The following is a 71099-nucleotide window of genomic DNA, read 5'->3' on the forward strand; positions in this document are numbered from 1 at the left end:
GTACGTCACGAATATGTACGTTCACGTAGAGACTCGTGGGAAAACAGACAGGTGTACACAATCTGAAGTTATAGCTGAGTAAAAGCAAACGTAAAATTAAAAATAAAACTTCCTAATTTCTCCACCTCCAATGAGACAATCAAAAGTTGAAGTAACAAATAACTGAGTCAGAGGTATGGACTAGTAAAAGGAGGAAGTGGCGATAAACTAATTCTCAACTCATACTAACAAACTTAATACTACTTAAAATTTCGTGTTCGGAATCGTTACGAATATTGAAAAAGGCTTACGGTGTTTCAAAAACACAAGCCTGCGAGTGGTAAAAGCCTTCAAAGACAATTCCGAGATCGATGAAGACATACATACCTCGTTCTGAGCGACTTTCGATCTCTTCAACTAAAGAAAATAATAAAAAAAGGGAAGGAGATGGTGCTTGAAAATCATCAGACAAGTGCTAGAGAGATCGACATCTCCCGCGAGTCCGTTCGAATGATTTCGATGACTATTTTGGGTATGAAACTTGCTTTTCTTGATCTTCTCATCCTGATAAAACTGAGTTTTTTGAAGTTATTTTTTCAAAAAGAGTGATTGTTACCGAATTTAAAGCCAAAAAAGCAATGAATACCATGGATTAACCAAGGTATTCACCAGATTTGGCACCGTGTGATTTTTTCTTGTACCCCAAACTGAAATTGCCGCTCCGTGGAACCCGATTTCAGTCCACCGAAGAGATAAAACCAAATTTGTTGAAGGAACTGAAAGCCATCTCAAAAATTCCTTATGAAAAGTGTTTCGAGGGCTGGAAAAATCGTTAGCATATTGGTGTATTACATCTAGAACTCCAAGTTATGAATCAAAAAGACCTTCATGACAATGAAAATATGCCTTCAGCCTGTTACAAATTTATTGAGGTGGTTAATACTAATTCCAGCAAATTAGCCGGGTTCGTAGAAAGTATGATAACCTAAGTGATCTCAAGGCCTGTATAATAGCTCTTCCATGAGAGTGGATGCTTATCGCCCTAACAGAAGTCTGCTTAAAAAACTCTACTGTAGTCTGGCAGTCTGAAACAAGAGTTGATTGAGATCTCAAGACAGAAGATCCACCAGCCAAATACACCATAGAACCGTATTGGCTTAATTAAGATTTCGTAAAACCAAAATACAAATTTTGGTGAGACACACCATCGCTGCTCAAAAGCTCTTTTACATCGATATAAGTTAATCACTATGTTCATCACCCCCTCTATTCAACATTGGGCCTTGGGATAGAAAGCTATCAATTCTATCAAGAATAAGGTTCATGTACTTCTCCTTTTTGACAAGCTGAAATCGAGAGCGGGGGGTGCATGTGGGAGTTTAGAACTCCTGGTAAATAAAATCAGTTCGGTTTTATTTGGATTTACAGTTAATCCGCTTCTTTTCGTACAACTAGCTACTAACTTATGGCACCATTTTGTTAACTAGTAATGTAGGAATTTTCCTTGAACAAGTTAACAGCCAACAGCTTTCGAGTCGAGTTCTTTCATTAGGTCGTTTACCACTAATATCCAGAGTAACGAAGACAGAACTGGACCTTGCGGGATCGACCTTTCGTAATGCCCGGGCACTGCCCAACTTCGCCATGACAATCCTGTCGTAGTGAAGACACTATATGCTAGACACGCGTCTGCTTGTAGTGGTTTCGAAAAACCTTGTAGTTATTGATTTTTTTATTAAAACTTTCAACTAAATTAAAATGTTTCAATAGTCACAACAGAAGGGCATAGTGATGTATGTAGTCTATAAGAAAATGTTATACAACATAAACACTAAATCACCAAACCCCTATAGAGTTCGATACAGAAACCATTAGCAACTCAGTTAAATATTTGTAGTATTGTTCGGCATATGGTATAGAATTAAAAACATTTAGGCTCACAGCTTGCTGTCAATATCCGCTTGCATTCGAGAATTCGGAAACAAGCACTACAACGGAAACATGTTTCTACCCGAGTACGATGTTGTGTAAAGTTGATGTAGAAGTAGGAGGCAACATGTGCTGCCATTAGTTCACAAGAAACTTGTCTACTCACAGTCAATCGATGCAACCATAGGGTAAGGGTGCAATTTATTTACATAAATATTTACAGACATATAAAGTAACTGGAATAGACCTCGAAGTCAGTTTTATTTACAGAAATTACTCGAAATAAATCTTACATACAAAACAAACTTGCTGAGCAATGCTAACTATGTAGCTACAACCACTGACCTTTCTTAAGGTTCTCCAGCGCTTGCAAACATGTGATATTGTACTTAGCATTAAGGAACAAGGCATTTGTATAAACAGGGAAATTACACCAATATTTTGCAAATATTCTAATACACAAAAATATACATTTTCGGCATGCTAACAAAGCCATTAAGCCCTTAAGAGGCAACAAGCACAAGGTGCCTTTAAAACCTTCCGCAGTAAATCAAATGAAATTTGCAACAATATTAGAGAATTCAGTAGACTAAAAGTTAAACAAATTTTCGTTTGCAAATTTGTCGTGGCTACCCGGCCGGTTGGAAGGCCATGGCCCTGACATTGACGAAGGAAACTGTGGCACTAGAGAGACCTTGAACAAGTGTTTAATTGCCAGTTGAGTCAGCGTTGCGAATCGTTGCAATTATGCATTGTTAGTGACATCAAAATATGCCCACTTCCTGAATGTACCAAGTTCACACCAGCCACTTACGCATACACACACACTCCATGCATACATATATGCGCTTTCACACAACCACAAAGCGAGGCATAAAGGCGTACCTGGTGACATAGAATGCACCAAACGCCCCAAACATTGTATTGACAACTGAGAACTAAGCTTGCAACTATTTATTGCGTGTATTTATGTGTATGTGTGTGTATTGATTAACGAGCGTTTTGTTTGAGGAATATTCGTTGTTGCGCATATAACGATTTCCTCAGAGGGTCAAAGGCAAAGCGTCACTGACAAGCTAACATTGAGGGCTTAAGAGTTTATAGACTATGTACCTGCATGCAAAAATTTATATATACACAAACGTATATATGTACATATGTCATATGTACATGATGTGCACTTTCGTCATATGTAAACGCATACAGGTTGACTTACGTACATGCATCACTTTGAGTGCAGATAAAAACTGTCAGCTCTCTTGACACAAGAGACATCCTCGAAATGCAACTGAGCATACATTACGCCTTCTCTTGGCGACATCCATAACCACAACTAGGCACAAGTTTCAAAGGCTACTTGAAATGTGATGAAGATGTTTGTCGTGTATTGCAGGGGGCTTGTATCCGGAAATCAGCTAAGTCTCATAACTAACTAACTCAGACAAGTTGTTTACCCAATAAACTTTTTATTAGGTGATGGGAGAAGAGTTTCAGTGAGTGGTATGCAAATACTGTGGAAGATTTGACGATTAGAGAAAATATTTGTTGGTGTTTGGTTTTAATTAGGACTTAAATCATCGCTTTGCCGGGCTGCTAGTGAAGCAATCAATCCACTCGACCTCGGCAATCGCAAGACATCGCAAGGAAAATATATGCATACGTCATTAGACCTTAAGATCAGACCTCAGCAAGCTCTAGGTAGAGTTGAACACGGATTGGTCCAAACACTTTTTTTCTAGATGTGTTTAACTTCTATTTGTTTATGACGCCCACAGTTTGACTCATAATTTTTACCTTGGAAAAAAATTAACAACGAGTCCCTTTGAAATGTTATGTTTCTAATGAAATCATGGCTGCGGAGTCTTTGAAAATGTGACAGAAGTGTTTTGAGGAGTCTACTTTATCATTAACACAAGTATTTGAGTGACAAAAGCATTCAGTTACGATGGCGAACTCATTCACTATAGTCGCGAAATCAATTGAGTCGTCCTTCCATCTCTGTTAATAGAATAACATCGAAAAAGTTTAAAAATACTGCTTAAAAATCATCGTATTGACATCAGAAAAATAGCAGAGGTCCTCAAGATCTCTTATGGATCGACTCAACACATTTTGATTACTTTTTTGGATATGAAACGTGTCAAGGCTAATCTCGCATTAAAAGTTCTGAAACTTTTACTAAAACGACGTTGAGTAGAGGCCGGTTAACAATCGAAAGTGCGCAACAATCTACAAGTATCTCATGTATCTATCAGTACCATAAATCAGAGCAGAAAGCTCCCAACATACATATTTCTCTTTCTCTGGTATAGCCCGACAAAAGAGGCGATTTTTTAAGCTCAATTAACTGCAGTCTACTGTCCTAAAGAACGCCCTCAACCCAACCATTAATAAGCCTATGTAGGTATGTCTGCGCAGTCATTGAACTAATCCAATTATCAACCGTTTACTGCTTAGGCTGTTACAAAGAAACGTTGTGCGAACAATGTAAAAACAACTCTACTACCTAAACAAAATAATTAAGGCTTATTCATGCTTAAAATTAGACTATCAAATTAGTTTTGTTCAATTTTCGCATTAGTGTGTTTATGGGAAGAAGGGCTTAAATGAAGAATATTGGAACAGTGTTTCCGTTAACGTTATCATTAATAACTAATGGACAGAAATTTATACAATTCGATAAATATTAAGATTAGTTTAAAAACCAAAACCAAGATGACTTTAAAATAATCAAAAAAATTTTAAGTTTAAAATGTCATCGCTTATACAATACATATGTTTGATGGATTAGTAATAGTAAAATTAATAAAACAAATTACAACTTGGTTTTAAAAAGACAAATTTTAACCAGTTTCCGAACTTAGTTATTTTAAACAGAAACCAATTACTAGATCAGGCAACAAGAAGTGTAGCCATTTAATAAAAAGTGAAGTGACCTCACTCATTTCGAATTTTTTTTACATTTTTTGGAGTCACACTGGTGACTTCTGTGCTTTGAAAAAAGTTTTATATTTGGTTCAAAATAAACATGAAATTCAAAAAGGATTTTCTGTCATAAAAATGCTTGCTGGGTGCGTGTATATCTTATCCTACATGGCACACGTATTGTATTAGAATATACAAATTGTTTGTGTATATGTAGTAGATATACTAAATATACATATATAGTAAGATTTGTATCAAATTTTCCAAATACAATATCCTAGCTACTGAATGTATTGTACTTGAAAATATCTTTCAAGATTATAAGAGGAAAATCGCATCGTTAAGGGATTGCTCCGTTAATGGATTATCGCATAATGGAGCTATCAAGCATACAAGTACGAATTTTAAATGTTTGTGTAAGCTTCTTGTTCGTGGCATGACATTAACCGACAAATGGTAGGTCCAACAAGTTGTAATAAACTTCCAAACTAAATAATCCGGGTTCCACGGAGCGGCAAATTCAGTTTGGGGAACAAGAAAAAATCGCACGGATAGTATTCATTACGCTTTTGGCTTTAAATTCGGTCAAATCGTACTATTTAAAAAAAATCAGCTTCATCGGGACGAGTTGAGCATGAACACGTTTCATAACCGAAAAATCCCCAAAAATCATTCGAATGGACTCGCGAGAGATGTGGAGCTCTCTTGCCATCTCTCTAACACTTACGATTTTCAAGCACCACATCCCTCACGTTTTTAATATTTTCATCAGTTGAAGAGGTCGTTGAATGCTATTATGATTACTGAGTGCTTTTTTTTCTTAATGTATATCTCACTAGAAAACTGAGAAAAATCACAGGCCCAGCTTGTTGTCTATTGTCTAGTTATGTTAATGTTGATTTTGGGTAGAATAATCCATATATGCAATACATACAACATATCCAATGTAATTATAAGTATTCATAAATTAATAATTTCTTTGTCAACACTCACCTTTGATGGTCTGTCAATTTGCCCCAGAAAGAAGGTAAGCAGCGATATTATAATAAAATTAACACCACCGGCGAAATCCGTCAGCTTGTCCATTTGCAAAATGGAGTTAATCAGGAAAAATAAAATCTGCATGCTGACCGTGACAATCGCACTGATTGCGTAATGGTCATAATCTAATATATTGATGGCCATTTTTATGACAACAAAGTTTCATTAAAAAACTAAACACTATTTCTTGCATAACAACAACGTCGCTTCGTCCCTCTGATCACTTGTACTTTTCACTTGGCATTCATTTGTTGCAATGCTTCTCAGGTACGAATTTATTTTTAATTTTTGTACGATAGTGGTTACTCATCTCTTCATAAATATTACTTTACACTACTACATATTTACAGCGTGGCGTTGAATTTGGAAATAAAATTAAAAGTTGGTTAGTCTATATTTAATTTTACATGTTTGGTACTCGCTTGCAGCCGTTGATTTAATACATGCGATTAAAATTTAACAATTTTCGTATGTTCTGAAAATTATAAGTACATAAATATTTATATAATTAGTTTTGTTTGATATCAGAAAATTCAAAATCAGCATTTTTTCTTCAGAAATTTCTTTTTTCTTAAGAAAATATTCACCGAAAATTCATTTGAATAATGAAATTAACGATCAGTTAATCTGCTTCGATATGTTCCCTCAATAAGAGAAAGATGCCCAAGTGTGGCCCGATAGGCACTTATACTAAAAAAGAAAACTTAAAATTTTGGAATAATATAGATTTATTTCTCTCTTTATAACATCGATATACACGACCCAGTGATGTCCTAACTTCTTTAACCCGTCAGAAAAATACAAATTAGGCTTCTCATTACAAATGTTTGCCCGACGAGTGACTTTTTAAAGTTTGCAAATATAAAGAAGTTGCGACCGGCCAAATCATGAAAATAGAATAGTTCGTTGCTAAATTCAACAACATTGGCCGAGGCGACGGTGGAGATGTGAGTCGGTGCGTTGTCATGTTTAAAAATCACTTTATTCTTTGCCACATTGAACCATCTCCAGGTAATCGATGTAGATAACAACTTGTGAGTCACAGAAAACGGTAGCCATCCCCTTTCCGGCCGATAGGATAATCATACAAATACTTTTTTATACTCCGAAAGCATTCTAATGGATAATTTTTTCTGAATAAGTACACGACTGTCGAATAAGTAACTGATATCATGTGCTCAACGAAATAAAATATCGAATCGCGTAATCTGTAAATTGAACCCACACTGCGCTCGGAATTCTGTAAAATTAACAACAATGCCGAACTTGACTAGATATCCTATAACAAAATAACCTTTATTTATTTATTTTCTCTTTTTACCACACTTTTGTATCTATATTTATAAAATGCTTGTTCATGTTCTTCATTAATATTTAGTACAATGGTATTAAGCACTTTTCGTTCACAATGTTTCATTTTCCATAAAAAAAAAGGTTGTTGTTTACCGTCGTATTTGTTTTCGTGGCCACAACAAGTCAAGGCCACTATTAACTTCTTACAAAAGCCATTAGTGTGCTGTTATAAATCAGCGGAGTTATCGGAATACTATTCTATTTTTCGAAATAACATCACATACTTAGGCTAATATACAAACATGCCGTAGTGCCACTTTTGAGGTTAGCTTAAAAGCACACTTTGCTGACAGCTGACAAGTAATTAGATATGCGTGTCTGTGCATATGCTTGCGCTGTGGAATATTCTCAAAAGCAGCTTCCACGAATAGGAAATAAACACTTCTGCATGTGTATGCTATCATTTTTCACTCTCGCTAGTTTGGCTTGTACTCACATGTATATTTATGTACATATATATGTATGTATGGTATACGTTTGTGTGAACTCATGTCCGCATGCTAACTAATGTCAGTCATGTCAAACGATTCTGTTTATGGTTTGAAGAACATTCACACCGGACATGTTTTCGGAAAGTAATAACAAAAAAGGAAAATTTTTACGGGTGTGTATGAGGTGTTAGAAAAGTATTTGCGAAGAAAATATTGGATTATCTGCATAGAAGCAAGTACATATGTGCAAAAAAGCAAAATATAAGCTTAAAATTATACTGCTTTGATAATAAAGTAGATTCATACGAGCAAAAGCTTTCACACAAATCTAAGATGCGAATTTCTTCACTTAAAAAAAGATTTGAGTTTTACGGCATAAATTTTAAGACGATTGTACATATAAATGAAATTGTAAAGCTGATGATTTAACAAGCAAAGGCACCCTAGAACCACTATCGGTAGAATTGGAGCGGGTCGGTGGATATTTTGTGTTCTACTACTATATAGCAGGACTTCGCTGTAGCTGGGCCTTCATCGATACATGCGCTGTCGCAATAGCCTTTTGGTCCAAGGTCGTTCGCAAGAGTAAGGCTCAGTAAGGCTAGCTTTCTCCCTAGTTTTAGAGCTTTTAACGGGCTATTGCATTATTGGCGTCGACGCAGTAAGGCTGGAAATCGTACCAGACCCTATCTGCCGCCCGAGATAGCGGGAATGGAAATTAAGCACTTGTGCAAATTTGTATTCGCTACTAATTTATAAATTCGAACACAGGAGTTCTTTTTTTCTATGGCATCACAAAGGACTACATATACTCGTAGTAGTGCGATCCGTCATTAGCCATCTCACCTAATCTAATCTACATATAAGGCATATGTACTAACTTCATTTTTGGATTTCATTTTTTAATTCTATACAAAAACTATAATTATTATATTCAAATTTGTATTTTGTTGTAACAAATCGAGAGTAATGCATGCAAATCGAGCATATACTGTATTTTACGGCTTCAAATCTTCTTTCGAAACCCATTCAAGATGTGATATACCTGCAAGATCTGTGCGCCTGTAGCTGACTCTGAACAAAATCAGCAGCTCAATCGGATTTTGGATTAACTGTCCTAAATCGTTTGGCTTTAGACAAGATCTCGGACGAGGCTACTCATTATCGTTTAATTTTTTCAACCTAATATTGAATATAATATTCGTGCAGCGAAACTTATCACTACGAACAGTATTTAGTTAGTATTTGCACGGCTGGAAAATGGTGATAAAACAGATATTTCTGATCTAAGCTGCACTCTGGGAGTTCCAACTTGCTTCGAGAAAAGTCATTCTTGATCATGCTGAAGCATACCATACGTGAAATTAACTAATCTGGAATGCGAAGCTAGCATCTGGTAAAAATTTTGCCTAGTTTTCAAGGATCAAGGGAATACAAAATTTTTAAAAATAAATCGCCGATTATTAAAGTAGCTTAGATTCTGTAAAAGTACATTATTCTTATTTACAAATTAATTAAAGTGCACATTCAAAAATCCGTTTTTTTACTTGCACGTGAAAACAACCCATACCGAGTCTAATATTTATTCGATTTATTCACTATGGAAAGTTGAAGATGACATTGACGGTACAAAAATCAGTGAAGAATAAAACAGATATTGCTCAAAAAAAGGATTGCATCTAACTAAAATGCCTATGAATTCCATTCTGGTTGGAAAGCCAGCAATGCTTTATATGCGTGTAGGCAGATGCTCGGCAGAACCTGCGGGCTTTCTTCCTCTCTCATTTACTGGTGCTACACAGGTATAGTTAAACCAATTGTGATCTACGGTCCAGTAGTATGGTGAACAGGCGTACGGAAATCCACCTACCGGAAGCCAATGGAAAGGGTTCAGAGGCTCGCTGCGCTAGGCATATCGGAAACTATAAGAACAACTCCAACGGCGGATCTTGAAGTGGCACTAAACCTGCCACCTATAGACCTATTCGCTGAAAATTGCGCAGCAAAATCGGGGTAACGTCTACTGGCTGCAGGAGAATTTACATATAGAACCTTCGGGCATAGCTCGGTGGGTAATGGCGGTTGGACCCCACTTTTCAACTGAGAAAGAAGGTTCAAAGTAAACATAGAAAAAGATGGCTGACGTGAAGGTACGAGTATGTTAGCTACACGCAATACTCTAAACATCTATAATGATGGCTCAAAAATGGACGATGGAGTTGGTGCGGGAATATACTATCCAGAGTGAGGCATAAGGCAACCTTTTAGGTTGCCGCATCACTGCAGTATATTTCAAGCTGAGTTCTTTGCTATTGAATGTCGCGGAGCAGGTTTCTAATGCACTTGCAGGAAATTCCAGAGTAAACATATACGTAGGCGGCCAAGTAGCAATCTAGGCAGTAACCTCGTATAGCATATCGGTCAGAAGTGTCTTGGGACGCAGGGCAGCAGTGGAAAGTGGTGCCATAAGTAAGTAACAAAATTGTAGATCGGAAGTAAACAGAACTCTTAATGCCACTAGATAGAAGGGACTGTAGGAGCACTCTTCACTGTCCGAGGGCGACACACGCACGCAAAATGGGACCAAACTGGTCTATGCGTGGTTTATTGGCCTACCAGATCAACCTAACTTAATCGGACAATTAGCAACGGTCAAAACTTATAAAAAACTTTCTAAGCCATCTTGGATCTTACAACATTAAGCTCTAGTGTGAAAAATTAAACTTTTCACGAATTAAATAGGTAATCTAAACGTCCACAAACTCCCACTAAGTGCCTATAAGTGAACATGCTGAGAATATAGGCACAATTGAATATAATAAAATGATTCTAAAAATGCAAAACCATTATTTTTAATGAAAAATTTAAAAGTTATAATAAAGTTAAGCTAAGAACAACACAAAGTAATGGCAGAAGAATGCAATTTGAAATCGTTTCCAATGTTTTGTGTTGCATTGTTTGCCGTCATCGCGCCAACACAATCGCACATTTAGCTTATTTCCACTTTAACTTGTGTACAAATAAAATGCACTTTCTGCTTTGTTTATATACTATGTACATAGGCATTTATGCATTGTACATATGTATTAGTTTTATTGTGTGACACAAAGGCATAAACAAGGGCAAGTGGCCAAGCGTCAAACGGTGGTATGCTGCAGAAATGCAGCTCTGCAATATTATGTGGCATTCAAATAAGCACCCACGCATTTGACAACATACCTACCGAGTAGATGCTTATTTTATTGTTAAAAAACATTGCACTATTTGTACATATGTATTATATATTTATGCTTATGCAAGTATGTACGAGCACGCATGCCCTGCAGGGAGGTCAGTAGGTGCAACGATTTTAAATGTAATACACTTTTAGACACGAATTTGACAAAGAGATCAAAATAAAATGGATTTGAGTTTAAAAGCTAAAAAACGCTAAAATTATTACATTAATAAGACATTAACATCAATCACTTTAGCCTAGTATTGTTTGGTGTGAAGTTTGTGGTTTCAAAAACCGACCAAAATATTATCTAAAACTAAAGTTATAATGAAAAGGAGCAGTCACAATTATCAAAGTATATTTCTGTTATGAAACAGAACTCGATTGGCATTCCTATAACATCAATATGGACCTACGTAAAATATATGTCTGCTATGAAAATGCCCTTAGTCTACACTTTAATATGGGTAGTCGAAAAGTCTTTTCGTATTTCTAATCAAACTTCAACTATTTTTTTTTTATTTATAATGAACTTTAATGAATCAAATATGCACCATTTTGGTCTATCACTTTTTGCAAATTTTCCGCTGGTGCCAGTATTCCATCAATGTAAAATTTTTCTGGTTTCTCGGTGAAAGTCTGCGACAAGTAATTTTCACAGGCTTCTCTTGAAGCCACATTTACTCTATTAAGACAGTTATGCATTGACCGAAATAAATAATAGTCCGATGGTGCCAGGTAATGGCTATATGGTGGATGCATCAAAGCATCCCAGCGAAGCTCTTCCAGTTTTTGCCGAGTCATCAAAGATGTGTAAGGTCTAACGTTGTTCTGATGGAAGGCGAAGCCCTTTCTGTTGATCAGTTAAGACCGTTTTTTCAATCTCATCAGTTGTTGACAGTAAATGGTTCGATCAGGCTGAAGCCACTCGTAGTGGATGATTCCTTTCCAATCCCACCAAAAATTCAGCATAACCTTTCGAGGCGTCAATACTAGCTTAGCGACCATTTGTTGGACTTTACCACGCCTTGACCATGATTTTTTTGCATATTATTTCCGTATTTGATACAGTTTTGGTGTCCTGTTACCATTCGCTTTAGAAATGGTTCGATTTCATTTCGTTTCAGCAAAGAATCGCAGATGTTAATTCGGTCCATTAAATTTTTCACAGACAATTCATGTGGTACCCAAACATCGAGCTTCTTTTTGTAGCCAGCCTTTTTTAAATGGTTCAAACCCGTTTGATGATGAATGTTAAGTTCCTTAGCGATGTCATGGCTGCTTATGTGACGGTCCTGGTCAATCTTTTCCATAATTTCATCGACTTTTTCAACGATAGGTCGACCAGAGCGAGGTGCATCTTTCACATCGAAATTTCCAGAACGGAAGCGAGCGAACCATTATTGTGCTACACGAACTGATCTCCGTAAATTTCACAAATTTGATTGGTAGCTTGGCAGCTCTATCAGCTTATGCCTAAACACTCTTTAAAATTTTGCTCCCTCTTTCAAATTTTTATCGACTTAACAACGTTTTTCCCTCAGGCCGCGTTATATCACAGTTATAAGCATAATTTAGTTCAAACGTTGCTATTTCTTCGCATGACAGCTTTCTACTTTGATGCTTTGTTGTTGGTTTTTTTTTTTCTTAATTTGATTTCAACCATAAATATTCTGCACAAATCCTATTAAAAGTAGTGTGCGTATTTGCCTGCGCTTTTATGCATGTTCCGCCAGCGCTAACGTTCAATGACGCCTTGACCTTGAGCACCACGCCATACGTCGCACCGCCCACTACTCACAGTCTCCTCAACTTTGTAGTGCGTGCAAAAAACTTGAAATAAATATGCATGCACTGGCGGTATTAATGCAATTTTGACATTAAAGCGTGTATGCAACGTAAGCATTGCACAATGTCGTGCAGCATGACGTATGAGTAACCAACTCCATATAAAATGAGTAACGTGCAAGTGTGTGGTCTACAGGGCGTGTGAGTAACTAAGTTTGCAGTGCATTCAAAATATTCAACGTTGCTATGTATGTGTGCAGCAATCACTTAGCCGAGTAATGTATTTATTGACACTCGACACTCACTTCACCGCCAATTGCCACGCGTTTTTTGCTTGTGCGCTTAAGTGGCCTTTGAGTGATGTCCTTTCGGATAAGTGGAGTTCGGAATGACGTGGCAATATTAATAATCAATTCATAGAAGAGTGAGATTTAATTACGAAAGCAAGAAAATATTTATTGTCATCACAAAATATCTCCCAAATGCAACTTAAATGCCTTCCATTTTGAAATATTATTATTTTCTTTATACCCATCACCCTTTAAAATTTGTGTTTTACTTTTATCTATCTTTTTCTGTGTATGTGCTTTTCCGTCAGTGCAGAGCATACTTAAAAGGCATTCCACAGGTGTGTCTTTTCATGTTGGGTCAGTGCCAAAAATATATAATATTTGCATTTTTCGAACAATTTGACTTTAGACACAGTACAAGTTCACTGCCTGTGGCCACTATATAAACACAAAAAGCAAATTGTGCACTCGAACAAATAAATGCCGTACAAATAATTCAGAGTTATTTCTTTTATTTAAATGCCATAAATAAATAATATGAAGTGTAAATTTACAATAACTGTTTCTGAAAAAATTTTCGGCATGTATTTTTATTCGATTTTGATTTCAATTTGGACTGAAGTACAGAAATATGTATATAAAAGTAAGTTCACTATTAATATCGTACAATGTATAAAATAATTATAGTCCGAACAGGACAAAATTTGCCAGAAAAAAATCGAAGACTATTTAAAATACTTAAATATGTAAATAGTTAAATGATTAACCCGACTAGTTGATTTAGCCACATCCATCCTCTCGTTTATATATACGCGGACTAGTCTCTCAGTTTTTGAGATGTTTTTGTGGAATTTCATACGTTCTTTTCTGACCAAGAAGCTGCTTATTTACCGAAATGGCCTTTATCAAACCACTATAGCATATACATAGCTGCTATACAAACTGATCGATCAAAATCAAAGCCTTGTTTACAATTTCACGAAATTTTTCATAAGTTATTGTCCAAGACAACGTGTGATTAACTAGTAATAGATACAACAGTACAATCAATTGTTCAAATCAGTTCACTATAACATATAGTTACCATATAAACTAATCGATAAAACTCAAGTTCTTGTTTGGAAACTTTTATTATATCGTCACCTGAAATGCAAAATGACGTATCATCAAAAAATTCGAAATTGAGTGTCTTATTGATTACGCTTCACTACTTCAAATTGTATACATAATATTACATATGTTCAACATTTTCTGGTTCTGCGGTCATATATAAACCAGTTTTAACCAATATTAATATGTTTCATTTTATTCCGTGTTTCATTCATGCCACTGTAATTTTCTGAAAGTGTTGTTACGTTAATTTGCATTTCAGGTGACGATATGTAAAGAGTATTATATCTAATCAAGGGACAACTTAACTTTTCTGAAGGCAAAGATCTCACTTGCGATTATTTTTGGAACAGAAGAATCTTGCCAACGATCAAATATCAATAGTTTCTAACCGCTCGTCATCTTCAATAGGAGCCTGCAAGAGAACAGCTGAGCTCCGACCTGCTCCCACTCCAACGAACCCGAGGCAAGGTCAGTTCATCAGCTTTGCAGTTACGTATACCTGTGATGATTTAATCAAACTAGTCTTAACCAGAAGTAACTAATATGCTGTTGATATCCTTAATCACCTTCGAGTGCATAGTCATTGTGTTCAAGGTTAGTATTGCCGCCCTACTATTGGAGCAGATAGTCAGATTCCTTAAGGAAGCTGCGCTATGGTGTAATAAATAAATCGGTTACTTGATGGCAGAAATCTCAGCTTGAAAAAAATCAACAATAGACAGCAAACCTCATGCTGCTCGAGTTTATTTTCTAGCGCTTAATTGGTTCATTTATGGTCTCGCAAAACCACAATACTATTTTCGATAAGAGACGCCACCTTACGCCAATAGCTCATCTATATTTCTTCTTTATCGGCGTAGCTTTACTTGGGAGTGGACAGAAATGAGGAGAATGGAGTCATTGAAATTCACGCAAGTGAGGAAAGTTCTCTGAGTGCCAATCACTTGAGAGTGGCCAGAAACGATTATTTTACATACGGCTTAAGCAGCTCACGACTTCCGGTCTTAGACCAAGTATCCTCTGGATAGTCAAAGACATCCTTTTGAAGGCGAGTTTAAGTGAGTAGGCGAACCATCCCTCCCTAAGGTTGTGCGCTGGGTTTAGGAGCCGCCGCGTAAGGAAAGGCCTGCCAATAAAAAGGAATCAACAGCATCGGATAAGTAACCGCCTTTTTTGTTCTCTCCAAGAACTTATTATCTAAGTGACATCCCAATTATTTCACTTTTACAGCAGATTTGAGGCGAACGTATCCGATCCGCGACTGTGGGATTTTATATCTCTTAGGCTATTTTCAGCCGCTTAGTTTTTTTTTGCTGAGGTAAAACTGAGTTTGCTAATACACGGTACTCAGGAAATCTGGATAGGCAATCACCCGACAATTTCTTAACTCAAGTTACCATAATCCCTAACCCTCTCTTGTGACATGCCACTATTCACGTTTACGTGAGCATGTGCTTCACTCCACACAGCTACGATCATTCTGTCCCAGAGAAGACTGAAAATTAAAAGCTTGAGGTTTGATTCACGGTCATATTTTCTAAGAGCTATTACGACCGCTTCCGGCAAAACATTATTGAGCGTTCCGCCGATACCTAAAAAGATAAATATAACTTCCTCTATCTAAGCCACAACAGTGTGCAGACTAGTATCCAAAGATTTACCTTTACTCTATGCTCCTGAGCAACGATCCCTCGGAATGCGACCTTTTGTGTGTCAATCAAACAGCCTCTCAAGCGAATGATGGGCCTACATTCCTTGGCAACACTAAACCCCGTATTTAACGCGAACGATTCCCTCTGTTTTTGAGATATCGATCTGAAACTTTGCACACTCCAATTCCTTCCCAAGAAGCTGCCTATTTGTCTGATATGTATTGAACAGTCGATATCGGTTAGATAACTGTCATACAAACTCACCCATAAAAATTAAGTTCTTGTTCGGAGGTTTCTTATTGAAATTTTTTTTTCTTTTTACAAATTTCCATCATATATTATTATTAAGGCAACGCTACATTTTCCAAACATATTATAGAGATCAAATCGCTATAGTATATAACTGCCATACAAACTGACCAATCAAGCTCAAGCCCTTGTAGGGAAAACTTTTTTGTTTGAAAAAGTATCTTCACAAAATTCAGCATAAATTATAATCTAAAGCATCGCTACATTCTCCGAACAAATTGTTTGAATCGGACCGCGATAGCATGCTGCCGTCCAAAGTCTAGATAAAGATCTTTTTACATAATTTTATGCATAAGAATGGCACGCGTAAAGGCTACTAAGCTTAAGTACAACCGAAGTTTACGATTTTTTCTTGTTTTCTAATGAATTTCTAATTTTCATTAGTTTTAGCAAAAGAAAAAGTAAAAACTACTAACATATTTAAAACCGGAAATAGAAGTACTTTTTTTGTAGAAAATGTACAAATCATTTATTTACTAGCCTTAATGGCACCCATGTGTTAACATGCCAATAATTATATCTATCAAACAGCTTTTATTCATACACACCCTACCTTCAGAAATACACCCACAACCTAGACATTGTAATGTTAAATCAATTGTTTAAACGATGATACGCAAATGACAATGTTTCTTCTGGAAAAAGACCATTCACATAAATGCCGGCCTACAATACAGCTAAAACACATACACATAAATACACTTTGCAACACATTTATTTAACACTTAACACTCGTACAATTATTGTGAGTGGTCACAAGTGCTTTTGAATATTGTCTGCCTTAATCATTTCCACCCGAACAGGTGTTTTGCCGCTTCTTTTGTGCATGTGTACATATGTATGTGTATATGTGTGTGTAACTGTATATAAAGCATTTCCGCTAGACATATTTATGCATATCCGACAAGCTGAGTTGGCGGTTGTCATCGGCCAGAGGGTGAACACCTGAGCGCTGCTGCTTATTTTAAATATCTCGTCTAAATTTCAACGCTTAGCGCATATATGTACATATAAAACGCTCACACAGGCACATGTGCGCATCCATATACATATTATTACGATATATGTGTGTATATATTATTGTATAACTGTATGTTTGTATATAGCTAAGAAATGTAGTACAGAAAAGTCAACACTTGCCAGTCAATCCACACATTTCCACTGTTGGGCGCGTTTTTGACCCAAACGCTTTGTTTTTGTTTGCACTGACAGTCGCTGGCGCGAATGTGTGTACACACACAACCATATATACATATGTATATATGTATGTATTTGTGTATCTAGCAAGTTGTTGGAACTTTTATTTATATTCGCGCCTGCATTTTGCTACTGCATCTTACAAATGTATGTTTGTATGTATACGCGTGTGTGAGGGTGTGTGTGTACATCTAATATTGTATAATATTTGTAAAAGTGTAAAAGCAATGTGCCAGTCTTCACTTCTCACGTTTTCAAGGATACTCTCTGAAGTGAATTAAAAAATTTTTACTTTTACTTATAAAATCTATGCCACACTGCATATTCAAGGTGAACACATACATACATATGCATACACATATTTACACGCACCCATACATTTATATACATATATGTAGGTATGTATAGGCGGATGTATGCAAATTCAATAGAATAAATGCTGACAAAAACAATACATGTAACAATATCCCACCGAATGCCAGCAACTTTATGTTACACACTTTTATTTTATTACATTTTTTTCCACACCGCGCCTATAACTATGCTACTTCACATGACCGTGCACTTGTTTACTCACACACAGTGCTTATAAAAATTGCGGAACTTTCGAAACAGCTTCAAAGCACAAAAAAATTAATTTTTATTGCGTTATAAAAGTAATTAAGCAATTATTTTAGTAATCAACGGCCGCATTTGATATTCGCACGGATGCACCCATTGAAAGCGTTATTCACATGGATGTTGGATCTTTTATTTCGTCTACACTGAAGCTGCGAACGTCTTGGAGCAAACTGACTTGTTGTCGCGCAGCGAGTAGATTAGTTTGGTTGGTAGTTGCCGATTCTTAAAAGCTTTCAATTTGAGCTTTTCAAAAGTTTAACGCTTTTTGTGCTCTCACTCTCTTTCACCGGTAAAGTGGTAATGTCATGTACAGTTAACACCGTAAATGGTGCTGGTATGCCGTTGAAGTATTTCAGCAAGCCTAAATCATCGTATATCCTCAAAAATGTTATGGAGTTTGTTAGAGGCAAATTTACAACGTCAAAAATGATACGATTCCAACTTTCTTAGCATTTGAAAACAAATCCTTCCCATACCTCCGTTTTCGAACTTTTTTATCTTAAATTGTTGGATAATATCTCAATAATGTTGTGTCTAAATTTTAGTGTTCAAAACACTTTTACAATAACAAATAAACAGATTTTTCTTTAAAAAAAAATGCATTTTGTCCTGCAAGGTCTTCCCAAAAAAGTAAAAACTTTAAATTTTTTAAGTACTCTCGCGTTACCTCGGCAAAACGATTAACTACAGATAAAATGTTGAGGTTTAGGTTCAGCACTGAGTTATGAGACAAACCGGAATTCAACATTTTTTCACAAGGTTCCAGAATAATTGACATATTTTCATTGGCGTAAGGTCATTGGCGTATTTTTTAATGAAAAATTAACAGAATATTCTTCAAATATCATACAATAACGCTTCTTTAAGTTTTAAGTTTTTTTAAATAGATTATAACAGTTTATAAAATAATGACAGATAATTGGTACACATTTTTTCAACTACAGTGTATATTGAAAACTTTTAAAATTTGACATTTCACACTTTTACTTCCCGGTGGTTTGTTTTTATTTTTTGTTTTGACATTTTGCTGTTCACATTATTCAATAGGACGGTATTTTTCAAGCATTCATATTAATTCTGCGATTTTACTGGGTCAAAGTGCTTTATCTATTTAGTGGCGAGGCCACAGCTGATATCTTCCGCATGAATCCACTCAAGTAGCACGAGGTTCAATCAAATTAAAGGGATGACCCTTGCGCTACGCCTTTTGCGCCGACCGGCTTATCTCTCCCAAAGTAGTGCATTTACACTGCAGCGGCAACAGTATGCCACCCCTCTAGCCATAGTCATACGGAAACGAAGGTAAGTCACTATAATTTACACCTCTACTTCACACATTATTAAGTGAAATATAACAAATTATAATTATTTAATCACATTGTTGTAGTGGTGCTACGGAGAAACGCGCTGTCGAAAAGAAACCTCAACTCCCACCCATCGTTCCACCTAAAATATATCCAACAGAACCAAAGCATGAGTCAGCTAAAAGTGATGATTCGGATGATGCACAGAGTTGGTCTAAATGGCCACCACCCGCAAAGGATGACAAAAAATTATCTTCCCAACGGCTGTCAAGAGAAAACGTCGAAGGCTATATGTTTAAACATTTTTTTGACTATATCAAAAACTATGAAAAATTGTTGGAGAAAAACTTTCCATCAGCCATGAAATTATATCGCACTTACGTTGACGGTGTAATGGACTTTTATAATGATATGAAATCTTACTTAAAGATAGCGCGCATTGTGAATAACTCACCAATGGGACTGAAAGCGCTCAATCGTAAAGAACTTGAGCTCTACATGCAAATGCCACGCGATATGATGAAAGTTGCGCCTGCGTTAATTGTCGTGGCACTGCCGCTGGTCGGTTACGTGGCGATGCCGTTAATGTAGGTATATTGTAAAAATAACACATTGTCATACTTTCTTAATTTTCCATTTAGTTTCGCGTATCCACAGCTATTTTTATGTTCGCATTTTTGGACCCTACAACAACGGGCAGAGTTCCAGCAAGCGATATTGCAAAGAAGGCTGAAAAATAATAAATCGGTTTTCCGAATTCTACAATCGAAACTAAAAGATGCCAAGAAACACGAAAGTCACCAAGAACTGCAACAAATACTGGGTATGTTGGGTAGCGGCTTTCATCCCAGTGTCGAGTCATTGCTCAGAGTCAAAGACATTTTTACCCAACCGCCATACGATCTGCTCTCTCTAAGTAGGAAACAAGTTGTGAGTTGTTTTTATATATTATCGTCGACCACATTTAATTCAATGTTGTTGTAAATATTTTGTTTTTGTAGAAATTGTTGTGTCAACTGCATGGGGTCCCAACGCCTTTATTCAAACGTTATCATCTTGCGGAGCATGCGTTTCTGGTACATAACATGGACTTAGCTATTGTACGCGAAGGACACGTTCATAACATGCATCCGGATGGAATTAGACGTTCTTGCTACATACGTGGGCTCAATCCCAGCAATCTTAGCCATGAAGAAATGATAGCATGGCTACGTAATTGGATAAAAATTTCCACATCACTTGAAGAGCAACATATTAGCATGTTCCTGTACCTGCCAGTGCTATTAGGCTATAACCATCCAAACAATTGGCACTTAATTTATGACAAGAGTTAGGTGCTTAAATCAAAGCGAACGATCGTAATTCAATGCTAACTTGAAGATAAAAAAAAAAGATTGAAAGGAAAGACCTACCACATATCGAAGTGCCAGGAAAGAAGCTTTCTTATCATTATTTTAAGTTGATTTTATTGTTCATATACATCAAATGATTCGTATTTTGTTACGAATTATATTAGTTCATATATTAGCTCCATTTTTTCGTTAAAAATTTAGTACCTCACCTTTTTTCATAATAAATATGAATACTGCACTGTTTAACTAATTTGTTTTCAACTACAATCCATTTAGCATCGCATAGTTTTAGAGAATATTTAGATATTGCTCAAAGGTCTTTATTTTTAATGTTGTAGTGGCAGAAATATTCCTGAACTAATTACGGGCAAGGTGCCGGGTGGGCAGTCCTTGGTCAGATAGAAATCCGAGTCCGTCCCGTTTACTTAGACCCGACTGTCATATGAATGGCTTTAATTATAATCGTGTTACATTTCATGTAAACACGTTTGTAACCAAAACACACTTAAAATCTTTCCTACTTAACTTGAATACTACGAAATAAGACTCCACATTTCTTTATTCCTATAAAATAACTTTATTTTCCTCCGAAAAGTAGTCAACTAGTACACGAGCATACTAAGCTGAAAAGTTAAAAGACGGTGTTTACTTTTTGGCAGCACCCTTCTTCACACCTTGCGCCTTCAATTCACGGATGCGTTCGCGCTTGTCCTTCTTCAATTTACGCTCTGTACCGTCAGACTTGGTACGCTTCTTCAGTGTGTTGAAGGCAATGGTGAGCAACTTGTTACGTTGACGCTTGGCATAACGCAGCTTGAAACGATCAAAATCATTCAAATGAGAGCGCTAATAAAAGGAAAAGAAAGAAAACTTGTTAAACAACATACCAAAAATTTAACGCTTAAGTTATCATTCCTATTTTTCAGAAAATAAATAAAATAGCTTCATATATGTATCAGCCGGCAATTCCTATCAAGAACTTTCATTATCATCATGCTAAAGTCATGAAATACTCTTTGAACACACAAAAGATAATTGTTAATCAATTAAAATTTACCTTGCAAATATTCTGTGATCTTGACGACCATGGGCTAGCCTTCCATTGGGCTTTCATGTCGCTGTCCGTCCATGCTTTGCGTACAATACGTGTGGGGGCAGTGAAGGGGAACTTGATGCGGTATTTGGTCAGATGTAGATTATTCAATCTGTATTCCTGACGTGGTACACCGGTCAAGGGACCATCAACAAGCACCTATAGTAAGTTGAAATTGTTTTTGTTTTAAATTGTATAAACATATTAGAAGAAAATATAGCTTTTATTCGACATTGAACTAAGGGTATGTTTCAGTTATGGTTGTAAATAGCTTCAGTTATGTATCAGTTGGCACTTCCTATCGTGAACCGTATCATCACTTGCATACCCTTTGTACAATATCGAACAAGTATTCACATTCACTTACGCGTGTTTGATCAATAACGTCAACAATGGCGACTAGGCGGCCCTTCAAGGGACCCGCCGAGCATTTGGCAATGCGGCCAGTCTGTACAAACCTCTGGAAAGGCTGTAAATAGATAAATTAAGTATTAGTAAATCATTTAGCAAGTTGGCTCTGCTCCACGTTTCAGTAAGACAGTTCCATGCAAATGGTACTACCACCACGTGAAGTTGTTTCGCAATTGTAAATTTATCACACAAAAAGCTTTAACAATAAATGTAAATTAATGGGAATCTTTGTACACTGAGAAGTCATGCACCATTAATGATTGTTCACATTTTATTTACACTTTTATTAAAACATTAAACGAAGAGAGAAATTATGATGTCTCCTTACCATGGTTAACCGGAAAGAAAGAAACTTGGTTGCGGTTCTACAAATAAGACAGATTCAACATGGATTCTTACATTGAACCGTAACTGCTGAAAAAAGGAAGAGTGATGACATTTCTGAGTTGTCATTTGACATTTGCAAATTGGGAAACACTTATTTATCAAATAAGTTCATACAGGTGGGAACATTCATTTGCCAGAAACGTCAAATATTTATTTAGTATTTTCTGTTATTCTCGTGAAAAAGTCCATTTGTATATTTAATAATAAATGTATTAAAGATCATAGATGTTTTTAATATGCCTCAATTCAAGGAAAAAGCGGATGGTTCAACCTCGAGAACTATTCATATTAATCCACATTTCAACAAACAAATTCATCCAATGGCGAATTGCGCAGCAAATGCAGTAATAAGCAAAACAATGTCATCTGGTGCTCACATCAACCCACTGTTTTTGGGTGTTTATAGACCACCAGCAATACATATGAATCCAAACTTCTTCAATAGTAAACTCATTGAACAACAAAAACTGCAATTAAATTATGGCGAAAAGTATTCCGAAGAAGTGAAGTTAGTAACCAAAAATACTGCGATTAAAACAAATCCACCAAAAAATTTGCTTTTACATGGCGAAATTATCGACCTATGTGATGAATCTGACCAGGAAGTGGAAAAAAAATCTTTAAATTCTAAATCAAGCATATTACCAGTAAGTAGAGACACAAAACAAAAAATTATAACCAAATCACGCACAAAAATAGTTCGTGAACCAGCGGTAATTACAACAACAAAAGTTATACCTGTGCCATCACCGCTAATACGTTTAAGTAGTAAAAAATTAGTAAGAAGAACGCATACGACTCCAGCTCTTAGCTTATTACGTAATATCACTCCCGCCTCCCCCAAAAGCACACATGGAAAGTACAAACTAGATCGACGACCAGGTTTGCCTTTAGCAGCAGGTGTAAAACTAAAACGGAAGAGTTTTGTGGCACGCTATGCTTTGCAGCGCTCAACTTCTGAAACAAAAAATGCCATAACGTAAGTTTGAACTATATAAATTTTCATAATAACCGTTTATTAAATGAATTTTTACGTATATTTCAGCTCTGCTAAGCTTCGATCACTGCCTGTCAACAAAAAATTGCAAATGCTTAATATAAATGGTGTGTTGTATCGATCCACTCGCAATAAATTACAAAGAAAAGACTCTAGCAATGCGTCAAATCAATTGTCACCAACAAGACTATCCTCTCTAAGCTTAAAAACTAATTCCATTAAAAACAATCAAAAGCCCACCAAAACGGCAAACGAGCGTGTGCTATTTGTTCATGGTACAAAATTTATTTTAGATAAGAATGGTTTCAAATTAACCCGTATTGCACCTACCACCAAGGACAGCGTAACGGGTATACCAAAGCCTACAATACCCGCTCAAAGACAGCGCCAGCGTATAGACATTGGTGGTTTAACCTATATAGCTTCCACAACGCAAAACGTTTTCGTGCGGACCCGCAACCATTTGGCCTTGGCACATCTAAATACGGCGAAGAATCGTAGTCTGCAGTTACTCACACGCCGTTTCGTCAAAACCAATGTACCATGTGCGATTTTCCAACGCATAGGCAAATGTATAGCGCACGAAAGAGGGAAATGCAACAAAGTGCATGATAAGAACCAAGTTACTATTTGCCCAAGGTTTGTATTTTTTCGTTTTTGACTATAAATTTTAACATGCCTAACTTACAATTTTATTATAGATTTCTACGTAGTGAATGCCACAACTCAGATTGTTTACTTTCACATAACGTTTCGCTTGCCAAAATGCCAGTTTGTAAATTCTTTCTACAGGGTGTTTGCGTGCGCCCAGACTGCCCATATCTACATAAAAAGCTTAGCGTAAACGCAGAAATTTGCCAGGATTTCCTACGGGGTTATTGCAAGTTAGCGGAGCAGGTAAATGACAGTCAAATTGTAGGTTTTCGATTTTTTTTGTAATCAAGCGTAAAAATTATTTTCTAATTAGTGCAACAAGCGTCATGAATTCTTGTGCCCTGAATACGAGCGTAATGGTAGCTGTGACTTAGCGAGTTGTGTACACTGCAAGAATCGCAAACGAAAACTTTTAAATGAGCCAACAAAACAGCAAAATAAACTATTGAACAGTGCTGCAGCAAAAGAAGTTGCTGTTCAAGGCACACAAGAGAATTCAGGCGTAGCAAAGCGTTATTTCGTTGACAAATGTCTAAACGCAAATGCAACAACCACATGTGATATAACGGAAAAGGATAAGAGCGCTGAAAACCAAGAGATTGACACACATTCGGAAGAGCTTGATTCTGATACTGAAATGCCTTCAGCACCTGTGCGCCCCAAAGTGGGCGCGTTGCCTGCCTTCATACCGCTCTTGTAGAAATTAAAAATAAATGGTCAAACTACCAAAAAGCTGGGAAGTTATTAAAATTTTGCTCTTTTACAAGCAAGTAACTGTGAATTAATACATAAATGCCTACAGCGCCGATGTTCAAAGGTTCATACATTCATTTTTTGTCTTTTAAAATGTAACTGAGTTATCAATAAAAAAAACGATGTAAAATATAAAAACTCGAGTTAAATATAAACAATTGTGTTGTTCTTTTCAAATATTGCGTATCATAATATCAATAAGGTATTTATTTGAGTGATTATAATTTTTACTATTATTATATTTATTTAATTGTTAGTAAATACTCAGCGTGTTTGTATATCAAATTAGTCTGGGAATGCTTAGACATATATATGTATGTATATATTTATATAGCATATGCAGTACACAAAATCCAAAGATTATAAAGTTTCTAAAGCGTTACATTTCCTTTTACACTGTCAACAGCTAAATGGTTTTTCGATTGTAGTTTTTAGAGTTTTTGCGTACATTTCTTCTTACAACTAGAAAATATGTGGGTTTAGGTAACAAGTAGAAAGTTTTCATGTTGCTAAGTTGGTGGTATGAGGTTGCACTGATTACATTTTGTCTAATAAAAATTATAAATAATAGTTAAGATTATATTAGACTTGATTTGCGTTTTTATGCATGTATATGAATGAATTTAAACACCCTGCTTGATATGAGCATAAACTTTTTGTATAAATAAATAAGTTGGATCATTACGCACGTCTAGTAATAACGAGCCGCATAAGGGTTTTGTTTTTTTTTGTTGTAGAAAACGAACGTATTAATAATTAAAGTAAATAATGTTAATCGTCAACTAAGGATTTGTTAGACTTGAGTGCAAATTAGATAAGCAATTTTTAATTCAATTTAAGTTCAAAAACAAATCACATTAAAATATTTGAGAAATTAATCAAAGAAAAAAATCTCGAAATTCTTTATCTTATAAGATAATCAATATTTTGTCTAATCGTGCTTACAAATGAACCTATAAATAGGTTAATATAGAATATATGAAGGAAATATAATATTGAGAATTAATTTAATCATGAATTATGATTTAATGAAACTTACGAACATAGATTTTGTGAAAAACTGTGAACTATATTATGGACATTTTATAAAAAATAAACTTTACTTTTGAAAAAATTATTAAGATGGTAGAACACGAAGTACACAATCGCCAGAAAATGTAAATTCTAAAACAATATGTTTTTTAATTATAACCTTGGGCACACAATTTATTTATTTATTTCGGTATTTAGGGATAAAACATAAAAATATATGTTTAATCTGATTTTCAGGATTAAAAATTATTTTTAATTAAAATTAACGAAATTACAAAAAAAAGTTGAATTTGTGCATTTTTGCAAACCTAAATAAATTAATATAAAAAAATTCTTAATTTTTAATGATTAGAAAATTATAAATATTTTTTGATCATTATTAATGAAATCATTCTATAAATGTAAGTATATAAAATTATAAAGGACAATTGAGAATCAATGAAATTAAGTTATAATTTTCGAACTTAAATGTTAGTGCAGAAAGTACACGAATTATTTATTACATTCATGTATCCATTTTTAGCTTTTCGTATAACTTCTTCGACATCTTTGCAATTAGCGTACGATATGTAGGTATGTAGGAAAAGCATGGTAACAAATCAATGCATATATTATACATATGAAAATACATAAGCGTTAGCACATCATTGGACGTGCATATGTAAAATGTTACATATTGGTATGATTTACATTATTTATGCTACAAAAACCAAAAGCCACAAGGTACGTACATAATAACTTTCAGCCGGCTTTTCATCATACAGCTTGGCACCAAAACAAATTATCGGTGCACGGACTTTGGGTACTTACTTTTTGTTCAGTACAGTTACATACAAGTCTACAAAATATTCGATGTACATATTTTTTTACCTACATATATGATTATTTATGAATAATTTCTTTCATGTAGTTAAATCTTTCATTCTCCTTAACGGTAAACACATTTTTTATAGAATATTAACATAAGCCTTTGTAAACGAGTCGATACACTTACATATACATACACATACAATTTATACTATCCTACCGAGTGCAATAATTATTGCTTTTCATTTATGAGAGTATCATCTCTAAAGTATGTGAAATGAGAAGAGCAAAGCGAATAAATGCGAAAATATCACAATACTACATATAGTAAACAAATTTGAGATCCCGAACGTTACAAGAAAACAATTAAAAGAAAAACCTATCGCTGTATGCGAGTAATGGAGTGAAAGAGTTTTAGTTCATAGCGCGAGAAGTGCGTAAATATAAATAATAAAAACTGTATGCCAGATACAGATCAATGGAAAATAATTTCAAAATATTTAAAAAGGCGCATAAGGAATGCATCAACTAACGCAAGAGGTGCGTAAAAACTTCGCTGTGTTCTTTTTCTGCTTTTGAATTTTTTGCCTATTGCACTAATTGTGATTTGCCAGCCAAGTACATAGCCTTGGCGGGAATGCAAGCCAAGTGTAAGCACTTTTTTTTAGTTATGTCGCGCATCATACTGTTTGACCTTCTCCGGTATGGCAGCTTTCTCCACAATCACGTGCTTGGCGAGTTCATCCAAAGATTTCACATACACCAGTTTGCGCCAGAACTTTGCGCTGGAAACAAAATACTATTTAATAAAAATTAAAAAAGGGAAATTTGCCTGCGTTTACCTAACAAATGGACGAGTCATCCATACTATAGATTTAATCCAGAATGTTGGATGTACTAAATACATGTTTTTCAGACTTTTTCTTAAACGGCGATCTAGAAGTTGATAGCATCTGCAAAAATAACAAAAAATTAATAAACACATTCACTTTCTATTACTCGAGTTGTGTACTTTTTTAACCATGGAAATGGCGGCACATTGCGTCGACTAGTGCCACCATGCAAATAGATAAGCACATAGTCCTCTGTTACTAATTGTTCCAATGTTTTAACCACATACAGAAATAGATTATCCATTACGTAGTTATAATCGGCACGTGAACGATCCGGCAAATGGCAGGCACAAAAAATGACAATAGCATTGTGGCCGCCAGCCTGCAAGTAACCACCATGTGAGAGCACACGTTTATATGGCTCGATTACGCGCATATCAATTTCTCTAGTGCGACCATCGGGTAATGTGATCTTTTGCCAATTTCTTGAGTCACGTCTCTCTTCAGCTGCCGAATATTGCGGCAATTGGTCGGATGCACCTTCTATGTTGCTCGTTAACGCCATCGATTGTAAATGTGGTGTTGGTGTAACTGCTTCGGGATAATCGTCTTCATCATCTATACATCCAGCGACCCCACCATCGTCACTATCATCATCTAAACCGTCAATTAATGAACTCGATGGGCTTAATGAAGCCAAATTATGTTCAATGTCCTCATCATCGTCAAAACTGTGATTTGAAATTGAATCCAGTGATGAGATGTCATCACCACCGTTACCACCATTTGTATTGGATTTTCTAATACGACGAGCATTTTTATGTAATTCATTACCCACAGTGGGTAAGAGTGCCACCGTTTGAAAGTTGGCCTCAACTGTAGCGTGATACTGTGATACGTCTGCTTCAGATTCGCTGCTCAAGAGATCAGGACTATGGGCACGTAAATAAGCTAGCTTATTGTGCGCTGGAGCAGGTGCGTTAGCAATACCACGTGTATTATTTAAAGCATTTCGTTCAATTATTGTGCTAGCCTGCAGAGGTGACTGCACATGTTCGTATTGCGGCACCACATCGGGGAAATTGTTGCGCTTCAGATCATTATTCATCGTCACCGAATTCGCCGAGCTGTGTTCATTCTCGGAGCACGTGGGCGACATTAATGGATGACTCTCAGTAATGGTACGTGCAATATTTTGTCGCTGTGGTATTAGCTCCAACGATAACGCGTCTGGTCGTACCAATCTGTTATCCAGATTCGATGTAACTTCATTTACCAATTCAACATTCACCTCCTTCATTGTGCTATTCAATACAACACTTGTATCCTTTATGAGTACTTGGTGTATATTGTGATTGCTGTGAGTTGGCGATTGTGAGGCATCAGGATCATCATCTTCTCCCAGTGGCGATATACCTGCTGAGCCTTGTGAAGTTGTTGCGTCTGATATATCCATTTTGCTGTCCGTTAATGGACTCTCCATTTGCAAACTAGTTGTGTGTAAATAAAAGGAATTAATTAGAAGAGCAATGTTTTCATTTTAAATTTTTAATCGATTAATCAGCGTTTTTATGTTCTGCTGATTTTCATGCACACTTTTACATATGTTATAAACACATTTATAACTTCCGCTTAAGCTGTGTTAGCGCTCACCTCATCTCACTTGTTAAAACTCAATTACTTTTGCTTTTATTGTGCTATTAAAATATAATAAACAATTTTTAAAGAAGTATGATTTTCCCTTGGAACTACTATTTTCACTGGATAAAAATAAATAAAGAAGAAACATTTACATTTCATCAGTCATCGAAAACTCTTACAATATTGCCAGATGTCCAAATGTCTACCCTTTTGAATTGAAATATATATTTTACAAATTTTTTTTTTTTAGATAAACAAAAGCAATTTAATAAATTATTTTATTTAAGACATGTTAAATATAAATAAAGTTTTAAATATTAAAATTTGTGACAAATTTGTCACAACAATGTTTGACATTTCCATTAAGCATATTTTCAAATAAATAATTAAAGAGAGCTGTGTCTTACATTTATAAAAATTACAGAATAGAAAACAATTGTATGGTGCTAATAAATTTTTTACATTCAAACGGAAAAGTTGAACTCCAAAAAATTCTTTAGCAATTGCTTATTTTATGTTTATAATTTTATTTGTTTGCATCATTAAAGTAATTTCAATAAGATCAACCCAATGAATAAAAATATTTTATTTTTAGCTATTTTAATCCTTCCTACGTAATACAATATTTTGAAAAAATTATTGACTTATTAACAAATTTTAATGCGATACAACACATATGTATATAGTAAATTGTTTTAATTAAAATAATGTGCTGTAAACGTAGCCTTAGTAGTGTGCGTTGAATGGCAGCACTGATTGCTGTCAAAATAAGTTTGATCGAATTGTCAAATTCCACTTTTCAGAATTCTGTGCTGCTTGTTGACAAAAGAAAATTTAATACTGTAAAAAATAATACTTGTAAAAGAATTTAAATCCTAGTAGGCTTACCGTTTTCGAATCAGTGGTCGCCATGGATACAAATGCAACGCCTACCAAGCCTAGTGCTCAAAAAACTAAAGAAAAAACAAATTTGTCTGCGCCAACAACAACATCAAATCCAATTTCAACAACAGGGACGCCATTGCAGAATTTACCAATTGAACTGCAGAATGACCAAAAACGTAGAAGGTAGGCGCTTCAATAGACATCGAATACATAATATAATTATTTTACGTTCATAGCTCGTCTCGTTCAATTAAGCGCAAACGTTTTGACGACGAAATTGTAGAATACAGCATTGGATTTCCACAGTCGCGAGGTGAACCGAAAGTCGGACGACAGCGCACAACTTCCCAGACTTCTGCACAAACACAATCTTTATCAACAGCAGTTTTACCAGCACCTACGCCTGCTAGCAGCAGTCTTGAAGTTTCTACTTTTGTTAGAGAGACACCAACGTCGGCATCTGCACCAAACACAAACAACGGAAATATTTCTTTAGCTGGAGCATCTACTCCACTGCCACCAGTTCACCCGACAACTACAGTCAAACAAACATCACCTTCAATGGAACGTGCACTAGCTGCACATGTCACGGACAAAAGACGTCCACCACGTTCCAATAATAAGAAATCTAAGAAAACCGGTCGTCCTCCAAGTCAGATTACTACGAAAGATTTGGGACGTTGGAAACCAATTGACGATTTAGCGTTAATTATTGGCATACAACAAACGAATGACTTGCGTATGGTACATCGAGGCGTTAAATTCTCGTGCAAGTTCACATTACAGGAATTACAATCTCGTTGGTTTTCCTTGCTGTATGAGCCTGCGATTTCGCGTATCGCAGTTGCTGCTATGCGAAATCTACATCCCGAACTTGTGGAGTCAGTTCAAAGTAAAGCTCTTTTCAGTGTACAAGAAGAAGAGCTATTAGGAACTATAAAGAGTGTGAGTAGAGGAGATTTATATCACTAACTATGATGTTGACTAAAGTTTAATTCTTTATAGACTGATAGTCCAAAACTGGAGCAGTTCCAGGATTTACTTGAAAAGAATGCCTCGCTTTTCTATAGCGCACGGACAGCTAAATCATTACAGAATCATTGGCAAATGATGAAACAATATCAGTTACTCCCAGATCAGGTGGTCAAGCCGTTACATATGAGCGATCAACCACTAAGTTTCTCCGATGCTGAGGATCTTATACTGGACGCGGAACTGAATGATCAACGTGATGAAGCGCTAGAGATTGAGTTAGCGTTGACAGACCGTCAAAATAAACGTGAAATTCGTCTGCTGGAAAATGAATTAAGCCGTTGGAATGTTTTAGTGGACTCGGTCACAGGCGTGGCACCACCAGAGTTTGATGGTCAAACGCTAGCAGTGCTTAGGGGTCGCTTGGTGCGTTATTTAATGCGGTCGAAAGAGATCACTTTTGGTCGCTTTGTTGAGGATTCGCACGTAGATATTGATCTGTCTTTGGAGGGTCCCGCATGTAAAATCTCACGCCGTCAGGGCACAATTAAACTGCGCAGCAATGGTGATTTTTTCATTGCAAATGAAGGTAAACGACCTATTTTCATTGATGGTGTGCCCTTGTTGACTGGAAATAAGACGCGACTCGCTAACAACTGTGTGGTCGAGGTAAATTGTAAATAGTGAATATTTTTTTTAAACTAAATTATTGTGCTTCCAGATATGCAGCTTACGATTCGTGTTTTTGGTGAACTATGAGCTTATTAATGCTATAAGGCATGAAAGCGCGAAGACCACGGCCTCGCTGAACTAGTTTTTAGCACATTTTTGAGCAGTTATTCATAAGATTACTATGTAATTTTCCCTTTTGTGAATTCTAAATACACAACAAATTTACTTAAATATATTTATGTTGTGCTGAGTTTTATTTGAATTGGCATACCATGCTTAACCTCTAAATTTCTTGAAAAGTGGATGCACCGAGCCTGCATTGCGCCTGCGCTGCTCGTAGTAGATGGCGTCGTCACCGCCAGACATTGAACTAAGTCCGCCAGCACGTTTAGATGCTGCGCCACCACTAGGCCGATAACCGGGCTCACCCGGCACTTTTTCATCCTCGCAATCCAGATCTGAAGCGGATAATACTTGCTGCAAAAGTTGTGATTGTTCTTCGCGTGTTTTATACATCAGATCCGGATCAGTGTCCATGCCACTCAGATGGGTAATCACTTTATAACTGTAGCCTTGATTGACCAAGAATCTTTGACGCTTGCGTGAGTAACTCATTTCCATGGTGTCCTGCGAGACGAGTGTGTAGAAGAAGGCGTTGTATTCCTCTGCAATTGCGCCCTTCTTTGCACGCAAAATACGTCCAAGACGTTGAGCTTCCTGACGACGCGAACCACCATGTGAGGATATCTGAATCAAAACGTTAGCCTCGGGCAGATCAAAACTTGTATCCGCCACTTTCGACACGAAAATTGTGTTTACCTAAGGGCATACAAAATTGAAATGAGGACAACTTGTTCATTTATATACATACATATATATATTTTATTAATAATTTTACCTTTTGATTGAATTTAAAGTTCTGCAAAATCTGTATACGCTCATTTTGTGAGGTAGGACCATAAATGAACGGTTTATTCATCTTTATAGCATAGTGTTTCAGCGCAAACACATTATCCGAGAACACAATAGTCTTGTCACCACGCTTTTCATGATATTTTATTAGGAACTGACAACTACGAAACTTCGATGGGTTCATCACATAGAGTAACATTTTCTTCGATGTTTTTGTTGTTAGATATTCGCGATAAAATTCTGGTGACATAGGACACCACACCTCAGCGCACTGTACCCTGGCAATGTAGCCCTTCTTTTGTAATTCTAACCAATTTGCTTCGTACAGTTTCGGTCCAATAAGGAAATTCAAATCGGCGATTTTATCATCCTCACGTAAAAGTGTAGCTGTCAGACCCAATTTACAATGGGATTGTACAATTGTCAACACACGTCGGAACATTTTCGCCGGTATGGTATGTACTTCATCGAGCACCATAATACCCCATTCCTGTTCTTGTAACCAGCGCATAGTTTGTTCTGCTTCCCATGAACGCTTCTGTGTATGCGTAATCATGGAATAAGTGGTCACTAGTATACCACAACCCATAGGCTTATCTTTAGCTTCAGATGTAAAACGACAAATCATACTGTCATCGGCTGTGGACCACATTTTAAATTGCTGTTTCCATTGTTCGACCGAAACACCACTGTTGCAAAGCACCAGAGCACGTTTGCGCACAGTGCAACAGGCTGTCACACCAACAAGTGATTTGCCAGCACCGCAAGGTAACACAATCACACCGGATCTGGCACGGCCATTGCCAAACATTTTACGTAAACTTTTCTCTTGATATGGACGCAGCACCGCAGCTGGCTTCAAATCTATATTTATATCGGGATTATGTGTATCGTTGCGAAAGTCGTATTCAGCCAGTAATGGATGTTCAATTTCAATGCAGCGTTTCTGTATGACTTCGATTTTTTCTTGATTCACTTCAAAGGACACAGTTTTTAAATTGGCCTCATCCTCGTCTTCTTCTTCGTTGTCAATTTTGTCATAGAAGTTTGTAATATCTTCTGGTACAGCAGGAGTGCCATCAGGGTTTGTTGTAGCTGCTGTTCCGGCAGCAGTAGCAGCATTGGGATCATTGTCAGTTGCCGATGTGGTGGCTGCAGTTTCACCTGGTGGTAGTTTCGTGCCAAATTGTGTGATGGCTTTACCTTCTAATGTGCCTTGTATAAAACCTTCGCCTTCTTCGCGTTTCAGACGACATTGTTGAATTACTGGATCTTTCAATAGCTTTTGTAATATATCGGGATGTGGTGATTCAATAAAATACCTACATTAAATCTTTTAATATTCTCAAGTTATTTGTTAGCCCAAATAATATGTGCATACCTGTTGTGTTTTAGCACCAATTTTACTTTTCCATAGGATAATGTACATAATTTAATAAACTCAATAATACCTTCCGGAATTGATGTTTTACTCAAACGTTTGAGGTATTCTATTATATCATGCGTTTGTAATCCCACTGACACTGCTGCATATAAGCTGTAAGCTGTTAATTTATATTCATGTATATGTTCTGGCCGACAGACAGGCTCAGAAATGGCAATTAGAAAGTCATGTGCATGTTTATAAACTGGCGAAAACGATTCCAAAAACACATGCCCATTCGGCGCAACCCATAGGGGTCGATTTGTATGGTCTGGCTTCAGTTCCATTTGTGCACGATAATCCTTGGCTCCATACTCGTCCGTCATAATGCCATCATCGTTTGTTTCGACATTTTTCGAAGCAGCCACTGGCACTCCGTCTAGCTCGGTAACACCGTCAGAAGGCATGGAATCCCCATCTTCTACCAATTGAGTGAAAGCCTCATCTTCAGCACGACGTTTCTTCCCTGATAGCAGACAGGCATTAAAAATATAAAAAACAATCCAATCCTTTTCTTACCAAATTTATCTCCAGTAAATCTGTCCTTTTTTGATTTCTTTGGAGGGCCCATTACTTTAAGTTTTGTATAAATTTCACAACAGACTCTATTCTAACTGAAGATTTGTTTCTTCCGACGTCTTTTTAATAAATTATCTTCTTGGCAATCATAATTGAAACAGCTGTCAAAAGTTAAAGAGTAACCAGATTATTGTATTAGAGGAGTTATGGTATTCACAATAATTACTTGTGTGCTGTTTATCATTTGAAAAGATCTCATGCCCAGTAAGCCCTAACGATATTCATTATAGTCACTTAATTGGGCCATAACTATCAACATGTTTTCATTTCGAAAATGCCAAGTAAAGTAAATAAAAAGAGCTGTGACGCAGAAATTTCCTGTGGTGAAGTTCCATGCCAAATGGGAAAATCACCACAATTTAAAAGTGAATTCAAAATAAATTGTGGCATCCTTATGAAAATATATTTAAAATATTGGCAACCACTGAGAGCTGCTGTCAAAGTGATACGGATGTTGTGAGCTTATATAAAAAAAGTACAAAATGTAATTAAAATTTATAGGCGGAATAAATCAAAGAATATATGATGGTTTTGTCGATTTGTAATATCGAAAATATATATTCTACTTTAAGAAGCAAAAGGATGATATGAAAAAGTGTATAATTAAGATTTATAAGCTTTAAATGATTCCAAAATATTATCGAATAGTACATATACTTTGTTGTGCATAATTGTATTGATTTTCTAATGGCACGTTGTTAATGATGGACTTCTGGGTGCACTGGGAATGACTGTTATCCACCGCTGGCGTTATGAAGAATTGTTAAAAAGAAATAATACACAATTAAGAATAAATATATTTTCATTAAATATAATATAAATGTGTACATGTATGTATGTACAAGTAATTGTGGCAAATGTGGAGGTGGAACAACTTTGTGCTGGATGCAAAAATTAAATACTTAAACATATACATATGTATGTAAACATACAAGTATTCAAAGCGACAATTAGAATAAGAAATTCGAATTGATATAATATATAGAATATATTGCATATAACAGAGAAATATGCACATTGTATATATGCTATTCGTTTGTTCCTCACTGAATGGATTGCCTTGATTGAATTAATGATTAGCTTAATTTATATCTTTATCTAATGCACAAAGAGAAAACGGAATTATGGATATAAATTACAAAAAAGCGATGAATTTAAACGTCGTGTAACGTTAAACGTTAACAAATATAAAATTGAAATATTTATAATGCAGGAATGCAATAGTGAAGAGCGCGTTGAAAGCGCAAACTCTAGTCCTCGCTTACCCCACAAGCACTTATCTATTTTGGGATTTTTGACAAAGCGTTCCAGTAAAATAGAGCCACATCCAAGAGATGGTGATTCAAAGAAACATGACAAATCAACGGACCACTTGCGTCCATCATCCGCATGTGGACACTACCATGATAACACCAGTCATGATGTGACCTTCGCCAAGTGTTCAGCTGACCGTCAACGCTCACCTGTTTCGCCGCAAAAACAAAATGGTCTAAAAAGTAATAGTGATGCCTCAACAACCAAGAGTAAAACGCTACCAGCTCGTGGCAATTACCTAAGTCAACCATACAACAGTAATGCTATAAACTCCAATTCACATGCGCGTAGGCGTAGCACTGATGGCTCACAAAGCGATAGTGGCGCTGCTGAAGTGGTGCTGCGAAAGACAGCTAAATATCGTTCTCCGAATCATAATCGTTTCAGTCACCAATTTAGCTTATGTTGCAAAGCTGAAAAGAAACCCATGACACCGCCAGTAACAGTGCGTTACAACTCAATACCAGATCCAGCCAATACGACGCTCAAACGTGATAGCCAAACGTTATGTTGGAGTTTTATAGATAACACATCGGTTTCGCTACAGTCATCCGATGAAAATTCGTCCATGCAATTGCCAAAAGGTGATGCAAACTTGACAAATAAAATTGCAAGAGTGAATTTAACAGAATGTTCCAGTGCACCAGAATCTCCAGTTACGGCTAAGGTGATGTTTACCTCCTCGCATAGCAGTCCGTCAAATGTATCACTAAAAAGTGGTCAAAGTGAACAAGTGCCACCACATAATAATGATGGTGCACATTGTAGCGGTCCAATACGTCCATTGGCAGTTTCCGCTTGCCGTTCACGACTACGACTGAAGCTATATCCGCCAGGCAAAGAGTTACCATCGTTGGAGCCAAAATTAAACGATGCGCCAGCCAACAACATAAAACGGGCAACAACACCACAACACATGTCTTCGCCAAATATTGCCATCCAACCAGACATAGCGAGAGAATTGGAAACACACGAAGCACAAAATATGCGTTTCAGTTCCCATGAGAATATACAAATGCAGCGATTGCAATCCAGTCAGGTAGGCTTAGCACGGCGTGCGCTGCTGAGTGCTCAAGTGCTAAGCTTAATACCCACGGATAAAGCACGAGAAAGGTAACCACCACATTAATACTATTTTAAACGAAATATTTAATACTTGAATCGTTCATAATTTGTATTTGTAATCAAATTTCAACAGAAGTTTCATGGAGGGTCACATGGGATCTTCAGCACTGTTGGGACCTGCGGAATTGGATCGCATTTTGCCAAATAAAGAAATTACAATCTTCGTGGGCACATGGAATATGAATGGGCAAAATCCACCAAAGTAACGAATATAACTTTTAAAATTTTAAAATACATGTCACACATTTTTCAATTTCAGGCAAATGAATGACTTTGTACTGCCATTAACTGTGGAGCATGTGCCGGATGTTGTCGCTATGGGCACACAAGAATCCAGCCCCGATCGTTTCGAATGGGAAGTGACAATACAAGAGACCCTAGGACCATCGCACGTACTCTTCTATTCAACTAACTTAGGCACACTGCATTTGGCTATTTACATGCGTCGAGATCTTATATGGTATTGCTCAGCGCCAGAGGATGCCTCCTTTTCTGTACGTACCGGCACTGCTTTTCGTACGAAAGGTGCCGTCGCTATATCCTTTTGTATCTTCGGTACATCAATGCTATTCGTTACATCACATTTGACCGCTCATCAGCAGAAAGTCAAAGAACGCGTGTCCGATGTGAAACGCATTATACATGCGCTTGATTTGCCAAAAAATTTAAATTTACGTCATAAAAATAAGGATGTAACACAGAATTTCGATAATGTATTTTGGTGTGGTGATCTCAATTTCCGTCTTGGTGAACCGCGTGAAAAACTCTTGGAATGGATTCAAAATACAAAATTTCCATTACCCTCACACTTGCCACACGGCTATATGCATACCGATCAATTATCATCAGTTTTGGCAGACGGCGCTGCTTTTCGTGGTTTTATGGAAGCGAATATAACATTTCCACCAACATATAAGGTGTGTCTTAATAGCTTTGAAATTTTATGGAAATTTTGAATGCAAACTTTATGTATTTTTTGCTTGTTAATTTTAGTATGATCCTGGCACCCAACATTTCGATACATCATCCAAACAACGCGCTCCCGCATACACCGATCGCATTCTTTATAAGTATAGACAGTCACAGGGTTTGGGCATACGTCGTGGCAGTACGCTTCCGTCAGGTGTAAACGCTGCACAGCCATATGTGCAGTGTTTGCTGTATGATTCTGTGCCATCCATAACAACTTCGGATCACAAACCGGTGTGGGCGTTGTTCAAAACACAGATTCGCGCGGGCACCGATTCGTAAGTTTCATTTTTTTTTTGTCAAATTTTATTATTCATTATCGCTTGAACAGAGTATAATAAGTTTGCCTCGAAGTTTATAATACTTAGAAGGAAGCGTAGGAGATCCCACTTATATTATTATGTTATACTTTTTATACTAATTTGTACACATTCGTTTTGCAGTATTCCATTGGCGGCTGGTCTATTCCATCGTGATATTTATTTGGAGGGCATGAAAAGACGCTTAAATAATCAATATTCAGGTTCATCTGCAGTATGTGCTATACAATAATGTGCTTTAAGATTGGAGGCTTTAAAATGTGCGTATAAATACTCAAATACTACAGAATTAAATACTCGGTTGCAATATATTTAAGCTATTAAGTGAAAAAGATATACATATGCTCCAGCTGCTAAGTGTCAGTGACTAGTCATTTAATCCAAAAAATATCTATAATTATATAACCATAGTAAATAAGTAGAAAATTAGCGAAAAAAAACTAAATTAAGTACATTAAAGACATTGAATCAACTGAAATGACAACCAAAGCACTAAGTAATGCACAAATGTACACTTGCCTTAACTATAAAATAACGCTGTTTCCTATTCGATTGTTTTGTTAAAAAAGATATTATTATTATAGAACGTAAAATAATATTATCGAGTGTTTTGTGTTTAAACTAATTTTTCTTATATAAAAAATTTTAAATATTCGGAATTTTTAAGGTTTAAAATAACTCCTAAAGTACTGGTGGCAACCCCATGCAGCAGTCTGTAAACAAAAAACGTGCTTTTGTAGTTGTGTGTTCATAATGCTTAGTAATAACGGTACCTTTTGAAATGCTACATACTCATTTTCATATAGAAAATATTTAGGTACATAGTTTAAAGAATTAAAAATGCCCGCTGAACTTTAACAGCCAAGGCAAAATAGCATAAAATTTATACATTAACATATACTAACATCAAACATTTATACAACTATAACAAAAATAATACAATACTCAAATATGATATTAAAATATTCAAACAAGTAATTATAATACTCAAAAATCAAAAGTTAATGCTAATTTTATAATGAAGCTTTTAAAAGCTAACAGCCATGCAACTCATTTAACATTCTAGTCAATTCATTCAATAATTTTAGTTGTGTTACAAATGTTTACAATAAAATAAATGACTTATGAGGCGTTCAGACAGCCACTTAATTACGTCAGTTAGCAAGTTTTCTCTATATAAATTTGCAAAGTGACTCATTTAAGTGGCTGACTGTAGTTTTTATAACATAATTATTTTACTAAGCGAAATAAAATATAAAACTTATGAGAATATAAAATTATCAATTATTATATTGTAACAATTAGTGAAAACGAAGTGCTTTACGAAACAATGCTTTGTTGCCTATTATTATTACTATATACATACATACTTATACATATATATGCTTAATCGTAATATAAGCATAAAATACGCTAACAGTAAATCTCAAAAACTAAAACCAAAGACATGTTTCAACAAGAATGTTTATAAAAAAGGCTTTATATTTATTTGTTAAACTCATATTTTATATTTATGAAACTATTTATATATGCTTTGCAATAATTGTTATATTTATTTATTTGTTGTTTAAAAAAAAAATTGTTGATTTTTTTTGTGTTATTTAGTATCACTATGTTATATACAGATGATTGTGATTTTTACTCTAATTTTTAACGCTTTTAATAAACTTTCATAAAACATTTATATAATTGAGTGTTTACTTGAAAAAGGCTTCCGCTCTCTTAAAAACCATGACGGCATCGGTAACAGTGTGCTAAAAATCCTACCACGTAAGCACCTTGTCGCCTTACGCAACATCATAAACGCCAGGAAAGTCGCCACAGTCGTCTTTCTTTCCAAACCGGGCCTTACCCTAAGCGGCCCGACAAAGCATCGCCTCATAAGCCTACTTTGCACCCTCAGCAAAGCAGATGAAAACATAATTCTCTCCCAGTTGTAGAAATTTGTTAAGGAAGAGAAAATTCTCCCCGATTTCCAACATGGGTTTCGGAAGAAACGCGGTACCGCGCGATAACTATTGCGAATTTGTGGCTAACAACCTCAACAAAGGGCGACATATCCATATGCTCCTTCTTGACTGCAAGCAAGCATTCGATCGGGTCTGGCATGATGGGCTCATTTCCAAGCGCATAAAGCAAAACTTCCTACAATAACTCATCGGCTTGGTCCACTGACTGACCAAAAAATCACTGGTCAAGTGAAAAGTGAGCTCTCCGAAGCTCACCCGTTCACGGCCGGAGTCCCCCAGGGCTCCAAACTCTCCCCAGTAATGTTCAAGAGTTATTGTTACTCCCAACAGAGAAAAAAATCCTCATTGCTAAATACGCAGATGATGTTGCTTTCCTGTACGCCTACCGTACTATTGACTGCAGCACATCCGGCCTCAATAAATTTATCTCCACCATCCTCGACTGGTACTGGTTGTGGAGATTCGATATCAACACAAGGAAATCAGAGACAACCTTTTTTTCACGGCGAGCGCGAAAACCGCTAAAAATCTTGGTAAATACGTTTCCCATCAATTGGGGGCTCTCCGCGAAATACCTCGGCTAAACTGCCCGAATAAAATCTCAGCAGTTCGAGACAAGGCCAACGGCGCCTTCAGCTCACTGAAACCCTTTTTTACAAACAAAAGGGTTTCTCTAAGATCAGCTTTGAACTTCCCATGGTATATTAGAAACAATCAGATCCTAGCGGAAACCAATCTACTATGCTGCAAATCTCCGAGCTTCAGTAGCATCCCAAAAAACCGATCGCTTCAGAAGGCCATGCATCCTGACAAACCTATCCGTTCCCACCTACATAAATAACAATTCGTGCTTCGCTTTTTAACGTCAGATTCCCTTGAGGGAAAAATGTTCAAGCAGGTGGCAAGTTTTTAGCTTTATTTTCCTTCAAAACCAGCGACTATGATATTTAACAACTCACGAGCCCAATCACGTTTTAGCATCATGGCACCAATTCATTTTAACTTCACTCCATATAACAGGAGACACAAATTTTGCTCTATTTACCGCCATGCCAATGTCAAAATAAACCACGAAATTAGAACCTCAATTCGGGCAATAACTTGGGTCTTCAGCAAACAAATTAATGCTTCTCTCTTTGAGCGACTATGGTCAAATTTATATTGATAGGCGATTGTAAGATATCCTCAGATATATCCATTGGAAGCATGAACTTACTACATTTCACCTTCTCATATGTCCCTTCCAAGTTGTTATCCAGTTGTTATTATGTCCATCGACCGTCAAAGCGGTGATTCTTTTGAACACCTCCATCACTTTCAGGAATATCGGAAACGATATTCTAAAGCCCACTAGTCGGAGCACTCATGACGGTCCTCGCCGACCAGCATAAGCGGGCTAAATTACTGGACACCTTGATATCTATAACAGAACCCTGTCCAGTCCGACCAAACACGATATGATTCTGAAATTTTAGTTAGAAGTCATCGCAAAGTCTAAGAAGTGTGGAACAGTAACAATAATCACAAGTTGTCTGCAGGAATAATATCGCTTCAATCTAAATAGTATATATCAATGCCGGTACCGAAGTAGGCCGTAACCGAATTTGTTAAATTGTTCAAATCCATCCGTGTGAATGGATTTTTTTTCTAATATATTAAGATGCGTTTGTGACACTACAGCAGGCTAGATTCCTTCTTATCCAGAATAGACCCTGACATCCAAACATATGTCCTGCGTGCAATGAATTCCTGCATTACCCAAACCATCTTCTTGCATGTCCAAAGAAACCCACTTATCTAAAACTCCTCTTCTTAAGGTCCGACGCCGTCGAAACTGCACGTTTCCTGAGCTTAAAGTAAGATGACTTCAATGAAAACCTGAACCTTACCACCCAAGCAGGGTTTAGATAACCGCTACAACAACGGGTCGACGATAATAATAGGAACGTACCTAAGGAAGAACTATGCCCTTAAAATGCTCAGCTACAGAACTTGGTGCAAATACAAAGTAATCTTGCTCGTCATATGCGAACCCAAGAATCCGTTTGTAGCCATCGACATACTTTGGAGAAATGGCCAGACTTAGAGGTGTGCTATCTACGTAATGCGACTTTATGAATTTTATGATCTTTGATTAAAAACGTAACTAACCTCCTCAGTCCATTGGTAGATCTTCAGTCTATTGAAAAGAGCACAAATTAACTCGCTGAGCAGTGAAGGAGATCGGGGAGAATTTCTCAGTGGATCGGAGTTCTCAGGGGATCCGGTATTCTGCAACAATATATTATAGATTTTTTCTCTAACAATTCATTACAATCATCTACGGTCATCGGTTTTCTCTTTATGGCCTAGGGCTTTAAAGTCCTACGATAAGCCTTGAGCTTAAAACGCAGAAGGGACAACTGCGTTCATATTGGACATTCTAACCACAAAACGATAGCGCGACTAATATATACTTCTCCAAATTTTATGAACTAACATACGTACACACAAGCATACAAAGGGCCATATTTTAGCGAAAAGTCGGCATGTGCTTGCGGCAGTCCGTTGCATTTCAATTCGCGAATCCTTGTGATGCTTTCAAAAATGATTTTGGTCAAATGGTAACGCACTGCAAGTCTGCAGAACTGTTGGCGCAGTGAGAGTAAAATATTTATAACCGCAAATGGAAACGCCCAAGAGGATTGGGGGGACGCAGCAATATGAACAGCGGCGGTAATATCAACGAAAATGAAGTGGGCGTTGAGTATAGCGGGCATGTGGTGGCTATGTGGGGATTATATGTGGTTAAAATGACGTATGTTTGTATGTATCTGAGTATAAACCATAAACAGTTATCGGTAGCATGTGTGTGAAGCAACAATTATAAATGGATTGGGGCAGTTAGTGCAATAAAAATGCGACCGGCCCGCACATGTGTACCGACATACACGCTTATAGTCACATAAGCAGTTACATAGTTGCTGGCAAGTCCGCAATCAAAAGTACGAGTGGCAGCAGATTGCCATGGCAATAAATTGCGAAGGTGGCGCTGGTGGCGTTCGACGAAACCGAATGTTGTAGCCGCCAACTGCTGCACCAGCCGAGCCAAGCCAGGCCAAGCCAAGCCAAAGTTGAAATTGGTCAAAAGTTTAAAATATCTGGCACTCACTCTTTGTATGCGCACACAGCAAACACTTGCGGGTGTATGTGTGTGAGTTTGCACTTTTATTCGTAGGGACTAAGCAGAAAGTTCGATGCGGATAGGGGCGTATATTAGCCTTTTCGCCATTTAAGTACGTCCACTTATGTTTCTGCACACATAACCCCAAATTTGCCACTCATACACACACATGCGAACGAACAGACTTTCCGATATACATATGTTTGTATTAGCTGTGTACGAGGCTGGTCCACCATTTTTAAGCCTCAATATTTAGCCTCACCGTATGTTGGCTCCACTATCACAAGGTAACTTTACTATCAGTAACCTTATAGTAACATACGCGTTGTTGTTCTTGTAATGGATATTTAGATAATGTGTAGTAGGTTCACGTAGACAGCTACTGTCAAGTTTTCAACTGAATTAGACTCCTGGTTTATTCAAAACTTTGTCCTTCTTCCGGTGAACATGCTCCGAAGAAGGAAAAGACTGTCTTATCAGCCGGAAAGGTGATGACCACCGTTTTCCGGGATTCGTAAAAAGTGATCTACTTAAACTACTTAGATAAGGACAAAACTCGATTTTTTGAGTAAATTCTTCCGAATAAAAACTGCTGCTCCATCTACAGAATGTTATAGAACTTGGAGCCGAATAATGAGGTCATCACCATCACGAAGACTTACTTCGAAGATCTCCTCTTCTTTATTGGCGTAGACACCGCTTACGCAGTTATAGCCGAGTTTACAACAGCGCGCCAGTCGTTCTTCATTTTCGCTGTTTGGCGCTTGGAGATTCCAAGTGTAGCCAGGTCTTTCTCCATTGGTCTTTCCAAAGGAGCGCAGGTCACCCCCAGCAGATATTCCGACGAATATGTTCAGAGTTGATCTAGACAGCGGAGCCGCTATCTCTTCGGCTATGCCACAGCACAATGGAGTAGGACTGGAATGATGACTCACTTATAGTTTGGTCTTTGTTCGTCGAGAGAGGACTTTATTTCTCAATCGCCTACTCAGTTCGAAGGAGCACCTGTTTGCAAGAGTTATTTTGGGTTGTGTTTCGAGGCTGACGTAATTGTAGGTGTTAGTCCTGGTTCTAAGGTAGAGGAAATTATCTACTACTTCGAAGTTACGACAGGAGATATTTGCTCCTGCCCTCGTTCACTAGCAAACCCCTTTTTTCTTCGCTTCTGTAACCGGTCTGGAGAAAGCAGAACTAACGGCACCGGTGTTGAGGCCAATAATACCAATGTACACTCTTCTCCTTCTTTCAATATCTCCAGAAAACGTATTTTTCCAGCGGCTTAATCTAGTTGGAGCACATCTGGATGAAGTGTATCGAGCTAAAGGGAGACTATATTGAGCAATAACCGGTCACTTTTACAAATTTTGGTTTTTTCGGGAGACTGAATATTTATCGTACCGCCTTTGTACAATATGCTTGCATTTACACATTTCCATGAAAAATAGCGATATGTGAAATTTTCTTGTTACTGACGTTGTTGTTGTTTTCTGGTGTGTTGCCACTTTTTGTTCCACATTGGTTGGCCACGGGCCACATACTTTCGACCAACTACCCACTGCTCAGTCGATTGGCATGCGAACTTTACTGATTTGTGCTTCAGTTCCGCACTCATGTTACCATTGTGGAGCGGCTCGGTCGGTTGGATGGTTGGTCGGTCGGTCGGCAGGGTATCCGCACCTTACCGTCAGGCATTTGGTGGTAAACAATTGAAGTTGCTCATTTTTTGCTGTAACAATTGTTTTTATTGCTCCTTCACAAAGGCACAAACTCTCTTTTGGCAACAACCACTTGAAATATTTATTTGTTTGGCTTGTTGCCACGACGTCCCATCTGAAAGCGTACCATAAAGTTACATAGATAAGTATGAACTTCGATGTATGTACGTATGTATGTTTGTATTTGGCTGTTGGCGTTGGGAAGTGATTGTGTTGGCGAGTATTGCTCATTTGCACGTTTTCGGCTCTGTGTGGGTGTAACGGCTAACGCACATGCATATAACGGTAAGTATGTATGTATATATTTGCGTTATGAGAACTTTATTTAGACTTAAATTCTCGACTGTGATTTGTCAAAAAATATGCAGTTATTCGCTTTAGTAATGAAATGAGAATAAAATCTAATCTCAATTCGCCAAATTGTGGAAAATAGTGAATCGACGAAACAAATGGTATAAATTGATATGACTGGCATAATATAATAGTGAGATAAAATCAAAAAAGCAAGCGTGACATAATCGCCACTCGTTTCTATAGAATTCATTCGAAGAACTCTGTTGTGGATTTCCCATGCGAACCTTTCGAAAAGAGATTAGAGATCAATTCTAGCGAGCCAAAAAGACGGCTAGAGGTGAAATATTAAGCGGTTATACGAGTACCAAATAAATGAAATACTCACTTATTATTATGTATTAAACTTAAATTAATAATTTTGTTGTTGCATTTGAATGTAAAAATGTTCAATTTGGTACAAAGAGCCACATATTGCTCATAAACCACATTAGAGAGCGATGATAGATTATGTTGTTCGAGCTATTATAAGTTACCAATTGACCCAATATCAGCGAGTGGTGAGGGTGAGAAAGAACAAAGGGTAGGTAGAATGTGATTTTACCGACGCAAAAATGTATGATCAAAGCGGATTGATTCGTTTGAGCCGAGATACCCAGTCCAGTCTAGAGGGCTTTAATTTATTCATGCGGAGTTGCAATGGACTGTACGAAAAAGTCTCAACGTCTGACGAAGTCGATTTATATCTCTTTTTTTGTATGGAAAACTATTTTATTTGACAAAATATCTTCCCAAAATTTAAATAGATTATAGCCCAAGGTAACACTACAATATCCGAAGACCCGAAGATTGAACCAAAGTTAATGCAGGTGCGTCAACTGAAGTGGAGTAACACCAAAAGCTCTGTTAGAATCGAGATGGACCTGTTCAAGCCCTTTGATACAAACAAGGTTTCAGGCAAGGAGATTCCCTATTACGTGACTTCTTTAACCTTTTGATGGAGAGAATTATACGAGCTGTAAAGTTGAATAGAGAAAGTAACTACAATCATATATAAGACAGCTGCTGGCGTACGCCGATGATATTGATATCATTGGCCTCAACAACAGAGTCGTTAGTTCTACTTTATCCAGACTGAATACGGTAGCGAAGCGGGTCTAATAGTGAACGAGGGCAAGACGAAATATCTCCTGTCATCAAACAAACAGTAATTACACTCTCGATTTGGCTCCCACGTCATTGTTGACAGTCATAACTTCGAAGTCGCAGACAATTTCGCCTATCTTGGAACCAGCATCAACACCAACAACAGCATCAGCCTTGAAATCCAACGCAGAATTACCTTTTCCAACAGGTGCTGCTTTGGACTGCGAAGGCAATTTAAAAGTAAAATTCTCTCTCTACGAACAACGACCAAACGCCACAACTCTCTCATTATTTCTGCTCTGCTATATGGTGCGGAGTCATGGACAATAGCATCATCTGATGAGTCGGCTTTAGGATTGTTCGAGAAAAAGATTTTGAGGAATATTTGTGGTCTTTTCGATTCAGTATCCACCGCTGGAAGCATAGGAAGTCGAAGACCTCCACTCGGTTGGAGGGATCAGGTGGAGAAGGACCTGGCTTTACTAGGTATCTGGAATTAGCGCCAAACAGCGAAAAGAAGAAACAATTGGCTTACTGCTGTAACTCGGCTATAATCGTGTAAGCTATGTCTACCAGTAAAGAAGAGGAATAACCTTAAATCGATTTAAAGGGTGCTTGCATCAATGGGGCTAGACAGAGCTAGCTAATCTGTTCCGTTGAACACAAACCTTTGAAATAGCTATTAGCAATGCACATATACACGCTATTATTAAAAAGTCGGTGCAGCCGAAGTAAACATTTTTTTTCCTTTTTTTAGATAATGCATGGCCATCTTCTTCATAATCACTGAATTCTTCTTTTTTCTATTTCATCAAAAATTAAGCGTAAATTCAAAAGTGTAGCTATTTTGTTGTTCACAGCTATATGTTCAAAATATTTATATGTTCATATGCTGTTGAGATGTGCAGAATTCTTCTGTAGAAAAAAATTTAACACAAAGAGTTTTCTCGCAGCAACTACTTTATGAGATATGCTTATGTGTTGTTTGTTGTTGGTATTGTTGGTGTTACTTTCCACATTAATAACTTTTGCTCAGTCGTACGTGTTAATGTGACTTTATAACATTTTTCCTTAAAGTTTCGTCTATTCCGCGACACAGTGAAACAAGTTACTTATTTTGATAACAAAAAAATATGAATATGACAATTCTTAAACACCGTTTACGATCTCATCCAAGGACACATAAAAGTGATAACTAAGTGGGTAGGTAGAAATGGTTTAGTGATAAATCCAAGTAAAAGTGATCTCTTTATAGGCTCTATTCGTCAACCCGTGGACAGTGAGGTTAGATACTTGGGTCTTATCCTTGAGAGAAAGGTCTCAAGGAACCCATATTACATTCGGATGGCATAGGTCGGTTTACGATAATATAGAGGAGCAAACACCCCTCCAGCCTGTGAAAACATTACCGATTTCGATGAAAAAATCGTGTGTTTATAAATACTGCGATATTTTAGTTAAATGTTCTGCAAACAAATACAACAAATATAGTAACTAACATTCTAGAAGAATTTTATTTCAAAGGGTAGATCAGGTGTTAAACTTAAAGGATTAACAAACAATTTGATTTTTTGGGAATTGATACTTTCACGATATTAACGGGTGATTCAAGTAGAGGTAATTTTTTTAATTATTTTTTTGACAGATCGCGAGATTAGCTCAACTTCTGGTCAACATCGGTCTACTATTCGCAACACCATCAACCAACATTATTGGATAATATTCGACCGAACGGATATCGTACAGCACAGTGAAGAAAATATATTAGCCGCCACTGAGAATGTACACGAAGACCTTGGAGAGAAGAGAACTGACGTATGGAAGGACTTGGCGCATTTTACGACGAGATCTTAAATTTAAAGGGAACAAAATACAGCTTGTGCAAGAACTGAAGCCGCTCGACCTTCCTAAGCGACATCGCTTCGGCCTATGGGCTCTTTAAAAGTTCCAAGAACCAGCGATGAGGCCGATTTTTGGTTCAATGAGTACGTAACAAGCAAAATTGACGTATTTAGGATGCCAAGCAACCTGAAGAGCTGTCATTTCCTCCAGAAAAAAAACAACGGCTTGGTGGAATCATCGGGCCATATTTCTTCAAAAATGAAGGCGGTGAGAAGGTATTCATCAATCGCGACGCTTTCGCGCAAAGATAACCAACTACGAGTATTTGTTGTCTGAAATTGAAACTCGTAATCTCAGCGACATTTGGCTTTAACAAGATGTCGACACTTCCCACACATCGCATCAATTAATGGATTTCTTGAGATTACACTTCGGTGAGCAGATAATTTCATGTTTTGGGTCGGTCAATTGCGCACCATATCAACATATGATCATATGATTTCACACCGTTAGACTTTTTTCTGTGGGGATACGTAAAGTCTAAAGTCTATACGAACAATCCCGCTGCGGTTTTGGCCTTGGAGCAAAACACCACGTGTGCCATTCGCCAGTAACGAGTCGAAATGCTCAAACGAATCATCGAAAATTGGACTCAATTGATGAACCGTCTGAGACGTAGCCGCGGGCAACATTTGAAGGCGATAATCCTCAAAAAGACTTACGTAAGCGGGTAAGCGGTGTTTACGCCAATAAAGAATTCTTCAAAAAATAAATGCCAAAGAATGCTCATTCCCATAAATTTGATGTTTCTGTGTTTTTTCCTTAAAAAATCAGGGAACCTTAAATGGATGGAAAGTTGAAGCAGTGAGACTCCTCACTTCAATCTGACTTTAGTAAACGCAAGATACTTCAGAAGGAATTTGCTGAGATGATTTCAACTCGCGAGCAGCTAATTTTAGATCATACAAAAATCAAGAGACAATCCTTTTACACACAAAAGTTTCGTTTACAAAAATATATAGGCAATTCAATATGGCACCCTGTTTTGGTCTCCCGCTTTTACGCGAGACAAAATCACCAAAATAAATAAAAGAATAAGACATTCGAATTTTCAAGCATTTGCATGAGCAGTTTCCAAGACAACTGCTGCTTGGGTTGTAGGCAATAGTTGTTGTTGTCGTCATTTTATTTAATTTTTATTTTCCACTTGCTTTTTCTTTTCGCTGGAACACGACTCAAAGTATAAAATAAATATAAAAATAAAAATTCGTAAGAAATAAAAAATGTAAATGCCAAGCAGCCAGTAGCTGAAGCAAGACGTTGACGATATCCTTTTGGTCTTGTCGTAAGTAAGTAAGTAAAATGCAAAGTACCACTTGTGAATTTCGCTTTGAAGTACTTGAGCATTGCCCCCGCACCGCTTGCTGGGGCCAAACCCCAGTAGCTCTTGTGAATTCAGGCGAATGTGACTATGTTCTGGCGCTTTTTTCTTCCTCTTCCTTTTCTTCTTGGATTGTATCGTATTGCCGTGGGCGGGTAGGGAGTCGAGGATGTGAGGTAGTGCGAGGGTGTGAGTGTGTGTTCTACATAATACGCCGCCACTGTCATCTATTGTGTTGCCGACAAAGCGTGAGCCATCCACCAGCAGCAGCTACAACCATGACTAAGTCCTTGCTATTGTGCGAATAATACTCGCACTCGCATTCGCATAAGCAGTTTTTCGCGACTCAAGCCTGCGCGTGAAATGTAATAAAAACATTTTTATGAAATTTTTAGCTCAAATGTTTTTCTTTTGATTGTATTTTTTTGGTTATCGCATTACTTTCTTCGGCACATTCATACATACATACAAACAGGCGTAACTACTTACTGAGCAGTGGCTTTGTATGGGCGTAGAGCTACTCACAGCGCAAATCGCTAGGAGACGGCGGTTTTAGTTTCCACATGAAGGCAGCATTGTAATAATACGCGCAGATTTACATATATTTACGAGAGTGGATCATTAAGTATTTAAGCTGTGAAGGCAAAACACAAATTTTGCAGAAATAGCGGTTTATTCCTTAACATATCCTCCGTTCAGCGCGTGACTCAAAGGCTCTCCAATTTCACTATCACATCTGAAATGGTTTCTGGAGTTCGGTAAAGTAGACCACTATAGTGACGATAACTTAGTCATTCGAACTTCTGTCTGGCGAATTATTTGTTCCAAGAATTTGTTTGGAGCTAAAAACTGAAGAATACGATTTAAGGGCTTCCTGTTCATAGCCTAGTTCGAACAAATTTACCGTGGCAGCGGCGGAGGTGTCAGCCTTGTTGTGTGTTTCTTTATTTTTTCGGTAATTCACTGTCATATCAGACGAAGAAGTCACATAGTAGAACCCTGTGACCGGTTTGTTCTTCTCTAACTAATAGATACTGATCACATCTCGTAAATACCAAAAAAAGTCAACTTTCCAGTCGATAGCAAACCTTTCACCTTGTTCCGGACAGGTTCTTCAATTTGAACTAGTATTTCGACTCTCTTGTGATCTCTTGTGTGGAGCAGTGGGATCAAGCTCCATCGACGATTATGAAACCACGAAGAAATTCTTGGGTCACGCATATTTTCAATCCCCGCTCTGTTAATATGAGATCATAGATAAACAGACAAAAAGAAATTGAGGCTTCCACAGAGACCTAAGGTTTATTGAGCCGTCCCCTCTGTCACAAGGATGCACATAGGCCCAGTAGGGGCCCAAGGGCCTTGATACTGCGTAAACAGGCCGTGAAGTCTAGCATTAGGCGCTGAGGAGTTTCCGTGTCGTAGAACCGCCAGTTAAATAGGTGCTAATTATGCCCACAGTGCCCAGTCTAAAATGCCACAGGTGACCGGAATTTGTGTCTCGTGAGGTGGAATACTTTTAAACCTGGTGATGTTGTTACCCTCCATTAACAACTATGCCCGACGCATGCCTGTGAGTTGTTGTCAATGCCTTTTTATGCCTCCTTGCGAACTGGTAGGCTTTTCAGGCCTCCTACACTATCATCAATATCTTTCAACATTTTCGGACCGTCAGTCAGTGTACCTTTTAATAGTGCTATCTCTTAGTAGTAGGTCAAGCGTGGAGTTACTTTATTAAGTTTTACTGGTGAGACCAGATCATGAAATTTCGTAAAACTTTTTCGGGACACCTGATACTGACAACCATTTAAATGCATTAAACCAAGATCACACAGAATCTGAGTGCTCTTTGATTTCACTGCGTCATTATCTGATCAGATTTCCCTTCCAGGAACATGAATCCAATAGTAACCGATTTTACTCTTCTTCCGTTTTTTTCTATATCCGTGGCCACACCCGAAAAAAAAAACAAGGAACTCGATTAGGCTGACAGTTTCATAGTAATACACCCGACAACGAACTCCATGATGGTAAATACCATAGTGGCACCATCGGGTGTCGAAGCTTAGGTATTATCCGACTGCCCTTGTACGAGTGTGTGCCTCATTCTCTTCATATTATTATTTCTTCTGCTATTTTTTTGGCGTGCGTTGCATAGAAAGCAGCAAGTATTTATAATTATGTATCTTCATTTGTTTATTTGAAAACATTTTCACGCCAAGTTTATTGCAACGAGTTGAGGGAATACGAGAAATGCAGCAATGAATACAAAGATGCCGAAAAAATGCAAATAACCACCGGAAAGGGAAGAAACGCGTGCAACTTAAAAATAACAAAAAAATTAACTTGCGGTAACTATGAAAAGAATACCTGGCGTACCATTTTCTTTTGTGCCGTTACTTGTCTATATGTTAGTTTGTGTGTTGGCATGCGTCTTAGTGGTTTATATGGTGTTATTATTGCAGTGTAGAAGCCGGCATTAGAGCTATTTTAATTCCGCGATATTATGATTCCAAGCGAATTCGTAGATTTGGAGATTTTTTCATGAAAAATATTTATACATATGTGGTTGAATAGCGGTGAGCCGGCGGAAACGATTTTGCAAAGTTTTTGGAAGAATACCAAATACTTAATTCCGACCCATACTGTCATTAGTTGGACCGTCTTAAGGCAGCAATCGACCAGAAGCGTTTAGCTTTAGTTAAAGAGAGAGGAATTGCAACAGAAGCTCCCAGAGTTTGTTGAGAAGTTCTTAGCCATTCATCTTATTCTCTTAACCAGACCCAATGTGATTACTACCTCTTCCTGTTAATAAAATAGTTTTTGTAGTGAAAAAAATTAGCTTCAAAAGAAGCTTATGAAAATTGACTGTCAGTATTTGACATATGTATATCAGATAACTATAATATTGCTAAATGAAACCTTCAATTTAATGCAAAAATAATAGATTTCTTTTTACTAGACCTCATATAACTATATGTAGACTCTTCGAAATATTTTACACACCCTTAATTCAGTTTATCGAGTCTTCCTACGTAGGTTGCCTTTTATATTTCGGGATTTGGCAACCCTAGTCTTGAAATTCGGCAACTCAAAACTTTATCGTAATGTTTGACATTTTTGATGATATACGTACTCAAAACCTTTTGACATATGCGTGCTATTTGTATTGTTTACAGTAACTTAAAATATTCACCTCGGTCAACAAAAGGAATTAAATCATGAACATTTTCGGGCGATTCTGTTTTATAACTTTCGATGTGGATTATCTCAGCAACAGCGCATATATGAACTTAACTAAATATTTGATGATGAAGCTCCATCAAGGACCAGTGTTTATCGATGGTATAGTGAATCTAACCGAAATGGTAGATCACTCCATGACGAATTTTGACTTGTTCGTACAAAATCATTTGTTTTTCCAGAATCTATTAGTGCAGCGCTGTTTGTGTGAAGTCTGTTCACCAGAGCTGCGGCTGCGAGCGGGTGTCGCTCTTGAAATAATCGGCTCGCTATATAAATGTGGATAAAACTTTTACTACTCGCCTAGCGAGATTGTGCACTGTATTTGAGATCCACCACTTCTTATGAAAAAGAAACAACGGCCTCGTATGAAGGACTTTGATGAAGACCTCATCGAACGTATTAGGGACTATGATTTAAGGAAATATACCTTGGGAAGATGGTGCTACCCAGCTGGTTGATGTTCTTGTAAAAGTAAAGGTTGACATTACCGTCGTCCAAGAACAGCGGTAATATAAATTAGCGCAAATTCCATTTGAGAGAAAGACACAGTTGTCGAGTCCTTTTATTCACTCCGGTGGATGAGTGTCTAGCCACAATCCGCATCAGAGCAATGAAGATATGACCAAAGATGCCTTTTATGATTGCTGGAGTGCGCTTGTGACGATTGCCGCCGTTACGATGTAAAAATTGTGTCCCGAACCTAAGGGTCCAACGTTTTTCGACACGTGTAGAGGTGGTTGGTGCGTTCAGAAGGAGATTTTCGATGATTAATATTTGCTTTTGTTCTTTAATCCGGAAATATAAAAGAAAACCTCCGTATCTTCCTGACTTGTACTTATTATTTTCGCTTGCTTTTGGCCGAATACAAGTTAGGGTGTCGTATAGTGGTTTCTCCTGCAAACGGTTTTCAAATCAGTAATTTTTATGGCCGTTGATTAGTTGCCAGGTCGTATACGTAACGTATACGTAATTTTATTACTACATTGTGTGTTTAATTTATATCTACAATAGAGGCCCTGTTCTCTCGTATAAGGTGAAATAATAATTAATTTTATTTTAACATCATATTCATTTATCCAAAAAAAATATTTTATTAGCTATTTTAAAACTTAATTGTAAACGTTCGAATTGTGCGTGCGAAAACGGTCGTGGTCGAAGGCCGGTGAATCGTCCCAAACAGTGGCCAGGCCAGTATTGACGGCCAGAAAGCCTTTGCTGTGTATTTGGTGGGATTGTAAGGGAATCATACACTATGAGCTGCTCCCATATCGCCAGACGCTTAATTTTATCATCGACTGTGAACAACTAAGGAGTGGGGCTTCTACGAGGGGGGTATTATGAAGTTGCCGTCTAGATGGAAACAGATTATCGAACGAAATGGCGCATATTTGAACTAAATCCGATCACTGTAACACTTTTTATAAAGCATTGAATAAAGAGCAAAAAAGCGGAAAAGAGTTTTGACAACCTAATATAATTTTTTTACTTATTTACCTATGTACTTTTTTAGGAAAAAACAAAAATGTATGACTAAGGAATATATCTATCAAGAAGCTATCTTTTATTCATTTCTTTTTTTCTAGTAAGTACTAGCTTTTTAAATTTTACACCAGTGCTTTTTTCGATTAGCCATTTATAAAAAAATTGACGTACAAAAAAAAGTTGGAAAGTATTATACAAAGATTTTTAATTCTCTCATTACTATAAATATAAGTATTACACATGTTTACGAAAATCTTGATTTCATAGTTTAAACAGTTCTCAGCGTAGCAAATGTCTTTAACTGAAGTTAAAGTGTTCTCGTAGCGCTGCAAATGACAAACACATGCTTATTTGCCAGTTTTAAAATTAAGTTCGAATGCAAATTGACTTTGGTGCTGTTGCTGCCGGTGCTGACGCTGTTGGCATGTTGCACGAACCACTCTAATAGCTGCGCAACGGTTGATTATATCGTCCTTAGATATTGCCAATACGAGAGCTACGAGAGCGTTTCGCAATAGCGGCAATATCAATAGCAAACGGCAAGACGCTCAACATCGACATCACCATCGCCATCGACATTTGGACGAGAATTCATAAATGCTAATTTCAACACGTTACACTATTGCAAATATGAATATTTACATGCGCTGGCAAACACCAATATGTTCTTGTACGTGCAACCATCTACTCGTAAGTGCGCAAACACGCACACTCACACTCGTGTATACTTGTTTATGTACGAGTATGTGGATATGTGCATATCAATGCTTAGTATTTAGTAATGCCTACGTTGGCGTCAACCAAGTGAACCCAAATGCTTCAGCAACACAGCAGAAACATATGGCAACAATGGCTGTAGGAAATTTGTTTTTTATAGAAATTGAAATTTAGGTGATTTTTTATAAAATGACGGACTTGGTCTTGATCATTAAGTTTGTATGTCAGCTTTAGTGATGTCATATCTGTAATTTCAACAAAAAAAAAAATTATTTCTTGTACATAAACATATATATATATATATTTACAAGTTTGATAAACATTAATTATGTCGGAGAATGAAACCATGTGCGGAAGTTCACGCGAGTGAGGAAAGTTCTCTTAGCGCCATTCACTTGGTAGAGTCCAGCAACGATTCTTTACGTATGGCTCAAGCAGCTCACGACTTTCGATCTTGGATAAAAAAATGATTCGACACTATTTCCTACAAACCCCACTATAGACCACACATACATGTTGTTGCTGCAAGCATGTGCCAGGCAAGTCGTAAGGCAATGAAAGCATCTCACTTCATGTATTCACAAAATCCTTGAAACAATTTCAAATGAAGCTATCAAGGATTTCACTTAGAATCCACCAGCACTTTGGCGCCATCGTCCGGCACAACTTTGCATTCAATTCGACGCATTCTGGTATGAATGAGGTGTTTGTGCTCTAAGCGTTTCGTACAAGAGTTTCAACATACTTGCCCACAGACTTTCGCCTATATACATACATACATACACACATATATAGTTACTTATAAGCACAAGCCAGCCATCATTTGTGTGTGCATATGTTGCCGATTTGAAGCTTTCAAGCCGCCTATCCTTGTGTCTAATTGGTTTTGGTTGCGTAAAATGCAATGTTTAAAGAGTCGAGGTATCATTAAGAGCGTTGAGTTCTACGTCCAATACTTATAGCCATCGTAAATGTTCGATATTATGCCTAATTTATTATTTTTATATGTTAAAATGAAGTCCAAGTCATGTAGCTTTGGCTATAAATTGTTGTTGTAAGTAGCTAAAACATAAGTATTTTATTGATTTACGAACAAACTATTTTGTTAGAAACTGGGTCTTTTAAGTATCTTCATTGATATATTTCCGTTTTTTAGAGTTGACAAGGAAAAAATATAAATTCTTACATACTTTTCAAAAACTCTTCAGTATTTATATCCCTGGTGAAGTCTAAAACTTCCTTAAGCCCGTTGATTTTGATACAAGATAATTATATCAAAAGTAGAACGAAGTTCTCACTTAACCTAAGTCGCTCAAAATCAAAAGAGTTAAGAAGAATGAGTTGAGTTCATGTAAGGACCAGGTGTACAAGAGTAAACAGCGAAGAACAGGAAAATTTTATTCTCAGTTGGATTATATTGAGACAAAAATGTCTTTATTACCAGCTGACTACGGAGGTCTTCCATTATAAGAGAAAATTACATACATGTAGCACATTTTCGCAGAGAGCCACTGCCAATTTTGGTCGAAGCGGAATCGATAATTTTGATTTAACCGGGTTAGGAAGAAGATTTTAGAAATATGAAAATAGGGCAATATTAATCGGTAATACGAGTCCTGTTCTAGATATGAAAACCGCCCCGGTGTGGTCATGCTACTGGAGAGGATGATGTGACAAAGGTTAACTATTTCGTATTTTTAAGTAAAATACCTGAGCTGACATAGGAAATTTAAAAAGCTATGATGCGTTCGCTTACTCCGAACAACAAACGCAACCGAGAAATCACTTCACAGACGTATTTGACGTTGTGTAAGCGTTATTTGAACGTCGACGAAACATACATCTAATGATATCCCCAGAGAATAAGAAAAATCCGAAACAGTGACACCTGCTCGAAAAATGGTCGAAGACTGTTCTATCGTCATTGTGTGCTGAGATTTACATGATGGGATCAATCTCAATTACTCCGAGAAGTGTAAACCGATTACAGAGTTCTAATATGCCGAATTATTGGACCGATTCGAGGCTGAATTACAGAAAAAATACTCCTATTGGAAAAAATATCCTTCTAACATGATAATGCATCGACTTAAACTTCCCTCATTCTCACGGTTAAATTAGTGCAACTATGGAGCGAATCATCCAGGGTTTCCTGCAGATCCATCATCCCCGTCCTGCTATACGGTGCAGAGGCATGAACGATGACCACATCTGATGAGTCGGCGTTACCAGTTTTCTAAAAAAAGGTTCTGAAGAAGATTTATGGTCCTTTTCGCATTGGCAATGGTGAATACCGCAGTCGATAGAACGATCAGCTGTACGAGATATACGATGACATTGAAGCAGAGGAAGAGGAAGAGTTCCATCCGCTCCGAAAGATTAGATGGAGTAGGACCTGGCTACACTTATAATCTCTAATTGGCGCCAAATAGCTAAAGGAAGAACGACTGGCGCGGTTTTGTAAACTTGCCTATAACCGCGTAAGCGGTGTCTTCGCCAATAAAGAAGAAGAACTTACCGATGAAGAAGTTCGAGCCGAAAAACGCCAAATTAATCTTATAATCATAGTATTTAACTGCCAAGAAAATAAGAAACACGCGGCCTTTTGTTCGAATAAAATTTTATTGACAATTCACCAAAAAATACCCAATAGCTTATCACTTGTTTGTTAAACTATTTGCATAATTTCAACAATGTGAAAAACAGATAATGTCAAAGTGCATAATATTAAACGCATTAAGCGAATGCCGCTTAATCTAGTTTGAATTTTGTATTCGGCTAAGCGAAATTGCAACACAATCTATTGAAATGTATTCAAATATGTTCCGTAGTGACGCAGAGCATAATTCGTTTTTTAACGGCAATTGCAAGCCGCAAATACTTCACACACACCCGCACGCATATCCAAAAACAATGAAAGGATTTGCTAAAATTTTACAGCCACTTGTTGCAACACCAACAAATGCCTCATTGTTTCCGACTTAAGCTTTTGAAAAGCAATGACTTTTGACTGCTTCCAACTGACTTCGCCGAACGCATTACTTCGAGCATAATGGCTGTGAATTTGTTTGTACTCGTATGTAGGTAAGTCGTCCTTTTGAATTAGCATTGTTTTTGTTTTATTTAATAGCGATTAAAGGGTCTTTGTATGGCTGTTGTTACATCGTAATACGAATCAGCAAATTTGGTGAGGACTTGCAGAGGAAAAAGTTTAGACATAAGTAGATCATAGCATCAACATTTAAGATGCTCAATTGTAGAAATATAACATGTAATATTCTATCTAAAAAATAGATCGTTTGAGATATACTTATGTACTATTTATGAATATGCTCGTATTATTGGTAAAATATGGGTAAAAAACATTAATATTTTAATACTGAGAACCTGAGAATACTATTTAAGTTTTAGTGGGGCAGTTTTCATACAAACCGTATTCTCTGATAGCGATTTTCATTTAACAATGTCTAAACTCTGAGATCGTTCGTTAGTTGGACATCATTCCCGATAATTCATACCACTGTGTTGCCGAGTCACATCGCAACATAATCGAAGTGGTTGGTGGTTTTTCGAACCGGAAAATGAATGAATTGATGAATATTCCTATACTGGAATCTAGTACTACAGATAACCATATTTCGGGCCCCATCGAAGTCCATGAGCCTCAACCCATTGGGGGATGTTTCATCATGGAAGCTGAATTTACCGGCCGTTGAGCTAAACATACCTTATTTGCCAACTACTGGTCTCAGTCCTTGTTCATGGGACTTTTTGGACGACGACATCAATCAGATTGACAATTAAGTGACCAGACAATCCTTAACACGTTTGCAGTGGTCGTTATTCAAATGGGGTCTCTCATCCGAGGGTGTTTTGATATTTTCATTGGGTGTGTTTTTTACGTGGCGGCTCCCAAACCCAGCGCACAATACGTGGGAGGGATGATTCGCCTTCTCATTTTAGCTCGCTTCAAACGGATGTTTTTTGGTTACACAATACTTGGCCTAAGACCGGAAGTCAAGAGCTGCTTGAGCCATATGTAAACTAATCGGTTCTGGCCACTCCCGAATGAATGGCGCTCAGAGAACTTTTCTCACGTGTGTGAACTACTACAAATGGCTCCATCCTCCAATTGAATTGGACTACTTTATAATTATACCTGTATAAAATGGAATTACTGGAAGCTTTAAGTCTAAAGAGCTTGCAAGCTACCAAAAATACATTTGGCTCTGACGAAACCGAATAAAGTTCTATGAACTAAACAGCAATTAAAGCGATAAGGGGAACTACCTTACCGGACTCCAATTGTCGAATTTTTCTTGAAGAAGGTAAGGTAAATTCATTTCGGCATTTACGGCTCAAAAGTTAAAACAAGTGACCTTCGGCGATCGACGTCATCAGCTTCAGAAGTTAAACCAAATTAACTACGAACTGATCATTTGAGTGGATGTGCTACATTCAACTTATTTCTAAATATTTCTAAATTTCTAGTTTGTAGTTTGTAAGTTAGTTTTAATATTGGATCTAAACAAAAAATTACTTTTTATTTATATTCTAAAGGAATATCTGTTAATCCAATCCACTTACTAACATCGGTGCATTTCTCTTGAAAGCGACGAAGTCCTAAAGTAGATGTCAAAGCGAAATACGCATACTGGCTCCTAAATCTCATTTTTCTGCGCACTCACAAAGAACAGTGTTCATCTTGGACAGATTCGAATAGGCATAGTGCTCGTAACTCTTTTTAATAGTGGTGAAATTGATGCTTACTTCCATACAGACAATATATGTACATATGTATGTATGTACATTCAAACAGCCATATATCATATGTGCCTCCAAACGGTGGTTGCACAAGTAGCGGCAAGAAATCACTCACAAATGACACGTGCGTTACTTGCACAACTTTGTTTTTCATCTGCAGGTGGCTGCCGAGCAAACGAAAAAAATCTCTACCCTTCAACCTTTATTCCAAAAGCGAGATAGTGAATATTGGTTTGAATGAAGTAGTTGCCGGGTACCGAATACGTAACAGTACTTTGTCATTAGTTCGATACATAATATTTAAAGCAAAGAGTCGATCCTTGAACTGCTTTTGAACAAGATAAAAATTTGTATCACTCAGAAGGGATCATGGAAAACCCTATGAAAAAATGCTTATATAAAAGACCGATGTGCTGAACTGAGCATATACGCGAATTAGTCCCTTCAATTTGGATATATGTATCGATCTGAAATTTTGTATACGCCATACTTTTTCTCTCCGATTAGCTGCTCATTTGTAGGAACCACTGATATTGGATTACTATAAGGTATATCTGGCATACGAATTGATCGATTAAAATGTCATTATTTGGAAAAATGTTTCATTTGACAGATGTTTTCAAGAAATTTGCACACATTTTTTTCCAACGCACGGTTACAATCGCCGAAAATATTCGGATCGGACAGCTTTTGCACATCGCATATAACCAGAAGTTGTCTAGCTCGCATTTGATATGTTTTGTTATTTAGAAATGTTATCCAAATGAATATAAACTCTGGGGTTCTGTAAGAATTCTACTGGTGGTAGCAAGTCAAGACCGAAGTTTGGATAGAAAATGTATGGAAGTGGCTGAATTTGACTCGAATCACTAATACGAATGACTCGAATAAGAAAAATAAGGTATATTTTGCCTAGGGTCATTATAGCTTTAATATATTCAATAATATGTCACTGGGCCACTATTGGTCATATAACCAATGGGAAAGTTTTTACGATTACTATCTTTTTTGTTAAATTTTTCATATATGTTTCTAGCATTCCGACTGGTCAGTCTTAATTCCTTCATCAGCAGAAAACATTGACTTGATAGACCCACACAGCATATTTCGTGATAATATTCGATAACCAATAGAACATGTTAAGAAAGCAATATTTTCACACGTTGCCAGGCTTGTTGTACCGTCTTGCTGTCAGTATTTAACCGGCTACTATAACGTGGTTAACCACCATTACTGTCGATTACTATTTGACAGTTGTAAAGAAAGATGTATCAGGAAAAGCTTCGGTATGGAAACCAAGACGAAGAAGCCTCTACAGCATTCTTTACGTTCTAAAATTTTAAATATTAGAGCGACTGGTCCATTACAGTACAACAACGATCAAATAACATGACTACTCATATATCGAAAACCCGAATACCGAATACAAGATTACACAACACCAAAGCACATCACCTATTTATATGCTCGTTACACGTGGCCTTTACAACTCGGCTGCTATTGCAGCGAAGCCAGTGGCACAAGCGTGATGTGCATTTAAAAGCGCCGATAAAATGGTAATTAATTGCGTAATTTACACATTCACGACGAGCAACTGAATACATCAAGCGTGCGCCATCCATCCACGCCGGCGACAAAGGGGGCGTAGCTGATCGGACAGCAAACAAGGCGAAAACAGCAAAGTGCAGAGAAAAAGAGCACAAAGCAAACAAGTTGACAAAGGCGAAACCAGAAATTGTGCTTTTTTATGTGCACCGAAAAAAGTCGAGCAGTCACTCGGTGCCAAAGAAAGGATGACAGTGCAATACCACTATATACACATATACTATATTGGTCCATGGTCCAGCCCGCACGTGATGCGTGATGCCGGAAAAAATGCATAAAAATACGAGTAAACAAGTGTCGAATTTGTGGTGGGGTGCGAAGGGTTTGCGGTTGCGTAACTTTCTTCCTACTTTTTCATGTGATTTTTTCCATTTGTTTGTGTGCATTCACTTGCCACTTGCACTCTTTGTTTGCACTGCTGCCACACGACAATGTGCGTGTGTATGTGTGTTGTTGTTAAATTTTCGCTGTTCGCTTTTGGTATCCTTGGCACTGTTCAAAATTGATTAATGATCTGTGCAAAGGATGTTACGCCTTGTTCACAACTACGACCACCACTATTTTATGCAACATTATTGTTGTTGTTGCTTCATGCACAAATATGGTTATGTGACACGCAGTGCGCTCAGGGTAGCGGTGGTGACAATTTGAGGGAGGCTCGCTGCCTGTTTGGCTGGCGTGTAATCGGCAAATCACTGAAAACCGCCACGGCTGAGCGACAAATAAAACGGTACTAGGCAGTGAAATTTGTGTTGTCTCTAACAATGGCATTATTTTTATGGCCTATCTGCTAAGCACCTTTGAAGATTTGGGCGCAATCTTGTTACCATCCACAGATAATCGCATCGAGGTACAAACAATTACCGACTGTGGCTAATGTGACACATATTGCAACAAATGACGGGTGGGGCGGTTGGCCTGTAAATGTGCGCCAGTGGATGTGGTTTACTGGGGCGACAAACTTGCAACAATAATTGTTTTTCTATACCATGTTTATATATGTTTGTTATATGTTAGACTGAACAATGTATATTAAGTTTGCCAGAATTTTTGTAAAACTCTAAAGGAAACACCGGAGACCCTAAAATATATATAAATAAATGATTAAGTTGACAAACTAAGTCGATTTAGCCATGTCCCTTAGTTTTTGAGACATCGATCTGAAATTTTGCACACGTAATTTTTTCGCGAAGAGCCACACAAACTGAACTATCCGAATCAAATGCTTTTATGGACAGCTTTTTTCATTTAACGAAATATCTTGAAGAAAGTTTGAAAAAACAATATCTGAAGTTTTTAGATCTTCATTGTAGCTCCTGAAAATTTTACTTTAAAAGGTAAAGAAGGCGACGGTTAATCTGATTTTCGATTCTATTCTCATAGGTGATCTTTAGTTTCTAGAGCGAGTTCATTGTTATTTCCTTAAAAATTAAAGCGGGTCGATATTTTTCTATAAAATCGCGTATGCGGAAAATATTTCACGGATCATTCTGAACAACTTTGCCTAAATATTATGGGTTTATTCAAGTAAACGATTTTTAAGGCGAAGTTTAAATGATCTGAATAATCGGTTATGTAAGATGTATGATACAGTTGTCAGATCTGACCGTTTCCGACAAATGATCAATAGAATATCAAACTGCAGCTACGTATTAAATTTCGTTCGAATATCTGAAAAACTGACGAACTAATTTTTAAGATACTTAAAAAACTTCTCCTTAAAAACCGCAGGCTCGCAAACTGTTTTAGACCCATAGTCATTTGATCAAATTGTTCAGAATGATCTGTAAAACAATTCCTGCAAATGTGTTCTTTCTGCTTCTTTGGCTCCCTGTAAATCAACCCCTCTATCAAACTCTGCTCATTCTACATAGTAGTCATTTCAATTACAAAAACAGAAGAGAGTCCCAGGAATATAGATTTTCTCTATTTAATGCACCCAATTGAGTACATAAAGCACCTAAGAAGATGTTGAGATTAAAGTATCCCTCTGAGGCTTTGATCGCTGCTTTCTTGATACAAATTTCTGCCTGGTGAATAACTTTTTCAAGTTTGAAAACAGAAAGAAGCCGTACGGAGTCAAAAAAGAGACTACATTGGATAAGTGATATGACCTTCGTGTTCTTCTTCAAACAGTCGATGTAGATCAATCCTTTGAATCCCAGAAAACGGTGGCCATTACCTTTCCAACCACAGCAGCACCGATATCCGTTTTCGGGGTATCCGCGGTTGGATCATTGAAAACATCGAAAACGAAGGGTAACTATATACTGAACTGAAAACTGAACAATCTTTCTCTTATCTCCTTGCGATTTCGCTTCCAAACACAAGAACCGAAAGGATCGGTTCGATTCCCCTCTCTAACAGGTTGGTAGAGTATAGAGTGAATCGTATCAGCGGAAATAGGTTTGTTGTTCCCATAGACTTCTCCCAAGAACTTCGTGATTAGCAAAATAATAATTGATTCGGAATTTATCGGACCAATATGCTCTTTGCAGCACCTTTTAAGACGTTTCCTGGATCTACGTAAATCCATTATTTTTACAATAAATTGAAGGCTTTATTTTACTATACTAAATGATCCAATTTAGTTCAAGTATTCTTGTGGGCAATTTTGTACCCTTTTTTGTAATGTTTCAATGCCTGGTCTGGGCGATAAGGTAGATGCCTTAGTTTTCGGAGTTTCAGGCGATGTTCTGTTGGAACATAATTCTTCTCCTATTGGTTAAAGTTGACCGCTTCTGGGCAATTGTTTTTTTTTAAATGGTCCGATTGCTTACAGTACAGGTTTGGAGTAAGAGTTTGAGGTGCAGGAGCAGAAGATAATTTCCTACCAATCTTTCCCAAAAATACATAGCAAAACTTTTCTGAAAGTCAATCCTGGCTTAACAACTTTTTGATCTTGTAAGTGAACCACTTTTCATCCCCAGTAACTATAGCATTTAGGAGTGAATTGATAGATTTACATACCATCTTGATTTTCGAACATCCGGCTGACTTTACTGTATATGATTGGATTTTTAGTATGTGGTATTGGGAAAATCGGGTCGATACTACCCCAACTCCCATATACAACATAATTGATTTTCGTTGTTTTAACAAACCTCATGTGTCTGTCAGTGTATGAGTTATAGTATGTAGTATATGCATACATATAATATATAATATTCGGTTGCACCCGAACTTAGTGCTTACTTACTTGTTGTTTTTAATTTTTTGTTGTTGTAATTTGAACTGAAAAACAAGAAATTAATTTGAATGCGTCTTTAAGACTACCAAACAGACTATAGTTGTCCTCCAGCATATTTATAAAGAGTTATGTTAGTTTTTTAAAGCCTATGCCAACTCAATGCAACTTGTTGTTGTACATGTTTTCCCTACATACACACATTTACCTTTAGATTTGACATACAAGAGTGCACCGACATACACACACACACACACACAGAGACATCAGAGAAAGCACATATTTTCCAGTTCAAACACAAGTGTTGCCATTGTTACAATTCATGCGATGAGGAATTTTTCTGTAGTTGCTGTTGTTGTACGTCACACAATACAGAATATCGAGCATTATATAACGACACTCATTCAAACAACAGTTGTCGCCTGCGAACAATGCATGACAAATTTTGATTTTCTGCGCATTTAATCAATTCGAATCATCTCATCCATTTCAGCTATTTTATTCATTCACTGCGCTCCGTCTGCTTACACCCAACCAACCAACCCACCAACCAAGCAAACAGTCAAGCAACCGCGCACCGAGCTATCCAACCATCCTTAGTCAGCACAGTCTGTTGCAGTGGAAGACACAAACACACACACATACATACTCTCTCAATATTGTCAAATGTGACTAATTTCATGCTCGCGTCAGCGCGTACTTTCATCCAGCACTGATCTGTTTAGTTAGTCGAGATGAGTAGCAAGGTTGTGCGGTATTTGGCGTGGCAAGAGCGTGTGTCCAGGGGAGGGAAGATGTTGTGCAGAGGAGTGGTTGTAATATGGCCTTTGTCGACTGTGCGGAACACATTCCTTACCTGCACCTGCAGCACACAGCCATCCAGACATAACTAGGCAGTGTCAATGGCTCAAACGGCACGGAACATTAGATGACACGCGTGATTATGTGGGGAGTTTTGTCAATCGGAATACAAGTATATTTGCATGCAGATACCCAGTACATACATACAAATTTATGTAATTTGCAAGAAAACAGTAGTCTAGGCCTTCCAGCTAGAATTGGGGTACTAAGATTGATAAAGTGAAAAAAGATTATCACCTAACGGAGAAAAGTTAAATTTTTTATCGAAGTGTCACAAATGTATGAAATAAATGGAGGATTTCCGAAGGCGTGTCTTTTCCTTGATCCATTCCTATGCTTGAACAATCGGTAGCTGGAATAAGAATCTTCATAAAATACATATATTCCTTGGTACTTTCAGGAGGTATTGTAGATTGGGGGAATTGGACCATTGTCATGCTCACGAATTCCGTTATCATGTAGCATACGAGAAATCGCAACAAAATTAAGTACGAATGACTGAAAACAAAGCAGCGGGGCCGATGGATTGCTGGCCGAGGTATTCAAATACGACGGCAAAAAGCTCATAAGGAGCATCACAAGTTTCTTTGTAGAATTTGGTCAAACGAAAGTATGCGCGACAATTGGAATTTAAGTGTGCTTTGCCCAATCTACACACTGGCGACTTGGCTCCCACGTCGCTGTTGACAATCATAACTTCGAAGTCGTAGATAATTTCGTATATCTTGGAACCAGCAACCATGTCAACAACAATGTCAGCCTCGGAATCTAACGCAGAATAACTCTTGCCAACAGGTGCCACTTCGGACTGAGTAGGCAATTGAGAAGTAAAATCTTCTCTAGACAAACAAAGACCAAACTCTACATGTCACTCATCATCCCCACCCTGATATGTAGTGCAGAGGCATGGACGATGACAACATCGGATGAGTAGACGTTACGAGTTTCCGAGAGAAAGGTACCTGACAAGGGAAGCAGAGGAAGACCTCTTCTCCATTGAAAAGACTAGGTGGAGAAGGACAAACTAAGTAAAGGAAGGACGTTGGCGCCTTGTAGTAAACTCGGCTATAACTGATTGAGAGCTACGGCTTGGAACTGATAAAAACTGATAAAAAAATGGATCCATTATGACAATCCTAAATGTTAAAATAATGTACTATAAATATAATGATGTGAAACCTGGCCAATCAGCAGAATCAATGGCATAGCCGGATATGCATGACACGAAGATACTGGTCGGTGGAAGCATTCTCTGTATTATTAGCATCTAAAACCAGGTAACAATTTATTGATATAAAACACGAATGACAACTTATCAAATGTAATAGAGCGATTGCCGAAAAACGCTCGGAATTTATAGCTAAGACCTTGGCCCTCCTGATTACAATTTGGTTCGGTTGATGTAGAACGATCTTATTTAAATTTAGGTCACATCAAAACACAGAAATTAAAATTAGTTCGATTCATTTCTAGGTCATTCATTCCATTTTTTTGGATTGGAATTCACAAATCGGCAGGAAGATGGAAATATGTTATAGCTTCACTTTTGTTGATATATTTAGTACAAGTTCGCGATCGGCTTAGCTTATATGTTCTCTTTTTAAGACATCTCGTAAACTTTGACACTCTATGGGTATGGTATAGTTCCTTTAAGCTGTAAAAATTGGAAAACATCGCAATAACTGAATACATTAGTAAATAAAATTTATTTTCAACAATTTTGTTTTGTTTTTTATTCTTATGCATTTTACGCTACTAATCGCTAATAATCGGTATCGTTATCGTTATAAACTTGAGTACCGTTTTATTTTTGATTTTGCCATTTTGCTTACGCTCTTGTGTTTTTATAAAATCATATTATTGTTTATTTTACTTTCACTAACGTTGAATTATACATACATATATTTATTTATACACAACTATCACGACTAAAATGTATTATATCAAATAATATTTTATTCATATGAGCACTACCACCATTTCTAAGGCTCAACTAAGTCTTTGGAACAACCATTGTAAGCCAGTTCCTCCGGCCGAAAGTAGGAGTTCTGCATGCTGTAGAGCCGATCGATGGGATTCACCATGGGCGATTGCGTCAGCGGTCCCATCAGCTGTTGAAATGTGGAGTAGCTCAGGCCAAGTACGGTGCTCAGAAAAGGCTCGTTCGTTTTGTTGCAGTTTTCTAAATAAAGTGAATTAATGTCAAGAGATGATAAGCTTTCTAAGTTTTTTAATGATAAAAAATTATTTTAGTAGAATTAAGTTATATAGAAAAACTCGTTAGCAAAGATATAAGTGCCGGAATAAAATGTCCTTAGTTTTTTAGGAATGATTTCAAGAGCTTTTAGTTTGAACGCGCCTTTTTTTACTCCATGTCTACAGTAAAAAGACACGTACTAAAAAATTAACTGCGAAAGTAACCATTCATTGATTGTTTCCATAGCGGTGCTATGAACACCGAAGACGGTGGACCTTGTCGGCGTCCTAAAGAGTGTGTGACGGACGAAAACAAGAAAAAATGTTAACTACGGCTGTACCGAAGCTTTATAGCTTCCCAGATGCATTTTTTGCGGAGAGTACAGCGTTTCCTTGAACAATAATCTATGCAAAAGTTTGTGAATATATTTTGTTAAATAAAAAAGTATGAGATTGATTTTGATCGCTCAGTTTGTGACCTGATATCGGCGGTTCCGACAAATGAGAAATTTCTTGGTAAGAAAAAGGCATGGACAAAACTGAGGAACTAGTTCTCGTATTACCTGATGAACAGATGGACCTGGCTCATTTTAGGTTCAAATTTTCCAGGTTTGTATCTCCATTGTCCTATTCTAAGGTCCCAAAAGAGGGTCACTGGAAAGAAATCTTCCACACTAACTTTGAGACAGTGAAGAATAACTCAGCTTAAAGACCTGATCTGACCTGAGGTTTTGGGATCAATTAAGTACTTTTTAATTAGAGAGAATATAGTTGAAGTTTTTTAAGAACGAAACTTGATAATTAATTTTCGATCAGCAGTCTTCTGTTTCTCTTTCCTTCAAGAAAGAGATTGTTCGAACTATGTGGTGAGTTAATTTTAAAATATTTCACCACGTGGTAACTTTGGTTTTCTCCATATAAACACAGGTTATTTAGAAAAAATTACTTGACTTCGCCTCCCGATTTCGTTTTGGCTATCTTCGATCATAGCGGTTATCGGTTTCGATAACACAACTCAAGGACTACCTTTATCTGGTGAAGTATGATTAATAATTTATAGGTCAGGGTTGCCACAATTATATAAATAAGCAACAATTAAATATGCTTAGCATAACTTAATTGGCAAATTAAACTCATCAGTGATTAAAAGTTTTTCTGTTTTGAATATCCACTCTTCAAACCGTCCGCTACTAATTTTTTTCTAATTTAATGAATTTAAATTGTATAATGAGACAATATTGTTGGCTAATATTTTTAATTTTTTCCACATTTATCTTATGCTCCGCGGCTTTTGCATCTTTTGCACTTTGCACTTGAGCATAAGTACGCACTACATAGTAGCAGAGAGCAGTCGCTGAGCGGCGCAGAGGCGCCAAGGCAGGACTCTTACCTCTTTTGATCATTGTTAGCAACGCACCTTTATTGGTTTCCATGCAATTAAATGACGTATTCTCGTTTTCGTCTTTGATGGAGCGCATTTTTACCGCGCCATCCGCACAAGAGGCAACACCACCACCGCCACCACCAGCACCTACCCCGCCACTGCTGCCGCAGGCGGAAAACGGTGACTCCAGCAGCGACTCGCAGTCGCTATGCGCCTCGTCTTTAATCTTCGCCAAATTGCTGTTGTCCGATTCTTGAGAATCCTGCGAGTCACTCGCACCCTTCGTGTGCTCTTGCTTTGCTTTCTTTTGGATTTTTTTCACTTTGGCGCGTTGATTTTGAAACCAAACCTGCGGATTAAATAAACGAGGACTTAACGTTTGGTAATGAAAATTTTGAGTATGATTTCAGTACTTCTTAGCGATTGCACTCACAAGCATATCATGTACATGTGAGGGTACATACCTGCACAATTCTTAAACTTAAACCAGTCTCCTTTGCCAAGTTCTCTCTCACTTTACGACAGGGTTTCGGTGACAGTTCAAAGGATGCTTTGAAGGCGCGTCTTTGCTGTGTGTTCAGTATGGTGCGTGGGCGTTTAGGTCCACGTCTGCCATCTAATTTGGGTGCAAACAAGTCATCGCCGTAGAAATCTATTTTTATGGAAGAGTATTTTAGTATTGATCTAAAATGAGAGTTGTGGTAATGATAAAAAGGTTTGAGGTAGGGATGTAGGATGCAACTTAGGTTCGATTCGGTTCTATTTTCCATTACTTGTGAAATCTAACACATGTTTTAAAGAAGGAAATGTAATATTCAGCTATGTCAAGTAATGTCAGATAATGTAGTAATGCACGGTAATGCTTGTTTTAACCCTTGTGTTTCTTCTTCCCTTTTTGTGAATCACAACAAACGACAAACTTAATCCAGTCTGAAGTTTTGAAAATAATGTATGATCATGCATGATCTTAACAAAATAATCTTGGATCGTTTCGTTATGCCCCTCTTAACCCTTGCTTGAATTCTTACTTTTTACCAAATATTTCAGATTATATTTGTTTTTTCTTTGTTGTCGAACCTACCGTATCCTTGCAGCATTTCGACTTCTTTTTCATAGTCCAATCGGCAGAATAGTTGACCCTGCTTCACCACGTACTGTTCACCCTTCTTCAAGAGTCCACCGCATACGACGCATGCAAAGCACTTTAAATGAAAAACACTGTCGAATGTTCGCATGACCAGCTCGTCGCAGGCGATTCGGTGACCACAGCCGAGGCAGCGATTGCGTAGAAATTGTCTATTGAAAATAAGATATCGTAATTTTTACACAAATATACATACGCATTTTGCGAAATCCAACAAGATTTTTGTTAGTGGTTAATGAAATTTATGTTTTCCAACTCTTTAACAAAAAAATACAAAAATATATAACAAAAAGCTTAAATTTATTATAATAAATAAACGGGTATTCTCGGCATGAATGATTGGAAAAATTCTTTTTCCTTTCGAGTATTTTTATGGTTAACTTATTATTTATATATATTCCCGTAGTTCCTAGGTGGAACATAGGGTTAACTTATTGGAACAGGGTTAATGTTGAGTGAATATTTTGTTTAGATAAAACAAAAATGACCATAAGTTGACAAAATGTCAATGATTTCCTCATAAAGCAGTGTGAATCAAGATTCCATTGGTAGGTTGTAGGTAGGTAGCAGCTTTTTTTAGCCTCTCATCTCTAACAATTAACTTGTTTTAAAGAGGCATGTAGATATTGAGAAGTCACAAAGTGCCTCTCTCCACTATTTTGCTTTTAGCGGGTGATCTAAGTAGAGATACTTCTTTTAATAGCCTGTTTTGACTGATCACGGGT

The 71099-nt window shown here is 37.2% G+C and overlaps 8 protein-coding genes across 8 annotated transcripts in view; 4 read left to right on the forward strand and 4 right to left on the reverse strand.

Annotated features, from left to right (window-relative positions):
- The first annotated feature begins 18843 nt into the window (after positions 1-18843).
- LOC105223932 (LETM1 domain-containing protein 1) lies at positions 18844-20747 on the forward strand. Its single transcript, XM_011201827.3, has 4 exons — positions 18844-19147; positions 19233-19736; positions 19791-20079; positions 20151-20747. Exons 1-4 carry the CDS (start codon positions 19032-19034, stop codon positions 20481-20483), a joined length of 1242 nt encoding a protein of 413 aa, XP_011200129.2. The 5' UTR covers positions 18844-19031; the 3' UTR covers positions 20484-20747.
- Positions 20748-21054: 307 nt separating this feature from the next.
- LOC105223967 (60S ribosomal protein L14) lies at positions 21055-22358 on the reverse strand. The gene is made up of 4 exons (XM_011201892.4): positions 22334-22358; positions 21962-22063; positions 21559-21753; positions 21055-21347 (listed from the first exon to the last, which is right to left on the reverse strand). Exons 1-4 carry the CDS (start codon positions 22334-22336, stop codon positions 21147-21149), a joined length of 501 nt encoding a protein of 166 aa, XP_011200194.2. The 5' UTR covers positions 22337-22358; the 3' UTR covers positions 21055-21146.
- Positions 22359-22504: 146 nt separating this feature from the next.
- LOC105223931 (zinc finger CCCH domain-containing protein 3) lies at positions 22505-24971 on the forward strand. The gene is made up of 4 exons (XM_011201826.4): positions 22505-23371; positions 23438-24028; positions 24091-24286; positions 24357-24971. The coding sequence occupies exons 1-4, from the start codon at positions 22629-22631 to the stop codon at positions 24741-24743; spliced, it is 1917 nt and encodes a 638-aa protein (XP_011200128.2). The 5' UTR covers positions 22505-22628; the 3' UTR covers positions 24744-24971.
- A 541-nt stretch (positions 24972-25512) lies between these two features.
- Positions 25513-29281, reverse strand: LOC105223930 (protein prune homolog 2). Its single transcript, XM_011201824.4, has 4 exons — positions 29122-29281; positions 27648-28958; positions 27478-27588; positions 25513-27420 (listed from the first exon to the last, which is right to left on the reverse strand). Exons 1-4 carry the CDS (start codon positions 29124-29126, stop codon positions 27300-27302), a joined length of 1548 nt encoding a protein of 515 aa, XP_011200126.2. The 5' UTR covers positions 29127-29281; the 3' UTR covers positions 25513-27299.
- Positions 29282-29881: 600 nt separating this feature from the next.
- Positions 29882-31873, forward strand: LOC105223928 (microspherule protein 1). The gene is made up of 4 exons (XM_011201821.4): positions 29882-30177; positions 30231-30939; positions 31000-31635; positions 31688-31873. Exons 1-4 carry the CDS (start codon positions 30020-30022, stop codon positions 31778-31780), a joined length of 1596 nt encoding a protein of 531 aa, XP_011200123.3. The 5' UTR covers positions 29882-30019; the 3' UTR covers positions 31781-31873.
- On the reverse strand, positions 31860-34653 carry LOC105223929 (general transcription and DNA repair factor IIH helicase subunit XPB). Its single transcript, XM_011201823.4, has 4 exons — positions 34493-34653; positions 33932-34439; positions 32537-33872; positions 31860-32457 (listed from the first exon to the last, which is right to left on the reverse strand). Exons 1-4 carry the CDS (start codon positions 34542-34544, stop codon positions 31915-31917), a joined length of 2439 nt encoding a protein of 812 aa, XP_011200125.1. The 5' UTR covers positions 34545-34653; the 3' UTR covers positions 31860-31914.
- Positions 34654-34862: 209 nt separating this feature from the next.
- LOC105223927 (inositol polyphosphate 5-phosphatase E) lies at positions 34863-39957 on the forward strand. The gene is made up of 5 exons (XM_011201820.4): positions 34863-36979; positions 37065-37193; positions 37251-37908; positions 37985-38238; positions 38404-39957. Exons 1-5 carry the CDS (start codon positions 35760-35762, stop codon positions 38510-38512), a joined length of 2370 nt encoding a protein of 789 aa, XP_011200122.2. The 5' UTR covers positions 34863-35759; the 3' UTR covers positions 38513-39957.
- A 27408-nt stretch (positions 39958-67365) lies between these two features.
- The window catches only part of LOC105223966 (uncharacterized), a 15787-nt gene continuing 12053 nt past the window's right edge, over positions 67366-71099 (reverse strand). Inside the window, exons 3-6 of the mRNA XM_049458251.1 lie at positions 70312-70526; positions 69695-69882; positions 69264-69579; positions 67366-67832 (exon numbers count right to left, since the gene is read on the reverse strand). Of these exons, the coding sequence (XP_049314208.1) occupies positions 67633-67832; positions 69264-69579; positions 69695-69882; positions 70312-70526 (919 nt within the window). The 3' untranslated portion in view covers positions 67366-67632. The remainder of the gene's footprint in view (positions 67833-69263; positions 69580-69694; positions 69883-70311; positions 70527-71099) is intronic.

The sequence above is a fragment of the Bactrocera dorsalis genome, chromosome 5 (genome assembly GCF_023373825.1).
Source record: "Bactrocera dorsalis isolate Fly_Bdor chromosome 5, ASM2337382v1, whole genome shotgun sequence".
Taxonomy (NCBI): Eukaryota; Metazoa; Arthropoda; class Insecta; order Diptera; family Tephritidae; genus Bactrocera; species Bactrocera dorsalis.

Excerpts from the sequence above, each read along its gene's own strand:
- LOC105223931 (XM_011201826.4), top strand. The coding sequence starts at position 22,629 with ATGCCTCAATTCAAGGAAAAAGCGGATGGTTCAACCTCGAGAACTATT. Across the intron at positions 23,372-23,437 it reads GAAACAAAAAATGCCATAAC|CTCTGCTAAGCTTCGATCAC; the intron begins GTAAGTTTGAAC and ends CGTATATTTCAG. Across the intron at positions 24,287-24,356 it reads ATTGCAAGTTAGCGGAGCAG|TGCAACAAGCGTCATGAATT; the intron begins GTAAATGACAGT and ends TTTTCTAATTAG.
- LOC105223928 (XM_011201821.4), top strand. The coding sequence starts at position 30,020 with ATGGATACAAATGCAACGCCTACCAAGCCTAGTGCTCAAAAAACTAAA. Across the intron at positions 30,178-30,230 it reads AATGACCAAAAACGTAGAAG|CTCGTCTCGTTCAATTAAGC; the intron begins GTAGGCGCTTCA and ends TTACGTTCATAG. Across the intron at positions 31,636-31,687 it reads CTAACAACTGTGTGGTCGAG|ATATGCAGCTTACGATTCGT; the intron begins GTAAATTGTAAA and ends TTGTGCTTCCAG.
- LOC105223927 (XM_011201820.4), top strand. The coding sequence starts at position 35,760 with ATGCAGGAATGCAATAGTGAAGAGCGCGTTGAAAGCGCAAACTCTAGT. Across the intron at positions 36,980-37,064 it reads ACGGATAAAGCACGAGAAAG|AAGTTTCATGGAGGGTCACA; the intron begins GTAACCACCACA and ends AAATTTCAACAG. Across the intron at positions 37,909-37,984 it reads CATTTCCACCAACATATAAG|TATGATCCTGGCACCCAACA; the intron begins GTGTGTCTTAAT and ends TGTTAATTTTAG.
- LOC105223930 (XM_011201824.4), bottom strand. Across the intron at positions 27,589-27,647 it reads CCATTTCCATGGTTAAAAAA|ATGCTATCAACTTCTAGATC; the intron begins GTACACAACTCG and ends TTATTTTTGCAG. Across the intron at positions 27,421-27,477 it reads ATGACTCGTCCATTTGTTAG|CGCAAAGTTCTGGCGCAAAC; the intron begins GTAAACGCAGGC and ends TTTTGTTTCCAG.
- LOC105223929 (XM_011201823.4), bottom strand. The coding sequence starts at position 34,544 with ATGGGCCCTCCAAAGAAATCAAAAAAGGACAGATTTACTGGAGATAAA. Across the intron at positions 33,873-33,931 it reads TTGGTGCTAAAACACAACAG|GTATTTTATTGAATCACCAC; the intron begins GTATGCACATAT and ends GATTTAATGTAG. Across the intron at positions 32,458-32,536 it reads ACTTTAAATTCAATCAAAAG|GTAAACACAATTTTCGTGTC; the intron begins GTAAAATTATTA and ends GTATGCCCTTAG.
- LOC105223932 (XM_011201827.3), top strand. The coding sequence starts at position 19,032 with ATGACCCTTGCGCTACGCCTTTTGCGCCGACCGGCTTATCTCTCCCAA. Across the intron at positions 19,737-19,790 it reads TACGTGGCGATGCCGTTAAT|TTTCGCGTATCCACAGCTAT; the intron begins GTAGGTATATTG and ends TTTTCCATTTAG. Across the intron at positions 20,080-20,150 it reads CTCTAAGTAGGAAACAAGTT|AAATTGTTGTGTCAACTGCA; the intron begins GTGAGTTGTTTT and ends TTGTTTTTGTAG.
- LOC105223967 (XM_011201892.4), bottom strand. Across the intron at positions 21,754-21,961 it reads ACGTTATTGATCAAACACGC|GTGCTTGTTGATGGTCCCTT; the intron begins GTAAGTGAATGT and ends AACTTACTATAG. Across the intron at positions 21,348-21,558 it reads GATCACAGAATATTTGCAAG|CGCTCTCATTTGAATGATTT; the intron begins GTAAATTTTAAT and ends TCCTTTTATTAG.